The sequence below is a fragment of the Solanum lycopersicum genome, chromosome 3, assembly GCF_036512215.1.
Source record: "Solanum lycopersicum chromosome 3, SLM_r2.1".
Classification (NCBI taxonomy): Eukaryota; Viridiplantae; Streptophyta; class Magnoliopsida; order Solanales; family Solanaceae; genus Solanum; species Solanum lycopersicum.
This window is the reverse complement of record NC_090802.1, coordinates 6,488,066-6,560,154: the sequence shown is the minus strand read 5'-3', so window position 1 is coordinate 6,560,154 and position 72,089 is coordinate 6,488,066. Positions and strand designations below refer to the sequence as shown.

The 72,089-nt window shown below is 31.2% G+C and overlaps 5 protein-coding genes and 2 non-coding genes across 12 annotated transcripts; 1 reads left to right on the top strand and 6 right to left on the bottom strand.

The window, feature by feature from the left end:
• Positions 1-20,098: 20,098 nt before the first annotated feature.
• On the top strand, positions 20,099-21,421 carry LOC101249335 (GATA transcription factor 5-like). Its single transcript, XM_004234498.5, has 3 exons — positions 20,099-20,230; positions 20,326-20,585; positions 20,674-21,421. The coding sequence occupies exons 2-3, from the start codon at positions 20,328-20,330 to the stop codon at positions 21,256-21,258; spliced, it is 843 nt and encodes a 280-aa protein (XP_004234546.2). The 5' UTR covers positions 20,099-20,230; positions 20,326-20,327; the 3' UTR covers positions 21,259-21,421.
• Positions 21,422-24,907: 3,486 nt separating this feature from the next.
• Positions 24,908-24,980, bottom strand: TRNAK-CUU (transfer RNA lysine (anticodon CUU)). Its single transcript has one exon. It is a non-coding gene; the product is annotated as a tRNA-Lys (tRNA).
• A 133-nt stretch (positions 24,981-25,113) lies between these two features.
• On the bottom strand, positions 25,114-33,274 carry LOC101249050 (uncharacterized). Its single transcript, XM_004234497.5, has 6 exons — positions 32,575-33,274; positions 30,395-30,564; positions 29,866-29,929; positions 25,974-26,043; positions 25,746-25,882; positions 25,114-25,477 (listed from the first exon to the last, which is right to left on the bottom strand). The coding sequence occupies exons 1-5, from the start codon at positions 32,825-32,827 to the stop codon at positions 25,771-25,773; spliced, it is 669 nt and encodes a 222-aa protein (XP_004234545.1). The 5' UTR covers positions 32,828-33,274; the 3' UTR covers positions 25,114-25,477; positions 25,746-25,770.
• A 625-nt stretch (positions 33,275-33,899) lies between these two features.
• On the bottom strand, positions 33,900-40,972 carry LOC101248750 (uncharacterized). Of its 5 annotated transcripts, none has more exons than XR_011220354.1 (15): positions 40,502-40,944; positions 39,432-39,513; positions 38,657-39,151; positions 36,958-37,123; positions 36,621-36,773; positions 36,332-36,429; positions 36,039-36,130; positions 35,805-35,875; positions 35,567-35,702; positions 35,115-35,174; positions 34,928-35,010; positions 34,722-34,845; positions 34,488-34,558; positions 34,269-34,326; positions 33,900-34,183 (listed from the first exon to the last, which is right to left on the bottom strand). XR_011220354.1 is itself a non-coding variant. In XM_026029813.2 (15 exons), exons 2-15 carry the CDS (start codon positions 39,440-39,442, stop codon positions 34,061-34,063), a joined length of 1,686 nt encoding a protein of 561 aa, XP_025885598.1. In that variant the 5' UTR covers positions 39,443-39,513; positions 40,502-40,972; the 3' UTR covers positions 33,900-34,060. The 5 variants fall into 5 exon arrangements, 4 of the variants coding, with proteins under 4 accessions (XP_025885598.1, XP_004234544.1, XP_010317702.1 ...); XM_026029813.2 differs by having other exon boundaries at positions 34,722-34,798; positions 38,657-39,143; positions 40,502-40,972; XM_004234496.5 differs by having other exon boundaries at positions 34,722-34,798.
• Positions 40,973-43,612: 2,640 nt separating this feature from the next.
• On the bottom strand, positions 43,613-50,978 carry LOC101245624 (uncharacterized). The gene is made up of 5 exons (XM_010319397.4): positions 50,273-50,978; positions 49,696-49,775; positions 46,852-47,039; positions 46,075-46,249; positions 43,613-45,996 (listed from the first exon to the last, which is right to left on the bottom strand). Exons 1-5 carry the CDS (start codon positions 50,572-50,574, stop codon positions 44,252-44,254), a joined length of 2,490 nt encoding a protein of 829 aa, XP_010317699.1. The 5' UTR covers positions 50,575-50,978; the 3' UTR covers positions 43,613-44,251.
• Positions 50,979-59,492: 8,514 nt separating this feature from the next.
• LOC101248271 (probable serine protease EDA2) lies at positions 59,493-70,724 on the bottom strand. 2 transcript variants are annotated; one of them, XM_004234495.5, is made up of 13 exons: positions 70,460-70,724; positions 69,266-69,391; positions 66,977-67,132; positions 66,324-66,506; positions 64,893-65,009; positions 64,394-64,447; positions 64,245-64,316; positions 63,196-63,401; positions 62,974-63,068; positions 62,020-62,094; positions 61,375-61,458; positions 59,808-59,906; positions 59,493-59,700 (listed from the first exon to the last, which is right to left on the bottom strand). In XM_004234495.5, exons 1-13 carry the CDS (start codon positions 70,616-70,618, stop codon positions 59,693-59,695), a joined length of 1,434 nt encoding a protein of 477 aa, XP_004234543.2. In that variant the 5' UTR covers positions 70,619-70,724; the 3' UTR covers positions 59,493-59,692. The 2 variants fall into 2 exon arrangements, with proteins under 2 accessions (XP_004234543.2, XP_004234542.2); XM_004234494.5 differs by having other exon boundaries at positions 59,600-59,906; positions 70,460-70,682.
• Positions 67,986-68,121, bottom strand: LOC112941239 (small nucleolar RNA snoR83). The gene has a single exon (XR_003246336.1). It is a non-coding gene; the product is annotated as a small nucleolar RNA snoR83 (small nucleolar RNA).
• Positions 70,725-72,089: the final 1,365 nt, after the last annotated feature.

Genomic DNA, 72,089 nt, shown 5'->3' with positions numbered 1-72,089 from the left:
TTCAACATTTTATTTATTTTAGTTAGCAAAAACTCTATTAAAATACTATATTTTTCTAAGGATGGTTTTAAAATATTAGCAAAGTCTTTTCATATTTATTAAATTACATATTCATTAAAATACGTCATATAAATTCAACCAAGTACCTAAAATTTGTAATGTTAGAGTACACTAATAATAAGTGATAACTTAGTTATTTAGCTACATAATTTCTTCCCTATATGAATAATAATTGAATTTTTCACATTATAATCTCCTCCTTTGTTGTCTATTTTGATTATAAAAAATAAATAATTATGGTCATGCCGCCAATGGCTTAAAACGAAACAGCAACAGACTTAATTACTCCTTTTTTTTTGTCCCATTTAATATTCGGAATCGATGTTAGACCTTCGATTAAATTTAAATCACACGTTATAATATTTATTTGAAGATAATTCTTTCAACATGATCTTTTTTGTATCTATAATTCGAATCTAAAAGTTTTGACCAAGCGCTGAATAATTTCACCACCGCACCAATTTCAATTTATGTGACGTTTAATTGATTTCGGCATAATATATAAATAAGTCTTTTAATTTGGATTCAACTGACATCTACATATGCCCTTTAATTTTGAGTGTGCACAAGTAGACATTTAAAGTTGGATAAAATTTAATAAGTACACATACATATTTTACGTGACATAATACAGGTAAAATGTCTCATAGGACATAAAATTCTCATGTAGAACGCTACGCAGAATGAATATATTGTTCGATTTTGTATAAATTTAAGTATCTATTTGTATAAATTTAAAGTTAAAGTACGTAAATATTAACTCAAGTTAAATTAAGAAGTGTATTTATGCATGTATTATATCCTTTATTTGATATGAAATTTGAAAGTAAAAAATGATATTTTTAGAAAAATTTAATGATATAAAATAAATCATAAAATCAGGAGAGGGTATTTATTAGACTTGAATTTTGGGTGAGGTGGTTCTTAAAGTTGTCCTTTATGAAATATACTGCTACAACTGCTCCTTTATTTATTATAATAACATAAAGTTTTGTAATATTACTTGAAAGCTAAATAATTAAAGATGGTAGTGATAATGCAATCATTTAAATAGTGTAATTATTTGCACTTCTTTTTATCCCCCCTATTTTTTTGGCTATAACTTTCAAAATATTCATCATTTGAGGTTTTACAAATGAATTTGAGGGGACCATTTTCTTTTAACTCTTTATTATAATGAGATTTATCACTTTTTATTTTTGTGAAATTAATTTCTAGATTTTTTTTCCTTTTACAATACGATGTGAATATTACCATACAACAAAACAATTCAACAATCTTTATAATTTAAGAGCATCTAGTTATCTGAATCTTCTTCTAGAAAGATTATTTAGCTTCAAACTAAAAAAAAAATAGCAAATAATTATCGTGATTTAAATCCTTCATAAGATAAAAGTAAAATTGCATTAATATTTTTTCCAGATTTTTTAACTTGTAGAATCATATTGACTATATTGTAATATTGCAATATTTTCTAATTTTAGGGAAAGGTCGAGTTCAACATAACTTAGTAGATTTGTGTTCAAAATTTATTTAAAACATATGAATAATTTATCAAAAATCTAAAAGCTATATATTTTTTAGAATTTAAAACTCACAAACTCAAAATTTTAACTTCGTATTTACAACTTATTTGGATGAAAGTTGTACAAATGCATGTATGAAGAAGTAACATCAATTGCATTAATAAAGTGCACCTGCAAAATTGACAGAAAATCTACCTTTTAACTAGTTTTAATTTGTGTGGTAATGAGAGGGGCCAATATCTCTTATAACATCATTCAATTTATTTTCTGAACTAAGATTTGAATGTGACTTCCTACCTTCCAATTTTGTATATATATATATATATATATATATATATATATATATTATATATATATATATATATAGTAAGTATATTGAAAAAAACAGCCCCTACCATTCTTTGATTTAACAATGTATAATACTTAGATTTTGAGACTTGTTTATTGGTTCATAAAAAATATTTTCTTTCGAAATAAAATATCTTTTGATATTTATCAGTAAATAAAAAAATATTATCTATATATATATATATATATATATATATATACACACACACATGCGATGGGGTGATGGGAGCATTGGGGGTGGGAGAGGGAATATGAATTTGATATCATTTATGAAACTTGTTTTTTCCTTTTTCTTTTTCTCAGAAAAAGTTGTTTAAATTATTTTTCATTAAAAATATACTTTCTTTTGAAGATATTTTTAATAATATTTTCTTTCGCGCAGAACACGCTCTTAATTTCTCTAAGAATTTCCTTTGAAACTTATCTCTATCTCTTCTTGAATTTGATTTGACCTATCCTTCTATAAGGCCTTTATTGATGTGCATCGTAATCTAATAGTAATTAAAATGTGGGACTCAATATTTTTTCCAACTAGCCTAACAATGTCAAGCTACCACAACACATCTATTCACTTTGGAATTGTTTTCTTTTAATTTTTGATGCGTAAGTTTGATATATGTATTTGAGATTCAAAATTAAATTTAAATTTGTATAGAAAATTCTTACATTGAAATAAAATATTTCTTAATAAATATGACTTCATATTCAGTATTACATTGTGAACCAATCTTCAGGGGTTGCGTGAAGGGAGTCACCTAGACAGTGCTTTTAACGGCCCGTGGTGACTTGGATGGACCTTCTAGGGGTCCGTAAAGCCAGTCAGAATTTTAGTTTGATGGATTGTAAAGTTAAAAATAACTAATCCAAGTAAACAATTGAGTTTTAAAGTTAGTACTTGTGTATATGCACATATATAAGTATTTATGAGTTTTATATTTAATATTTATATATGCACATATGAAAATGAGAATTTTTAATAAAATGATTTTTAATTATATAAAAATTTATGATTTATTTTAAATTATATTTTTTTTTTTAAAAGAAAATTATACCAGTCAAATATATCACATAAATTAGAAAAAAAATATTTGTTTGATTCTTTGATGTTATGGTGGGTTGATCTACGAGGCCAACTCTCTGCCACAAAAGAAAACGTTAAATGGTTGATTCAAAATTTTCTTCATAAAGATGAACTCTTAATGTCAATAGGTTTAAGATTCAATGATTTTGATTGTTGCTTTTAGCATAAGATAAATTAATCAAAATAATTAATCTAATTACGTAATCATTTATATTTGACTAATAATAGAGTCACAAAAGTACGTCGCAATTTTCGAGTCTAGACATTCAATATGAAATCATAATATAAATTTTGTATTTTTCATTTACATGAAAATTACATATCTCAATTTCCATTAAGTGAAACATTATAAAATGTTACATCAATAGAATAAAATAAAATTGATGACTGTGGTGTCTGGATCAACTGTTACATATCTCGATTAATTAATTCCACGAGATACTTGTCACCTCCTACCAATCAAAATTACCAAGTAGCTCTGTCCACCAAGACTAGGACAGATAGAAACCTTAGGATTCTCAATTACTTTATTGATAAAATTACATATATCCAGTGGCGGAGCCACATTTAGTTGAGAATGTCGATTGACACCCCTTTGAGGAAAATTACACTGTGTAACTAGAGTAAAAATATTTTTTATGTATATATATTACATATTGACACTCCTTGACTTTTACACTTTTTTATATTTTAATATCCCTTAGCCGAAGTTCTGCCTTCGCCACTGCATATACACACGTTTCTTATATAAATAAATATTTGTGATTACAAACTTTCAAAAAAACATAATTTTATAAAATTCCACCGATCTTTATTACTTTTAACTAGTTATTTTTTAATAAAATCTCTTCATAAGTACGAACAATCTATTTACATCAAGCATAACTCTCTTTTTGCAAAATTTTCAATGATAAGATATCTTTTTACAAAATATAAACTTATGATCTGTAATCTCAAATCATGCTTTTGAAGAATTTCACACCAATATATGCTTCAACTATAATCTCTATTCCAACAAAATGAATTTGGACTATACAAAAGCATAAAACACATTAGCTTTCAAAAAACTATTTTTTTTTCTTTGATTTTAAGATTAAATCTTTTGAACCACATATGTCTATACATAAAACAATTTATTTATTTTTTTGAAAAATTGTTAATGAGTTTGAGTTAGTTATAAGTTGTTGCATAGTTTTAATCGGCTCTACTTTTTTCATATGTAGACTCACTAAAGTCAAATAAAGCTTTTGAGGGAATTTAAACAAGGATCACTTCACAGCCCAAAGAATTAATTAGCGATAAAAATTATGATAGAGTGATAAGTATTTTTTTTAAATAGTATTTCATGTTTGAAGTTTAATTTTCTCTGCATGCTTTATTTGTCAAGCTTATCGTACAAAGCTTATGTAATATAATTTATTTCTCAAGTGTAATTTGTACTCTATTACATTATTAGAATAGTTATATTATGTTGAGGCGAATTCAAAATTTTAAATTTATGAGTTATTATAACGATTTTAAATATTTATGATTTAAGTTGATAAATAATAATAATTGATTGGTTATCAATAAAATTTTGTTAATATTTAGTATATATAGTTTGAGAAAAAGCTATTAAATTCGTATAAGTGGTGATTAGACTAATTTTATTGGTTAATTAAGAATTCATATTAACAAAATGTTAAAAGAAGAAAATGTTGATGTTGATTTGCATGTGAAGGATGAAAAGTCAAAAGTTATTTTTGAGTGAAAATGTAAATTAGGTGGTCACAATGCTAGTAAAGAGTAATAAATAAACTATATTTTCACAAATTAAATTCTTAAAACTTATCTAACTGTAAATGTTCAGAAATTCAAATTCTAGCTACTAAATTTATTAGGATCACATCAATCACAAAAACAAAAAAACAAACAAATGAATAAATAACTATTTGCTAAACTGATTATTTAGCTGGTCACAGTGAGTTGTCATTCTCACAATTTATAAGTCTCAATTCAATTATAGTATGTGCTAGTAACACTAGAAATTAAATGATCTTTTTATCTCGAGCGCGATTAAATACTATGAAAATAATGAGAATTATATTAAAATTTTATTGAAAATTTGCTTTTAAAAAAATATTTAAGGAAAAAATGCATAAATATCCCCTCAATCTATCCTCGAAATTTCACAGACACACTTATACTATACTAAGGTCTTATTATCCCCTGAATTTATTTTATAAGTAATTTTCTATACCTTTTCGGTCTACGTGGCACTAGCTTGAAAAAAAATCAATCATCGTTGGGTCCATAAGATAGTGTCTTGTAGGCCGAAAAGGGGTAGAAAATTATTAATAAAATAAGTGTAGGGGGTAATAGGATCTTAGTATAGTATAAGTGTGTTTTTGAGATTTCGGGCATAGATTGAGGAGGTACTTGTGTATTATCCCAATATTTATGACAAATATATATTAAAAATTCCTAACTTTTTTAACGAAAAATCTCATTTTCCAATATCATCAAGTACAGTTAATAAATTTCGATCGATGTATATATATATATATATATAATAAATAAATAGTTCTATATTTGTACGTTATGTTTCAACAAATTGAACAACAGAAGAAATTTTTTAGGGAGCCACTTATTTCTTTTGTGAATTTAAATTAATCGAATTTCTATATGGATTTTGGATCGACAAAAAAATAAATTAGTTATATTTTGAGATTTTTCACATTTTCTACTAATGCTGCATTAACTATCCCTACCTAAATTAAACAGCGGACGATTATTTTGACTACTAAGTAATAAAAAATGAAGAAAATTTCAATAGTAATTAATACTAGCTCCAAGATTCAAATTTTTATATTACCTTACAACTCATTAATTAGATGCAATAAAATTTATTGTGCAAGTGTATTATTTTTTTTTTTACCCCATAAGTGCACGTACACTATATATTATAATAATATAGCTAGGTATATATTTTAGAATAATTAATTGGAACTAGATATTAATCATATGGACACATTAGAATAGGGTAATATTGGGATCATTTCATTATTTTCTTCCTATAGGTTATCTAGTTTTGTACTAGTAATTGTCTAACCAATTGAAATTTTTGAGTTAAAAAAGGACTTTTTTTTAGAAAAATTATTTGGGTTGAGAGGGTGCCAAATTAAAAAAGAAAAAAAAAGGTTGTTGTTGTTGGTGGTGGTTGGGGCGGGGGGGTATGATAAAAAATTTATGTATTTATCAAATTACCTAAAAGAATAATTATAAGTGATCTTTTGTGATAAGTTGAATTGATAATTTAAAAATTAAGCAAATTAGGTAACCTGTTATAATATTATCAAAATGAATTGATATCATAAGAAAATTTGAAATCATTAATTTGTTAAAAGAAGGATTAATGGTATTTCTTTTTTTGGATTGACAATAGAATCTATAGTCTGTTTGAATGTGTATTAAGATAAACCTCAAACCTAATAATTTACAAATTATATAAAAAACCCTTTTTTTTCAAAAAACTTTATCAGGACTCTGTAATGAGTTAGAAAATGATCATATATATGAATATTATTTTTAACGTATATTTTCGCATTTATAGGTCATATCTTAGAAATTATTTAAATTTCTCGATTTTTTGTGTGTATTAGTCTATAGATTCGGCACCCCAAAGCACCCACATTTATTTTTGAAAAAAAATTATGAGGACCTCCGTAATGAGTCAGGGAACCACCATCACATATACTTACACCATTTTAAAACATACTTTTGCATTTATAAACCATATTTTCGAAATAACTCAAATTCTTCAATATATATATATATATATATATATAAGCTGTCACATATCATGATGATTTTACTTATGTAGTATTAATTGACCCCCACACTAAGTTGGACTATGAATTAAAAGCCATAAATGTATTACAGCTTTGTGCCTAAATGAAGTGGTTAAAAGTGGACCAAAACAATTTAGCAAAGGACAAGCAAATAGTAGTATATATCAATCAAAGAGTTATAACCATGCCCAAATCATACTAGAGATAAGATATTAGATTAAAAAAATTATTCGTTTTAATTTTGATGGATATAGTTATATGTTATAAATGAGAGATAGACATATATTCCATGAACTAGAAGTGTGCAAAATCTTACTCTAATTACTTTATTTTATTTTATTTTTGAAAAAAAAAAAGAAGAGAGAGAAGTAGTATTTATCAACTCTTGACCTATTGTATCACATGTATCACACAAGCACATGTAACTTATAATGTATATAGTAGGTAGTTTAGTCTACTTATAATTCATTTGAGAATTGAGTCGATCGATGCATGGAGCTTCTTTGTATCAAATAGCACAATAATCTAGATTTGCTAATTATAACACTATAATCTAAGTCGAGTTTGGTACATGTCATGTCACGATCCAAAATCTTTGATTTACATGTCTAGAACTAATATAAATAAAAAATATTCTGATCAGAACTGAATTTATACAAATCTTAAATTATAATAATACTTCATTTAAACCCGTTAGACGAACTTAATAAATGGATCATTAATACTATCGGAAATAAAGAATGGTAAAGGGACTCCAATATATTATGAACTACTAGTCCAAGTAGCTCCATTAAAAGTTTGGCACACGTCATGTCACGATCCAAAAAAATCTCCGATCTACGTGCCTAGAGGAGCTCAAGTAAAGAAGAGTCTGGTCTGATCTAGATTAAAGCAAATCTTAAGTTGTGATTATACTTAATTTGAATTCGTTTAGATAAATTTAATAACTTAAACCACAGATACCATAAAAAATAAAGAATGATAAAAGGGCTCCAATCCTATCTTAACTTTATTGATATATCAGGATTAGTATCTACATATACAACGTAAAAATATAATGTGATAACATCAAGTATCATCTATCGATTCCAATAAAATTATGGTAAAAATGGTACCGCAAAAATACAAGTGATTTAATTTGCACAATTTTATTTTTTTTAATGTCATCAATTAATTTATAGGCTCTTAACAATTATCAGAAATAATTTTACAGTTATTCATGAGGATATCTAAGTAAAATACTGATCATACGGCAAGGTGTGAAGAAGAAAAAAATACTTGCTATTGCTAAAACAATAATCATACAACTAAATATAAAAAAATTCAAATTAAAGAACTTGGGATATAACTCTTTTAAGAAAGAATTTAATAAAAGTTTCTATTTTTTTTTTTATTAAAAGAAGTGTTATTCTTTAAAAGTTTTTTCTCAATTTGTAGAAACACGTTTCATATTAAACGACAATTTTAGATTTTTGTCTTTTCATATTAATGTCTTCCCATCCACATCAACACAACTTTCAATCAAAATAAGAAACATGAACTAATGTTATGTGTTTGGTAGAGAAGAAAATACTTTAAAAGGTGTGATCGGTATGAAGAAAATATTTTTCGTGAAAAATATTTATAGTATTATTTTAGTTAATGCGCTGATAGAATTTTATATTAATTATTAAAAAGAAATAAAATTCTCTATATAAAAAGTTAGTGAAAATTTTCTAGGTGTGAGGTTTTGTATGAAAAGTCATGTGAATTTGGTCCAAAAAATATATATTTTTGGATTGTTTTAGCTTAGCAAATTGTTTGGTAGGCTCTTAAAAATGAAACATGTAATGCATGATTTCGAATTCAGTCAAATTTTATTGTCGGTATTTTATATCAGTAGGAAATTAATATACATTTTTTAAAATAATTGTCTTTTCTATTTATTGGAATATGAATTTAATGATTATAACTTGGGTGATATAATTATCATACACTTTAACCTATGAAGATACAAATTCACGAGCGATTAAAATCATCTGCGTTGAAATTTAAAAGATTCAAATCTCAAACCTTTAATTAAAAATAAAAATAAATCTCGATTACAATCCTACCTCAACCTATATCGATCACAATAATTTATTTGATTATGCCTTTAAAAGCGTTAAAATCATATTTTACTTCACTTTGGACAATTATTTACTTTTAGATTTTGCCTTTGTCCTGATCGGATTGAGACTCAAATAATTCGGATTAATCATATTCTTTTTTTTTTAAGAAAAAACTATCCATAATTTTTTCATGTTTAGCTAGAATTTGTTATTCTTACAATAACTTGTATTTATGAAGTTAATGAATAGATACAGAAACAAGATGAAGCAGAAAAAATTTAAAATAGAAGAATTAATCCGAGTCCACAGAAACTACTGTGTGTCCTTAAGAAATTTAATCCCCTCACTATACCCAAGGTTATGGATTAATTTCTCCCAAGATAAAACGGATTAAACCTGTTAAAGAAATAGCGGTACCTCAAACTTCTTTAACTTCAACGAACTGAAGAACAGCAACAAGTCACACAGACTCAGTAGATCGACACTTTGATTTTATTTGAGAGAAAAATAAATGCAGAGAAAGAAAAAATTTTCAGTGATTAAAAAATCAAAAATTTGACTTCCTTTTATTGTCATTTTCAGCAAGGAACATGTCTGTTCAGTGAAATCTGTTCAGACCCATTTTATCCAGAAAGTTGTGTCTTTTGGAAAAAATAACAACTTTTCGAAAAATTGTGTCTGTTAGGAAAATAACTACTTTTTGAAAAGTAACGACTTTTCGGAAAGAGTAACAACTTTTCGGAATGTTACCGTTACCTGCAAATTTATAAAAAATGACTTTTCATTTGCACTTTGCAAATGACTTTTCATTTTCTCTCCAAAATAGTTCCCTCACTTTTGATATTTTCTCTTTTCTTTTCTCATTCACACTTGCTAAAACCCAACAGAATTCAAAATGAAAAAAAAAAAAGGTTAAAACTCTATTTCAATTTGTATATATTCTATTTATTTATTTTTTACAAATTATGGATAAAATTTTACAACTTCACAAGGAAAAGGTCCAAAGTGTAAGGCGTTTGGCGTGGAGGTGAGTCATGCATATATACAAAACAATATTATATTTGATAATTAGTTATAAATTATTTATACATAAACTTAACATAAAATATTGCATAGTTTATTTCATAACTAATTCCTACATCACTAATATCTAAAACTAGTTATCGAACGCCCCTGCATCACTAATTTTCATCACCAAAATGCATACCAATGTGTCAAAATTTCAAAAATCATAAAGTCGCACAAAAATTAGGCAACTAAATTGAATGAATATAGATCATCAAATGTGTCACAATTTCAAACAATGGAACCACCATATGATATACGCACATATAGTGAAAAGGACTTGAATTGTTGGCTAGAATTAGTGAACCATCTTTCACTAGAAATGATGGATTGGACATACATGTTAAATATTAGGCCACAACATGTGTTGATTGACTCAGCAAACAACACACTCATAAATTTAATTAAGAAAAAGAAAAATAGCCTTTGACTGCCTAATTGTCATTTGAATATATTCTTCTCAATACTTCCATTGGGTAGAAGATCTTTACCCAATCATGTGTCCCAACCAAATTATGCATGAGTAGTTTCTTATATCCATTTTATAATTGATTTATTTGAAATATTAGATAAAATTTAGATACGTATATTCTAAAATACAGATACAGGGGTAAATAGGTGAGAGAGAGATCGAAGGAATTGGAGACAAGAGGAAAAGTCAGCATATTCAAAATACATGTAAATTTACTTGAATACAATCTATCTTAGATAAACTTTACTTAATTTTGATTCCTTATATACGAGACATGAGGAAAAGTTAGCTCTTGTATTACTAATATTATGATTTGATATATATTAGTTATACACCCTATAATATAGAATAAAACATGTATTATTGAGGGTAAATCACATAAATGTGCAATATTTAAAAAATATTTACCATTTATGTCAATAAAAATTTTCTAACTAAATATAACATTTTTTAAGAATTAAAAAGTTATAAGGTTTATCTTTCTTCGCTTCTTTTTCTGCCATATTTCTCTTCCTCTTCTATTTTTTATTTTTCTTCTTCGTCGTTTCTTATTATGTCATCTTCCTTATTTTTACTTTGTTCTTCTTCTTCTTTTTTAATTTTTGTTTAAATAATTATTTTAAATAAGTTTTTTGCCATATTTCACTAATTTATCAAAAAACATAACAAGAAAAGTAATAAAAAAATCGAAAAATTATATAATATCATGTTCTCAAATCGAAATTTCAAATCTTTAAAATTATAGAAACTAGTGTTCACCATTGATGGTGATTCAAATTTTGAATTCATTATTGGAATTTTATAAATTTGTAATTAGTTTGGATAGGTTGTTTCTACAAATAATTGAAAATGTCATTTGGAGTTTATATCCCAATTTTAAGAGGATTTCATTAAGTTTATAATTGATTTTGGAGAAATATTAGATTGAAACTCGAAAAATGTGAAGTTTATGGAATGGTATCGCGATGTATTAAAGTTGTATTAGATATGTTTTATAATTGTATTAAAATTGTATTAAAATCACGAACAATGCATTTATTATACATATTACAAACTTCACTCATTTTTTTAGTGATATCAACAAAAATAATTTAAATAACACACTCGTAATACATTTATAACATATGTACAATATATTTGTAATCAAATTGCAAGCATCACTCGTGTTCTTAGTTATACAAACTAAAATAATTAATAAGACACATATGATACATGTTTTATTTATGAATAATACAAATTTAATTCAGTCTATTGTCTTGTCTTTTTTTAGTTTACGTTTTTCATTTATTGTTAATTTTCTCTTCTAATTCAACTTTGATATGTGTGTAATAAATTTTTATTCATGTTTAATTCACTATTGACGATTTATTATGTTTTTTCATTTGTTACAATTATATTACTTGTCTAATTAATTATTGATACAAGTTTTATTCAGTTTACGAATCATTGACTGCTTTTTTATTCGCGACTAGTTTAGATAAGTTGTCACAAATAGTTGAAAATATCGTTTCGAATTTATATCTCAATATTAAGAGGATTTGGTTAACTTTAGAATTGATTTTAGGAAAAATATTGGATTGAAGCTCGAAAATAATGAAGTTTACGAAATGATATTGCATTTGTATTAAAGTTGTATTAGATATGTTTCATAATTGTATTAAAATCATGAACAATACATCCTACGTTTAATTTATAATACATATTGCAAACTTCACTCCCTTTTTAATAATATCAACTAAAATAATTTAGGTAACACACTTATAATATATTTATAATACATGTTCAATACAATTTTAATACATATTGCAAACATTACTCACATTCTTAGTGATACAAACCAATAGTAACTTATAAGACACATATAATACATGTCTTATTCATCATGAATAATACATTTATTATACGTACTGCACATTTCCCTTTTTTTATTTACGGCTACCAACAAGAATAATTTAAGTAACACACTAATAATACATTTATGAAATATGCACAATACATTTTTAATAAAAACTGCAACCATCGCTCGTTTTCTTAGAGATAAAAGCAAAGAGGACATTTATAAGATACATATAATATAAGTTTTATTCATGAATAATATGAGTTTAATTCAATTTATAGATTGTTGTCTTGTCTTTGTTAGTTACATTTTTCATTCATTCATAATTCTTTCTTCTAATTTAACTATTATATTGTGTAATACAATTTTAAAGCAATTAAATTTATTTTGCAATTTTTTGATTTATTCGTTATTATTGGATTACTTATTTAATTCATTTTTAATTCAACTTTGATGTGTGTGTAATACATTTTAATTCAACTTTGATATGTGTGTTAGTGTGTAATACATTTTTAATTCAAGTTTAATTCATTTTGTAATTTGTTATGTCTCTTCATTTATTATGATTAAATTATTTATTTAATTAATTAATTATTGATATAAAATATATTTATTATGCGATCATTGACTACTCTATTTAAAAAAGTAGAGAGAAAAACAGAAGGAAAAACAACAGAATGAGAGAGATAGAGCAGTAAAAAGAAAGAAAAAGTTACAGCAGAAGAACAATAAAAAGAAAGGAGCAAGAGAAAGAGAAAAAAATTTAAAAACTAAGAGAAAAAAAAAAGAAAAAGAGGCGAGAGAGAAAATCTAACAAAATTTACAATATAGTTTTATATTGCTATAAATGGTAATAATTAAAGAGTATATCTAAAATAAGTAATTATTTTTTAAAAGGGACCCACTCAAGTAATTAATCCTATTATTGATTATACATAGACTGAAATCTTACCAAAAAAAAGATTAAATATACTATAACTTAATAATATGTGAAATTTTCTAATATATCCAATCAAACAATCTCTAATTTTAAGGGCAACTTTCACATATAGCAAATAAAAATCATCTTTGTATGCTATAGCAAAGTTTGCATAATTGCGCTCCATAGCAAACATAAAAACTGTATAATTCGTTATATATATACAGTTGAAGCAAAAATTGTATAAAATGAATTGTATAAAACAAGAAAAAGAAAGACACTTGGGCAGAGAACTGTATAAAAATGAAGTCTATAAAACGAATTGTATTATTATAAGTGTATATAGCGATTATATACAATTTGAATTTGTATAAAATGAGAGAGAAAGACAAAAGAGACTTGACAAGGAATATACAATTGAATCAAATTGTATAAAACGAGAAAAAGAGAAATTAGATACAATTTGAAAATTATATAAAACGAGAAAGAGAGAAAGACAAAAGAAACTGGGCAGGTGTATTTTTATTGTATAATTATAAGTGTATATAACGAAATAATATGTACTTGCATGTGCATATACAATTTTCTCACGCTTTATACAAACAGAAACACAATTTATACATTTCGCTTCTGTTTGTATAAGCGAGAAAGGCGAGCGAGATTTGTGAGAGTGGCGAGCGAGATCTGGAAGAGGAGAGAGAGGGGAACAAAAATATATGTATTTATACAATTTTCTCTGCTTTATACAATTAGAAACAATTTTTATACACTTGTGTTTGTATAAAAAGTGAGGAAGCGAGCGAGAGATTGGAGGAGAGTAGCGAGCGAGATATTTGAAGAGGCGCCTGACAATTTTTTGCAAACGTTTGCTATGGAGCACAACTAAATCAAACCCTAGCTACTTCATTTATTTTAGGTTATTAGTTTGCTATTATATACAATTTTCCTTAATTTTAAACATAAAAATCAAAGTTAACCCACAAAAGCTTTTTCTAGTTATCTCCTTTTTATTCTCATTATTGGGCCTTTATTGCTAAAGAAGGCTTGGGCTTTTGAGTATTTGTATGGTAAACTTGGGCCCTGATGGTTGCTCCACTTATTCCGAACTTATGTTGTATAAGACAAAAGTTATTGTGCAAATTACAAAAATCACATACTTTTAAGGTAAAATTATAATTTATCCCTTAAAAATTTATAATTACAAAAATCACTCAAAACAGATAAAATAATATAAGCGCTGAGACATTAATCTAATGTGCGAGATACATTAATTTGATGCGCGAGATACACTAATCTGATGTGCAAGGTATATTTTATACACGATACACTAATCTAATGTGCGAGATACACTAATCTAATGTGTGAGGTACATTTTATACATCATACACTAATTTGATGTGCGAGATACATTAATTTGATGCGCGAGATACACTAATCTGATACACGAGGTATATTTTATTCATGATATACTAATCTGATGTGCAAAAATGAGGAATTTTGAGAATTCGTAAAACTTATAGGGGATAATGATAATTAGGAAACTAACAGGTGAAATTTTCGTAATTAATCCAAAATTATATGAAACGTAACTTATTTCTATAGAACTTTTGTCGAACAACGTCAATGTTTTTCAAATTTATTTCAAGCGAATTCGATACTACACAATTTATGCTTATGCCGTAAATAAAGATACTTTAGTCCACAAATTTGTAATAGTTGTCACCTATCTTCAATCAAAATTATTCTGTGAATATATATTATGTATATTTATGTATAATATATATGTACAACTATATATAATTTATGTATATCAACTAAAGAAGTAAAATTTCAATTGACTATTGACATAATGATCCCTTATTTTCTAATTATTTACATAGTTTGGTAGGTTTATATATATATATATATATATATATATATATATATCCGTATTCTATTTTATCATATATAATGCGTGCAAATAACTTTTGACTAGTAAATAAAACTCGAATGATACCAAATTACACATTCAATATACCAAAATATAGTTTAGATTTTTCAATGGAAAGTTAAGTCCATGCTGGGATAGGAAGTGGAAAATATGTTTTTCTAAAATTGAACTCAAATCAAACATTATAGTATAAAATATGAAAAATGAAATAATAAAAATGTTCCAAATATCTATTGTGGAATATGTTCTTTATTCCAATAAAAATATTTACCAATCATACAGGAAGAGTTGTCAAAAAGGGCAACCTAGCCCCCGCGGTTCAAGCGTCGTGTGTTAAGAAATTTGATGGATTAGGAAGAGTCGGTCCTTTATTTGAAAGAGCCTGAAAAAAATTTAGTGCAACCAAATCTAAGAAGGGTCGCGGGCTTCGGTGGGCTAATCCTTCTTTTTTTTTTTTTATCTTTTCAAATTTAGAATTCTACAACGTCAAGAAAATGAGAATATTTTTGAATCAAATATTACAAATAATGATATTGTTTTAATAAAAGTAGCAAAAAATCTAATGTAATTAACATGTATCTAGGATGCTAAATATACGAGATACATGTATCTAGTGTGATGCATCTCAAATACACGAGCTAGATAAGAAAGTGAAGAGCGAGATGAGAGGGCGCGAGGTTTGTCAATATATCTAAGATACATATGTGAATCCACTTGAATGGAGTGTATCATCAACAAATTACAGCTAATTTTGAGTCCATGTATCCCAAGATTACACGTATCTAGACATACCAAAATCTAATAAAATTCATAAAATTATAACTTAACATGCATCTAAGTAATTGGCTAAATACACTACTAGTGAGATTTTTGCATGTTACTGTTAAATAAATAATTTCGACTCATGCATCAACTTTGGCCCAACCCTGGCCAAACCTCAAAAGCCAAGACTTATATCAATCGGACTTATAAATCCTAGCTTTAAATGTGTTTGAAAAATCTGAATATGATAAGTGTCCTGATTCCTTGTTTTTTCGGTTGATATTGTAAAATGAGCGTTAAACATAAATATCAGTTGAAACGAAATTGTAGTATCCCTACAAAATATTGATAGTGTTGTCACATGAAAGCAGTTAAAGTAGGCTACTTTCACATGAAATTAGGCATAATGTCCCAAAAGAGGAACACAAAGAAGCAGTTGGATTTGAGAAGAAAGAATCATTTCAGTAACTAAACAAGGAGACAAAAAAGCTGTTGCCAAGTCATATTAATGTCTAATTCCTATATCTATTTTTAGGGAAAATAATTAGTAAAAAAAATTGTACATTATGTTTAGGGTAGATTTAAATTAATTTATAAAATAAAGTTTTGAATAGTTTTGAATTTCAAATATATTTAGAGCGACTACTTTTTAATTTCGATTGTATATTTAACAAAATCTATTTGTTATATTCGATAAAAATGGTGAAAAGAGTTGGTAGGAACTCAAATTTGGAAATGAGTTTTATAGTATATGCTATATTTGATCTAGTTTTAAAGTCTGATATAGCTTTTTCGAAGTTTAAATATAACTAATAGAGTTTTTTAAAATATCACATAAAAAAAGTTATACAATACCATACTATATAAATAAGTAAAATATAACATAAATTGTAAAAACTAATTTTAAATGTTAGTTTTTAGTAACTTAATAAAATTTCCTTCATTTCACGGTTTCCCTCAAATATAACAAACAAGAATTATATTTTTATATTTTTTTTTCTAAAAAAAATACCCGCAAATCCCCTTGACCTAGTCCCTTAAAACCGACCCACTAGAGATTTCTAGTGGATTAGCGCGGTCCTCCTTATCTTGGTCTCCTGAATCGCCCCACTATGGTGGACCAAAATCGGTTCACAAGCTCGTGACCACTCCAATCTCCTCCACTTGACAATCATGACTTTTGTTTAAACAACGTCAACACTATCCTCTAACCCTAGTTATAGCCCCATAATTTTGAATAAGTGAATTAATACCATGATTAAGACAATTTCAAGTTACTTAGTGTACTAAAAATATCTAATTAATTCTATTAAGAAATGATATATATATTAATAGAAATTATATTAAAAATGAATATGTCTGTAATTTTATTAATGTAGTAATTACTTATGAAGGGAGTTTGTGAAAATTTGGTGGAAAATTAAGTAAAAAAACCAAAAATATATAAATGAAAGGATCATATTTCTCATGACTGCATTTGTTAAATAATTTTGAAGTGTGGTAATACACATATAATTAATGCAAATATATGGATCCAATCTCATTATAAATAGCGATGTATAGTAATAGTTGAGATTCATATGTTTTTAACGAGAAGTCCTGAATTTAACTTTTGTGAATGAAAACAGATTAAACAAAAACAAGACCTACAAAATAATTAGAATTGTAAAGTAAATACTGAATACCAAATAATAATAAGAATTGCACCTTTGTTTCCTTTCCTAATGAATTGAAACAAATATGAATGATATAATTGATTATAATTACTTTGATATTTAGATATTTTATTGTTATTCAAATAAAAAAAAATTCAAAATAATTTTCTTAATCTTGATTTGTCTGACATTAACTTACATTCATTGGTCAAAGGTCAAATCATAACAGCTTAGAGATCAAATTTTAATAATCCATTATTCTATTTAGAATTAAATTCAAATTCTTAAATCAATAATAATATGAGAGTGTGAATTTATTTCTAAACGGGGGTAATGAATCATGGAAATTCGAACTTTGAGATGTGATTTTAAATTTGAAATGTTTCATTTTTTCAATATTTATGAATTCTCAATATTGGGATAACAACAATGAAAATGAGTCATTAATATTTATATCAAGTTAGATTGTTTATGTGCAATTATTTTTTTTTTGGGGAAGGGGGGGGGGGGGGGGTGAGTCTTCTATATGAGTCGTACGTGTAATAATACACATAAAATTTAATCACGTAAGAAACAAATTGTCATATGGGATGTTATACAAGATATATGTGTCTATTTGTTAAATTTTATATAAGTTTAAGTGTCGACTCGTGCACAATAAAATTGAAAATTATAAATATAAATAATTTATTGGAGCATACAAATTAAAAAGACATATTTATACTCTATACTTAAAACGTTCCGTGCACTAATTTTATTTTTTAAAATATGCAAGATATATGGTTCACATCGAGTTATTTGATTGAATTACATCTAATAAAAATTATATCAAGTGTAATGTGTATGTACATCTCCACCTTGTGTAATTAAGAGGATTTTCAAGTAAAAAAAACCAAAACCAAAACCAAAATAAAAAACAAAAACAAAATTACTTCTAGTCAATGAATGAAAAGAACAATATTTCTAAGTCAAATTTAATATGTTGAAGATCTTTTTAACACTTTTCATAAAATTAAATCATCATAATATCAAGAAAGAATTAAATATCGTTTGGTGTAATAGATAAGAAAAATAATTTGAGATAAATTTTTAGTATTTCTCAATTTTTATTTTATTATAAAGTATGAGATAATTTATTGTAGGATTAATAAATATGAAAGAGATAAGTTATTCATATTTATGAAAGGAATATTAATTTTGGAATAACTTATTTTTGGGATAAAAATATAAAATAACAAAAGTATTTCCTTAAACCTTCTTTTATACCTCACTTTTACAATATTCAAATAATTTTTAATATCATTTATAATAACATTCACAATTTTCATTATTTATTATTTTTATGTTTATATAAATTTTAATTACTAGCTACAATATATAAATATAATTTTTACTTATGAATATATTATATGTTAAATTTTACTTGAATAATTTTTATATTTATTTATATTTTAATTTCTCTTAAAACATTCATTTCACCGTATATATATTATTAATTAAAGTCTTTTAATCACTTGAAAATTTGTACTCCTATTTTATATATCAATTAAAATAAGGATTACTTTAATATTTTACGATATATAAGATGATATTTACTTAAATGAAGTAATATGGTAACAAATTTAAAATGAAATGTTTTATTTTTAATCTAAACAAGAGAGATGTTTTATATTTAAAAGAAAGTATAATTACGAGTATGTACCACAAAAATATTAAAAATTAAATTAAAAAAATTATTTTTAAGAATAAATAACTAAAACTAATAAAAAAAATACAAAAAATTTCATAACAAACAACTTATCGTTAAAAACTATGCCACACATATTATTTGAAAATAATCTTGACAACTAATCCGATTATGACTTATAGTATAACTTATTTCGCCTCGACTAATTTCTTAACATAACAAATTCAATTATGAATTTTTTCAGTAGTATATTCATCTCGACTAATTTCTCAACCTAATTTGTAACAAACAACTTATTAATAAAAGTTATGTCACCATTTATTTGAAAATGATCTTTAACACAACTAATTCGATTATTGACTTATTCAGTAGTATAACTTATCTCATCTCGATTAATTTCTTAACATAACTATACCGATTATAACTTATCTTATCTCAACTAATTTTCCAGCGTAACTAATCCGATTACGACTTATTCATTAGTATAACTTATCTCATCTCGACTAATTTCTTAACATAACTAATCCAATTATAACTTATTCAGTAATAAAACTTATCTCATCTCGATTAATTTCTTAACATAACTAATCCGATTATAACTTATTCAGTAGCATAACTTATCTCATTTCGACTAATTTTTCAATGTGACTGATCCCATTACGACTTATTCAGTAGTATAATTTATCTCATCTCGACTAATTTATTAACATAACTAAACCGATTACGATTTATTCGATAGTATAATTTATCTTATCTCGACTAATTTCTTAACATAACTATTCCAAATATGACTAATTCAATAATATAACTTATCTCATGTCGATTAATTTCTCAACATAACTTGTCTTCAAATCAAACGATCCCGATTATTAAATCTCCTTACAAATTTCATCATTCTCTCTCACACTCCCATCTCCTATTCAATGCTTTACCGAACAGCTCCACACTACTCTTCTTCTCCTCTGCAGGTACTTTTTCTTCCCCAATTTCCCCTGTTTTTCATCAATTTTTCAAACCCATTTTACGTAACAAATTTTTTTCTCTGTTTTTGGATGTTCAACAGGGATGAACAGCTTAGAAAAGGCATTGAAAACAAGCTATTTCAGGCCTGAAACCGTAATGAAAATGACCCACAACCAGCCCTCTATCGATGATTTTTTCGTTGATAACCTTCTTGACCTCTCCAATGGCTTTGCTGAAGACGAAATTGAGCAATTAAACGAACACCCAAATGGATTTAACACCCAAAACCTTTGCTCTGTTTCACCGCAGAAGAAAATGGAAGATGAAAATGGAGATTTTGGTTGTGAACTCAGTTATCCGGTAACAAAAAAAATGAATTCCGATTAGCTTTTTCTTTTCTTTTTTTTTTGAATTTTTGAGATATAGTATAAAAGGGTTTTGTTTATAGGAAAATGGGTTGGATAATCTCGAATGGCTATCGCAATTTGTTGAAGAAGATTCACATTCTGGGTATTCGTTGATCGGAAAACTACCGGTGAAGAAGAACAAGTCAGTGACGGAAAACCCGGTTCAGGTGAATTCATGTTTTACAGTTCCGGTTCAAACAAAGCCCAGAACTAAACGTCGGAGAATCGGCGGTCGAGTTTGGTCTTTCACCGGTTCATCTACTTCCTCTGCTTCTTCCTCCACTATAACAACGACAGCTGAGTCAATTGTACGATTTCCGGCGTCGGTGAGTAACCGGAGGAAGATGAAGACGGAGAAACCGGTTCAACCGCGGCGGTGCAGCCACTGTGGTGTTCATAAAACACCTCAGTGGCGGACCGGTCCAATGGGTGCAAAAACGCTTTGTAATGCATGTGGGGTCCGGTTTAAATCCGGTCGGCTGTTACCAGAGTATCGGCCGGCTTGTAGTCCGACGTTTTCGAGTGAACGACATTCGAATAACCACCGGAAAGTTTTGGAAATGCGGCAGAAGAAGGAGGAACGAACCGGCGGTGACCGGTTTGCTCCGCCGGTTCATAGTTTTTGAAGAATTTAGGAGTAGAAATTTTAGAGGAAAAAAACCGAACCGGAGTTGGTCCGGTTTATTTTGTACATTAATTCGTAGAATTTAAGTTTCTAGTGTAACGGATATGTGAGTTTTTAATGTACTTTTCCATTTCCACCTAAATGAAAAGAAAATTAAATTAGTATAGGTAATGTTGAAAATTGTGTTTATCGTTTGGACATACGATATGAAATTATGAGATGACATTAGTGTCTGAACATATGATTTTACGTTGATTTCATATCATGAGATTAAATCTGAACTTTTTTGAGAATCACGATTTGGAATTTCAAATAATTATTTGAGATTTTTTAAATACAAAAATTGATCATAAGTTTATATATAGTATTATTTATTTCATATGTAAATAAACTTTATGATTTAAATCATTATTTTTAAACTGTTTATATCTCATATAATTTTACTAACATAAAATTCATTATTACTTTATATCAATTTCTACTTTACCATTTATATTTACCAAATTTATTATTCTTTATCAAATATATTTACCAACCAAATAAACTGACAAATTTCTCAAACTAACAATGTTGGTTCGTTTTCTCAATTATATAGCAAGAAATGCAAGTTCAACATGAGAAGATTATGTGTACTATGTTGAAGGATTATATTAAAGAGTAATATACCATAACTTATGTTTAATTTTATTTTTTTGTCGAATTAAAATTTGATCAATGCATATTATATTTTTTGAGAATATCTTTGTGATAGCGTATTATCGATTTTATAAATTTGTGCTTATTTTGTAAAATTTATAAAGAAGAGAGACAATTTCAATAGTATTACAACTTATGAGTTTTTATATTTATGAGAAAGCATACAACATAAAAAGTTCAAATGGCATGTCAAACAAAACTCAACTTCATTTCATAGTAATTATTTCAAATTATGATTTTATATCACTTGACCGAACGGACCTTAAATAAATATTCGATTTTCTTTGTGTGGAGATTAGTGATAGAAAATGAAAAACGAGGGTTTATTGATAATAAACGCTTGATGACACTTCAATGAAATCATAATTAACAACGAAATGTCAAAGTTTGATCAGTTTTTAAATCAATTCGAACAAGCTTTTAATTTTATGCAGAAAATCAAACTTTAGTTCAAATTAAACCTATAAAAGAATTTGAACGGTAAATAATATATGCAGTGTAATTTCATAAGTTAATTTTGAAAAGAATAAAGATGAGTGCATTCTACTTTTATTTTTTATTGGGATACATAATCAATCAAAAAAAGATTAACATATCTAATATAATTCTACAAATAATTTTTTTTTAAAAAAAGTAATATATATATATATATATATAGCTATCTCTATTTTATAAAATTTCAAAAATTATTTTCGAAACATCCTAAACAAAGTAGTACTAATTTGCTTGTTAAAACTAATAACACCAAAAAAGGGAAAGTAACTAAATGAGTGACTTGCAATTGCACGCCAAACATTTGGGTGTTTGCCAACCTCCAAAGTAGATTTAAAGTTTATTTGTGCTTTAAAAAGTAGTGTAAATATAATCCTAGCAAAATTATTCTATGGATAATATTAGACTCAGAATTTGATATTTATTTTTATATTATTATAACCTTTATAAATAAAATATTAAATTACTTTGTAATGTTTGCAACACATATACAACTAACAATAATATAATTGTGATCTCATAAGTGTGGATTATTTTTTATCCTTATAGCAATATAACTGTTTCCGATAAATTATTGACTCAAAAGAAAAACTTTTGTAATTGAATTGTAAGAAAAAAATGATAGCAAAAACAATAAGATTACGTAGCAAATGAAGCAATAACTGTGTTCTATCTGTCTCAATTTATATGACATTTTTCATTTTTTCAAAAGTCAATCAGTTTATATAGATAAAAATTTTGCACATGAAATCTTCAATATTTTTGAAATAAAATTTATATATTTGTAAACTATGTAAAAAGTACTATAAGTCATAATAATAGATAATTTAAAATATTTAAAAGATTTATAAAAAACTTACTGTTGAAGATATACTTGTATAAATTTCAAAATTTAAAAAGTGTCACATAAAATAGAAAGGACAAGTAATATTCTCTTTGAAGAAAAAGAAGATACACAACTACTTAATAATATAGTAAAATTGTTTTAGTAAAATTAGAGGGCATATAGTTTAGAATCAATGTATGTATACACCTTAAATATTAAGTCTTGTGAACTTATATAACACTAAACTTACACTATGTTCCTTTTTTAGAAAAATGCCAACAAGTATAAATAGATTGCATACTGGCCATCAAACTTATTTATGAGGAAGATAAAACAATGTCACTTATTGTAGATTACAAATATTTATTATAAACCACTAATATCAAAAGTATTTGAAAATACTTTAAACAATATATGAATTATTGTTTTTACCTTCGAACTATCGATAGTTTTAAAAATACCTTTTACTTGATCAACAGAACTTCAATACACCCTCAATCTTGCAATATGAGTGAAATAAAACCTTAAATTCTCGTCAAGTTTAGGGGTGATTTCAACACTTTTCTCACATTTTTTTTTATTAAGAACCTCGTGTCTTTAGAAGAGTTTGAGACCACTTGTTATACAATGTGACACATTAGAGATATGAACTAAGTCTAGTTAATCAAGTAAAGGAGTGTTTCTAAGAATATTAAAAATTTAAGAACGAACTAATAATTCACACCTAATTTAAAGGTGTTTTCAACACTTCTCTCTTATATTCACTATTAAGTGTGTGTTTGATAGAAAATAATTAATTTTCTCGCGATAAAAAAAATAAATTTACATTTTCTTTGTAAAAATATTTTGCCAAAACTATTTTCTTCACTTAATTTTTTTTATCTGTTAGTTTAATTGAAATACTTTCTAAACAAATTTAATTGTTCGCAAGAATATATGAAATTATGCTCACTTTCAAAATGAACGATCGTTTAACTTCTGATCCCGCTTATTTAGTAAAAATCCAAAATTCAAAATCTCTCTCCTTTAAAATCAATTTTTCATACCCCTCATAGAAATTTGTATAATTTCAAAGAATATTTTATAATGATAACACTCTCATCAAAATGATAATGACATATCAAATTTGAAACTTGTTGACTTGATACTATTGAAATTTGAATTTCAAACTCAACAAGGGGAAACATTATTTCGTAATGTATTTTATCCATTTTGTTTGGATGATTGTTACACATTATGATATATTATTTTGTCAGTTTTAATATCATGTTAGTTTTAATTGTTATTCAAATTTTACTACTCATATCATGTCATTATATTCACTGTTAGGTAAAAATGAAACAATTTTGTATACTACTATTTTGATGTGATTGTATTGTTAAACTCCATTCATAACCATCACCGTTGTCCACCATTATCAATTACCATCGTTTTTATCACCTACTATTATGAACCACAATCATTCACCATTCACAGTTATCACCACCATTACTCGTTAAAATAAAGATTTGTTCCTCATTGAAATTGTTTCGTAATATACCTTGCATAAGGGAAAACTCAAATAAATTAATAATGTAAATCAATCAAACGTTGCTTCAAAATATTATTGGCACAAAATGCAAAAATAAAATAATGTCGCCCACCGTGGGGCTCGAACCCATGACCACAAGGTTAAGAGCCTTGCGCTCTACCAACTGAGCTAGACGGGCTTTTGTTTGAAAATTTCTTATATGATTAAATAACACGTAAAACAAAATCTATGAAAGATAAACTCTATATTTAAACTCGTAATGTGCATTTAATTCACACTTCACTTAATTCACTCTTATAACGACATCAATCTTCTACTCATTCATTGTTTTTACCTTCTATTTATGTTAAAAAATTCACTTCAATTTCGATTATGTATATACATAACGCCATAGCCCAATAAAACAACAAAAATTGTGCAAATACAGATTTATTTTTGTCAGTATTGAACTAGATTGAGATGCTCAAATCGAATTTGGAGCATTCCAAAAACTTGTCAAGTGACTGACTTTTCCTTTCTAGGTTGACCCTTTCCAATATGTGAAATGTGGAAATGAAGCTCCGAAACAGGAACAAGCCTTCAAATGAGGGCGTAGTCCAGATCCTATAAACTTTAAATCCAGAATCCGCACCTTCTCTTCTAATGTCTAGAACACCCACGCGAACAATATCACAGCTGTAAAAAATGGTTCAAGCAAAAAAAAATTATCATTACACAGGATTATGACTGACCTAAATGAATCCCTTGCATTTTTCCTATATGCCTCTGAAGCTATGAATTTTAATTGACAGAACAAATATCAATATGAATTTCATACACACGTTACAGTTTCCCCATTTCCAGCTAAGATCGCGTATTTCAGATATCAAAATAACGAGGGCAACAAAAGAAGCTACACCATAATATTATTTGACGGAGCTACTTTCAGCCATGTGATCTTTACCTGCTTCTAACTCCAAGTCAGAGTTCTATTTTGGTCGTCGATAGAAAATGTCATCAACACCTTCTTTTATTCGGTTTCCCACTTTCTGTAAGTTCTTGGCAACTCCCAACGCAACCAAATTTGCGTTCCTGGTGAACCTGTATTTTCAAGGTATCAAAGTACATGAGTGTTGTTATCAATCACTTCACTTCCAGCAGAGTTCATATCAAGAGTTTTAAGAATGCTTGCCTGGTGAGGAAGTCATTACCAGTTGAATGAGTTGGTTTATGTGATCGAGGCTGCGGTACTCCATTACTATCTAAAAGAACAGAAATCATAAATTAGAAAAAAATGTTTCAGTAAGAGGTCTGAGTTAAATAGCATATTAAATTACGAGCAACTAAAAACGATATTCACCATTTAAACTAACCAAAATCCAATGGTCAGGTTGCTAAATTGATCTTCCAAAATGTATTTAAGAAGAAAAATTATTGTTCGTCTTAAATCTATTTCCCAGCTTTATGCTTGTTGCAGTTGGAGTCACCATTGACGAGGGAGAGAAAGAAAGGAAAAGAGGAGAGCGGAGATCAGGTGTAGATTTTGGGTGAAGACAGTAAATTAAAGTCCCTCTTATTAATACGTTTTTGTTGTGTTGGTAAGGACATTTGACAAAAAGCAAAAATGGATACAAAGCTAAACTGCTAGATAATATATTAGTTTGCTAACACATGTAAGATCTATCTCCAACTGGTAGGTATTATCAGCGATATGAATCATTTTCTGCCATTGTATCCCATCTTTAGTTAAGTCTGCATTGATTCCAAGGATTAGTAGACCTTCCGAAACAACTTCCTTCCAATTATTTTTAGGTCTACCCCCTTAAAACCTTCACTCACCAAAGTCTCACACCTCAAGCCAGCTGCCAGTGCATTTGTAGGTTGACACAGGACATGACCAAACCATCTCAAGTGACCTCTCATTTTATCCTCGAAGTGTGCTACTAGTACCTTCTGACAAAGTGGTCATTTTAAATCTTGTATGACGGCACATTCATCTTAGCAACCACATGTCTGCAACACTCATCTTGAGGATATGCTGGGCTTTAGGGGCTCAACATTCACTACCATATAACATTGTGAATCTCAAAGTTGTTCTATAGACCTTATCTTTCACTTTGGCAGGCATCCTTTTATCACATAACACCCTGATACTACTTCATTTCAACTAACTAATTTTAATCCCGAGTAATATCTTCATCTATCATTCCATTATCTTGAAAACAAGCCTATATATATTAAATATCTGCATTTTGGTACCACAATCCCATCTAATCTCACCTCAACTTCGCTTTTCTCATACTGATTAAACTTGTAGTGCATGTCTTCCGTCTTCTACTTATCCTAAAACCTTTGCTCTGTAAGGTGCTTCCACAGTTTAAGCTTTTGGTTGACATTCTCACTTTTCGTCAACAAATAAATACACCATAGGACCTCATCTTGTTTTGTGTTGGTTAGCTCATTCATAATTAGGCTAAACAAGTAGGGCCTCAATGCTAACCCACTATTATGAGGAACTTCTCATCTCCTACTAATGTTTTTACTTTTGAAGCTACTTATGACTCTTTCACACATGTTCTTAATGAAATTTCTATATTTAATATGAATTCTTTTCTTTTCCGTCACCGGTCACCCACCAAAGGACTTTCATGGTACTCTATCATATATGCTTTCTTTAGGTCAATAAACAACATGTTAGGTCTTTCTTCCTTTAAATTTCCATCAATCTTCTAAGGAAGAATATAGCCTTCAGTTTAGATCTACATGGCATAAATCTGAACAAGTTCTATGCCACTCTTGTCGTGTTTCTAAATTTAGGCTCTATCACTCTTTCTGAAGTTCCATCATATGACTCTGAATTAAGTGGCACAACTTTGCATATCTCATTTGTTCATATAAATTGGAATCGGAGTACAATTCCTGCACTCAAAGGGCATCCTATCACTTGGTATAGCACTGAATATCTTGGTTAGTCATTCTATCCAACCTCTCTAAAGATACTTCTAAACCTTTATCGGTATACTATCTGGATCACAAGTCTTTCCTCATACTTTTCATGTCATTTTTACCTCTTTTGGCCTAATTCTACGAGTGTAGATAAAGTTTCTATCATACACACACACGTGGAGGTGTTAAATGTTATTCACTAGGTTCGAGTTGAACAATTGATCAAAATAGCCTCTCTATCTCCTCTTCTTGATATCGTCATCTCCCGTAAAAACTTGTTGTAAATCATCTTTCATATACAGATTTAAACCCTTAACTTAATTCGTCTTTAATACACTTCACCTGTCTTAAAACCTTACCCTTCTAATCTCTCAATCGTGCTAATTTAAATATTTCTTTCTCTCCTTCTCATGTCCCTAGCTCTTGGTCCAAGTCATCAAGAGCTTCCCATTGAGCTTTTACTAATAGCCTTCTCAGCTTCTCTTTTAGCTCTCTTATATTCTTCAAAGGCTAATTTGTCTTCTGCTTTTGCCAACTTCATGCAACACTATCTTTTGGCTTTAATAACTCTTTGCACCTCCCTATTCCACCGCTAGGAGTCCTGTGATCGAGATCCTAAATCTTTAGACACACCTAACACTTCCCTTCCTACTTTTCTAATCAATCTAACATTTCCTTCCACGGGATGTCTATGTCCCCCTCTAAGTCCCAAGCTCCCTCTAAGTCCCAAGCTCCCTCTTCTCATAGTTTTTCTTGAAAGGCTACCTGACAGCGCCCTTTAATGTCCACCACCAGTTCGCAGTTGCTTACAAATCATCTTTCTTTCTCATTCCACTCTTAAGCTTTACATCTAAGACTATTAACCTATGTTGAGAGATCATTGTTTCTCATGGAATAATCATATAGTAAAATAGTCCTTGAATGTACTTCTATCTCATTTTCTAGTATGGATAAAGACCATTTGACTATGATCACCCCCACTCTTATATGTTACTACATGAGAATTTGTCTCTTTAAAATATGTATTCACGAAACTCATAGTAATATACAGAATGCCTTCAACCACACATAAGTCATGACAATGCTCCAAGCCATTACTTTGATCAGCATTCAGAATGGATCAAGGATTTGAACTTTATGAGTTCTGTAATCTGTATTCTATGACAACGATTTCAAGTGTTAGTAACTGGGTTCTAAATTTATTTTGTACATATTTAGTAGATTTCATAATGCAAATACACACTCTGGGCCTAATCTATTGGATTCTACCAAATCCATATGTTGAAGCCTGCTTCTGCCACTGTCAGCAAAATATGATGGTTTCAAATGTATAAGAAACTTATAACAATACATTAAGCAGATGTATTGTAATTATATCCTGAGATCCACTCATTGCAATTACTGATTCCTACAAAGCATGGAAATATAAGCCAGAGAGATTGTTGATGGTGTTCAAGAAGCTCGAAAAGTATTGGGAAGTTTGAGAAGAACAGTATCGGGACAAACAGTAGCTGGACATCTCTTCACAAAACCAGTAGTTCTGCAAAGGGCATATAATTTTTGCCTCTGTCCTGAATATAAAGGCTATGAGAAAACCTCAAAAGGTGAAACAAGCCACTCAATTCTTGGTATAAAACATTGTAAGTCGAGACCTGCTAGCTGGGTGTAAACTGCTTCAACATGGACTCCTAGCCATAAATAGAGGTACTTGAGAGTAACAAAGCAGAGGAGAAAATATTCTTAGAAATAAATATGGAAGTACAATTCTAATATTGATCAAAGATTTTCTAGTAATGAATTCTTTTTAATTTTAAATTTTCTAATAAAGAATATTTCTCGGGAAGTTACCTACAAAATCATCAAAAGAATTTCCTAATGCATCACTAAAAGCAAAAATTACAGAGGAAATGCAGTAGCTAAACACGGACCAACTTTCACTAAGATACTTGGAAGTTTGTTAAACTTCCCAATCATGAAAAATCTATTACCAGAATTAAGATATTTAGGAAATTTTTAATCAAGCAACACTCTCTAACCGCGAAAAAAAAATCATATGTCCATCTGAACATCAAAGACCTCAAACAATACAGTGAAGACTTCTTTCGGCATTGAATTCTGAAATAACAAAAGGAAGTCACCTTCTCTCTTACGAGCATGGCCAGGAGCTGCCTCAGCTGAACTAACCTTTCTATCCACCAAGACCTGTGCCAGTGCACACATACGTTAGTTGAGCAAGAAAGTTGTGGAATAACAAACAATTAGGATATAAAAACGAGCATTCGATGCATATTATCTTCTGAGATATACTCTCTTTTACAGACATAAATTAATTTCACATTACAAAAAAGTGATCAATAAAGCTGACAGGTCAGTCACATAGTATGTATAACTCATTTTACAAGAGATATCAAAGCATTACACCTCAAATGGGAATAAATTGCTCTGCAGATTAGAAGCCTATGCACGATTTGCTTCTGATCTCAATAAAACCACTCACCATCACTACAAACTATTTATCCTCAAAATATCATATTCATCTTCTCAGAATTAAAAATTTATCCTCGAAGTATCATATTCATCTTCTCAGAATAAAAAATTTATCCTGAAAACATCATAACAAGGAACAAGCAATGAAGGAATAAAAGAGATAAGAAAGCAAATGCAAACCTCAAGGCCAGCACAGAGTGGCAATTCTGTTTGAACCCCTTGCCCATCAGCTGACCGAGCTTTCTGATCAAGGTAAACAGAGTAACCAATACAAGAATATCTAAAATCTGTAAGGTACTTACCCTCCTTAGAAGCTTGCATCTCAGTTTTCTCAACAATATATTGAGGTACTAGTAATCACAACAAAAAAACCAGTCTCAGAAAATAGCTAACTAAGTAGGTAAGTTTTAGAAAGCAACAAAAAGAAAGCATGTGATGCTTGAAGAGATAACATTGAGGGAGATGCTCTCAACTATTAAGTATGTAAAGTCACATGTTCTGATTTCATGCTTTACTACACTATACTTTTTACTGATAAAAGTTGTATCAGGACCAACTAGCACACACCTCAGTTATCCCCCCCCCCCCCCCCCCCCCCCCCCCCGAGTACATGTTACATCCACCACCACAGGTATCGATTAACTCTAGCCACCAAGAATTAGGCAAATAAAAAGAAATCATCTAGTGTGTTTGTCTCTACTAGAATTTAAACACTGGTCTCCAATGTTTTCACTCACTCAGTTGACCGCTATAGGAAATACACTTGGGTGTTGCAATGCATACTTTTGTCAAAGGACTACCCATAAAATAATACATACTTCTCTCAAAGGGTAACCTACAAAAACAAGCAATCAAGACAATGTTAAGAGTTTCTCTTGTCCAAATACAGAAAAAGTAACAAGCATTACAAACAATATAAAGAGAACCTGCAAGATCTAATCGGCAAGTTGAAATTCATACTATAAGGTGTTTGGACAATATTTGGTTGAAGTTTAAAAAGGAGAAGGTTGAAGTTCAAAAGAAAGAGTTGAAGCTGAAAGAGTATATGGAAGTCCCTAATCATAAAAGAAAGTATTTTGGAAGTCAGATATGTTTGGACATGGATTCCACTAGAGTCAAAAATGAACTTCTGTGAGTTAAAACCATCATTTCACTTGAAGTACTCCTCAGACTCATTTTTCAACTACAAGTTGTTTGTTTCAAGTTGGAGCTGAAATAATGGATCAAATTGTGAATCAAACATTGATTTGCAAGTAATATTTCAAATTGGAATTGGAATAACGAAAAATTCCCTCTGTCCTAATTTATGTGATGCACTTACCTTTCAAGTTTCTCCCCAAAAAATGATTACATTTTTATATTTAGAAACATTTTAACTTCAAAGTTCCAATTTTACTTTTAAGAAGATGATTTATAGCCACAAAAACATTTATGGCTTGTTTTAGACCATAAGTTTCAGAAGTCATTATTTGTTTTTTATAACTCTATGCTAGTCAAAGTGCATCACATAAATTGGACGAAAGGAGGAGTAATATGCACCTTTGTCCCAATTTATGTGATGCACTTTGACTGAAACAAATCTTTTACCTTCTCAACAAAAAACATGCATTGCCAAAAGGATATATCAGATATTCTCACCACAAATCTCAAATGTCCATTCATGAATAATTTCAAATGTTTAGAAAGTCCTAACCTTTAATAAAGAAGTAGCCAACTAAATGAAGTTGAACCACAAATAGTTATCAGAAAAAAGCATGATCAAATAACGGAATCTTGTTGTAGCACGCGAATCATTCAATCAACTACCCTCAAGTCCAAAATGGTGGGAATAATCTATGTGAATCCTCCATTTTCTGTTCCTTTCTATTTGAGCTCATTTTACTCCAATACTCAATATTTCATCCTACAAGACAAATAAGAGATTCCCTAAAACTAGATAGACCGTAATACTCGCTCTTACTGCTACACCGACATAGAAATCTGCCAGACTCCTGGCAAATCACTATGCATGTGCGCGTGCAAGCCCACCATAGAGACTATATTGCCACAGTGAGAAAATATAAGGCAAAGAACATTCATATCTAAGCAGCACATTTTCAGAAAATCAGTTCAAGGATCAAAATTTTGAGCAAACTAAGCTCGTGTTTGGCCATAGATTTCAAAGTTGAAACTTGAAAATTTCAGTTTCCGCATGCATTTTACTATTTCACAAATTGAAGTTTTGTGAATGGAAGTCCCAAAAACCCATTAGTTGAAGATCTGATTAAATTTCACGGCCAAACGGATATTTGAAACGCTAGCTAAATCAAACAACTAAATGAAAACCAAAAAATGAAATTATTTTAGAGAGAGCAAGGTACCTTGAGGAATAGAACGGCTAAGTCCGAGGCATAGAGGATTCAGCGAATTGGATTTATAAGTAGACGAGTAATATAGACATCCTTTGCATGATTTTCCTGGATTCTTCAATGATGATGAAGATGATGAACTTCCCTTTTTGCCTTCACTTCCGGCTTCCCCCTGATTATTCACACTTTCACTATTGCTGATACGGCAGTGATCGGCGGTGTTTCTCTCTTTTCCGATGGCAATTTTGTTCTCCGTTTCCGTCATTCCTTTCTACTCCGTCGCCGATTTATCGTCTCTACTTCGCCGGAAAAGCGATTGGAAAATGTATTCTATTGCAATTGAAACATTCCTCGTAATGGGGCGGGGCGGGGCGAATATCGGAGATCATTTCCGGGGCGGGGCGAATATCGGAAAATAAACAGGTATTATATATATTTATTTATTTATTGTTCAAAATAGAGTTAATCCTCAAACCCGAAATTACATCAATGACGAATTTCATATTTTAACTATTTATCACGATAAAAGACTAGAAAAAAAGGAAGATCAATATTAAAAAAAAGTAATAACAAATAAACAAATATATATATAATTTCAAAAAGCCTTCACCCCGTACAAAATGGTGTGAAGATCGAATATTTTTTTATATATTTTCCCCCTTTTTTTTCTTGGTATTACAGTCTACATAACTTTTTTTTTGAACAAATAGACACGTATATGCTTCTTGAACTCTACTTGACAATTTGCTTTTTATATATATTATTCCACATAAAATAAATATATTTTATTTAACTTTATACAAATTTCGGTAATCTAGTTATACACACAGAACTTCGGAAGGGAGGAAGAAACCCATCTTAACAGGAGCTGATCTTTCCCGATAAGCTTACATGCACTTTAACTATTCCTTCCGCCATACCAAATTTTTTGGTGAGTAAGAAGAAATCACCTAATATTTTTTGCTTCCGTCAAAATTTTGAACCTCACATCATACACAACTCCCGAACTTTTTTCTATAACTAAGTGACCACCCTCTGAACCAATCGCGGCCTACTAAACTCGATGTATAATAAATCCGCCCTCTACCCTTCCCCACGGCCTACTAAACTCGATGGATAATGGATCTGCCCCTCTACTCTTCTCCACTTATATAGTGGACTTCTCTTTGCATATTGTGGGGCTTGAACCTGAGACCCAAGCCACGAATTCTCCACCTTTTTTTCACTTTGAGCTAAGCATTGGGGCTTACACAACTCACAAACTTACTCGAACAAAGCAAAGATTATCAATCATCCCCAGATTAATGTGATCATAAATTCCAAATGACTAACATGTCTTTGGAAAGAAAAGGAAACAGAACTTAGCCATTAAAATTTACAAAGTTTGCTTATTGTTGTTTCAGAATCTTACTCACATACTGAAGTTTTACAGTTGGTAAATGTGTGAGGTCACAACTCACAAAAATGAAGTGCCTACAAGAAATAAGAAATGTAAAAATTATGTTTTTACAGTACGATGACCAAAAACAGGATAATAAGTATCCAGCTCAAGTAGTTCTAAAATCTCTTGTGTAGCCCATAGATACGACGAATGGCCCTCGATGAATTCCGTTACATCAACCTGTAAATGGAGTACCAGAGAAATTGAATTTCAACTAAATGCAGACAACTGCAATACACAGAAAAAATGGGAACATCAAACTTACATTCTCAACACCAGGAATCTCAACTGGTTGAATTCCAGCCAGGCCTTGAGTAAGGAGACTGTTGAAAAGAAGTAACAGAAGTCATAAGAAAGAGAAGCAGACATCGGCAAATCAAACGTCAAAGCAGATAGCGAGGAAATCCTTGAAACCATCAAACATATTGCAGCAGCAGCAGTTGATTTTTTCAAAATCAGTACGACACTTGTGAATAACCCATACCTGGCACGAAAGGCAACTCCAAGCATCCAATCATTTGTAGAATAAGCATTCACAAATCTACCAGCTACCACCTGCAAAACAAGAACAGCGAACTTCAGATAGTAATGAGGTTGAACCCTACACTTCTAAATATGAAGAAAAGGGAGGGGATAATAGGAGGGGGGGGGGGGAGAGGACCAAAAGTTTACGAATATAATTAGTAGTTAAAATCAAGAAAAGTATGACAATGAGAACCTTTCTAGCTGCCTCCCAGTCCATATCTTTAATTGCAATAGGTGCCCCAAGAAGTACGACCCTTTCCACTAGTCCAGCTGCCAAAATTCAAGTACTTCAGGATCTCGGGAAGTAAAGCAATCAACTACGCCTCAAAACAAATAATTATGGTCCACATGAAGCAAATGATCAATCTAAAAAGTTAAACAATATATAGAGACACTTACAATTATTTTCACTCTCAGCCAAAACCTGTAGACATTTAAAAATAACTCTTGCCCCTAGTGAAAATCCTACAAGTGTCACAGGCCTGAAACAATCATGGACAATCAATATCGGAATTGGCTAACAAGTAAGCCCACTTTCAGGACAATCAAAATGTAGCTATTCCAAATTACATTTAGGCTTGTATACCTGTGTCCCTGTAATCCTTTCTTCAACACTTCTGCTAGGAGCACTCCTGCTTTATCAGATCTGCAAATTCACATCAGCAACCATCATCAGAGTTTCACAAAGAAGTAAGATGCTCTACTTCGACACAAAATGGTATGACATAACTGCTCAATGATTCAAGCAGTAGGAGGCTGGAGCATAATCAGCACCACTGGAAAAGGAAAGGATGAGATTTCAAAGACCAGAAATGCTAGGGGCACAAAACTTTTACAGTGATACGGGTAAATTATTTGAGTTGTTCCTTTTGATTTTCTCATCCTCATAATTAATAAACCACCTTCTCTTAAAAGAGTTTAACCTTTAGATTGCAGAGGAAGGGCAAGGAAAATATCTCCACAACCTCCTCCTACCGAATCCCCATCCCACACCAGAAAAGAATGTGTAAAAGAAAAGATAAGCAGACAAACAAAAACCTGTCCACAGCAATTGACCAGGTGCTGTCTATGAAATCAGTAATAGTAAGTAAAGCTGCTGGCCAAGCCAAAGCTGTTAAAAGAGTGTGTAGTACAGTCATCATAGCACCTTGCTTCATCAACTCCATTGCAATTCCTGTTATTTAGGAAATCATGCTTGTTAATATTATACACTTGAAATGCAATTGTAGCTGGTCAATGTATTACATCGACTGAAAGCAAAGTACAAAATATTTACGTGAAGTCAGCCAATCCTGAATTGCAGTGCTTACAGCAATAAGATTCTTCGATTCCCACTGCAATATATACCTGAGAAAATTGTGAAATGTCACACTATAATCCTTGTGCTAAAGATATGGGAAAAGGTTGGGTTGTTTAGGTACAAGTAGGAAATTTAAATAAAGCTCATCACTACCTTCGCAGTATCACCAAAATGAAAATAAACTGAGAAGAAAAAAGAACAATGTTTTACCTTTCAGAGTTATCATGTTGTCCTTCCCAAGGTCTTATAAAGTCTTCCTCCTCAAAAACAAGTCCCGAGATCAAGATCTGAACTGCCAGCCGCTGAGAGAATATCCAAAGTGAGAGAACAAATACCAAAGAGAATTAATGGTCCATGAGTAAAACTATAACTCATCGAAACCATGAGAATAAAGAAGAGGGGATAAAAACAAACAAGCAGAGTACCAGACTGCAATCCTGCCCAGTGAAACAATACGTGCTAAGAAGAGATATCAAGTTTCAAAAAGAGAGCTAATGATTTACCCCCTGGTTGTGGTTTTCCCCTATAGCCTTGAACTCAAATTCATCAACATCTCCAGTTCTCCTGGCCATTTTAGTTCCTGTAAGTCCGGCTCCAGCAGCTGGGTAAGGAGAAGTATCAGTAACAACATCAAATAACTGAAGAATTACTTAAAGATGTTCACAATCCAAAACCAATTTTAATTAAATGAGTTGCCTTACATTATCTGTCTCCATAATCATCACATAAAAAAGATTCAACCAAAGAATATTAAAAGATTATACGCACACTGACAATCCTATAAACGTGTACCTCCAAATGATGCTGCGACTGCAACAGATCCTGCAACACTCCCAGCAGCAGTAGCAACAGCAGCAAACCCACTTGCTCCAATCACAGGAATAAGAGTGCCCAAGGTAGGTGCTAAAGCACCAAAGCCTGCAGCTATTGCTGGAGCAGCCAAACCTGATTGACAATAAAACAAAGGTTAGAAAGTCCTACAATTTGTTCTCTAATACGGTTGTTCATTGAGCATAGTAAAAGCTCTTTAAGAATAAATAAAGACAAAGGTCAGAGAAATCTGTTCCCTTGGAGGCTTGTTAAGATTGTATCTGCCTGCTAAAAGTTGAGAAAATTTTAGATGTCGTACCACCAGTAATTGCCATTAAAGTTCCACCAGTCAATGCAGCTGCACCTATAATACCTCCTCGTTTCCACTTAGCCCATGAACCATCAGGAGATTGGCTTTCCTCCTTTGATTCTTCCTCTTTCAGCAAAGCCATTGCTGAACAAGCAACCATGGTCTCAATGGCTTCCTGCAGCACATAAATTCTTTCAAAATGGGAAGTTTATGGAAGTCCATGCCACTTAGGGAAGCTGTAAATGATGTGCAATTTCAACATGTTCTCTTCATATGAAACAGATGTTATCCTAACTTAAATGAAAAGAACTGCTTGTCAAAATCAGAATGAAGTATATTTACACTTATGCATCTATATTCTCTTCACAAGAGTTGTTGACATCAATGTAAAGAACCAAAAGAATATAAAAGATCCAAATTCTCTTCCTAATATAAAAGGAAAGCAAACACACATATGTACATTTTTTGAAACTGGTAATATTAGGAAAGCAAAACATATAAATATTTACTCTATAGAGTTAAAGCAAGGTGAACTTACAAATGTGGGATAAACAAACATTTATTTATATTAACTTGTAATTTAAGATCTTTAAAGATGCACCCTATAAAGAATTCTATGACTGTAGTAGCCTGCTAAAAGCGTGCAGCTCCCTACTATGCAGATTGTTCTTGTACCACGGTAGAGTGGACTCTTATCGCTTCCATAAAAAGGTTGTCTGTAGTAGCCTGCTCAAATGACCCCATCACTATTATGGAAAAAAAATTATAGCCATATCAGGGTATTTAAAGATCTTCAAAATTCCATGGCATAACGAAAAAAGGATGTGCAAATTATCAGTAGTATTATTCCAGACCAAATCAAAAGTATATGTGTCGCTCGATTACCTGCAATATTGGCAATAATTCTGGTAACAAATTCCACATTGAAAGTCAGGTGTCAGTTACCATATCTGGATTAGGTTTTAAAAATATGCACTTTAGGTATGTGGTAATTATTCTATTTACTGACTTGACCGTAATTTCTAATACGTGTATTAGTGCACATAAAGATGCAAAAATATGCCTTTTATCATAATAACTTGATCTGTTATACATCTCTTACTTGTTATATCTAATTTCTTATAATAATGTTTTCAATATTGATTTTTAAATATTAGAAAGTACTTAGCAAAAATTGTTCATAAAAGGACTGCAATATTTCTTCATTCAATTATTTCATAATTTAGCACTAACATATTAACTTTCCTCATAAAATTGTTCTTTATGATATAATCAAAAATAAATAATTAAGATGCATAATTCTATAATTGTTTTTAAAATAAACTTGGCAGAATATCTTGGATTTTATCTTAAAATATCTGTCCTTTCGAGCAGGGAAATGAGTAGGATAAAATCTTATCCATTCACAACGGCAAACAAGCTAAAAGCAGGATAAATTTCTCAAGCTCATATTACTGGTTAGTGTTCTTCACTTTTGGGCAGCTAATTGAATGTTCTACACAGTTTTTCCTCAAGAGAGCAGGCATTCAAATAACTTCATGATTGCAGACTGACATACAAAAGGTCTACAAAGATTCTTCCTACTATAAAATTAGCATGTTCATACATCCTGAAAGGACTAGCAATAAATATATCAGTCACTTTAACAGAGATAGCAGAGAAAGAAACATAGCACATAATGGAAATTTATGCATCATTTAAATTGTACCGCTTTGATCCATCTGACATTAAGCCATGTTGCTAGCAACCGTAAAGCCATACGATGTCGAGCATCATAACCCTTCCTTCTTCGAGTAGTTTTCTTACCGTCTTCAGGTACTTGTGCGAGACAAGCTGAAAGAAGCTCATAGAGAATGGTCACCTTCCTAGTGTACCCAAGCATTGATACCTCTTCCACAGGTTTTTCATCAAATCCACTAACAGACTTCAAATGAGCCCCCACAATGCTAGATGGTTTTTGGCTTTTCTCTGGGTAATTTTCACCCTTCATATTTTCCATATCAGACTTGGACGTCACATCAGCAATTGATAGCTTCTCCTCACATTCATGCTTATATTCACGCCTCTTCTCCTCCTTAGACTCATCATCAGAAGTTTTCTCCATGCTTGATGCCATAGCATCTACGCCATTTGCCAAAGCAAGTTCCATGTCTGCTGCTTCTGAAGAACCATCATCACTTTCTTCAGACAGTAACCTTAGAAACTGATGTAATATCAGTAATCATGCCGTCAGGCAAGTAATGACAAAGATATTTACTTAAGACTGCCTAATCATATCAACTAATGTATTAAAAATCAAAGGAGAAATCTTTCCATTTTAATAAAAGCATTTAGCAGCAGAGGTAACAGATCTCTCCTCCCAAAGTACGGTAGATCTTAATTTAATGCAATTTTCTGATAAACTCAGGAACTAGTCATGGACATAAACTCATGAAGATAACTACCTTACTATTCTACAACTTTAAAGAGACAAGAAAACTAACCGCCCCAACATGATGCTTAGGTGGTGTAGAGGCAGCAGTTTCCTCTAGTCCAGACCATGCCTTGTCATCAATCTCTAAAAATCTACTCACAACAAATCCAAAACGGAACCCAAATTAATAATCTACAAATTGACCATTACGCACTAGCATTAGTTGTTGAATGCTGGTTGAATGGATCAAATGTGTCATGTTCAAAGTATGCCAAGTAATACACCTTTTGCTTTCCCATTAGTTAGTAAGTAGTAAATACTCCTTCAACCCCGATTCATACAATGCTTTTTCCATTTTAAGACTTCCCAAAATTTTGACACCATCAACAAATAAACGTACTTTTGCTATTCAAATTTAGAACTTTAATGTGATATCTTCCAATCAGTGTTTACCATTTCTTCCCCTAGTAACATATACATAAGTCAAACTAACCTCTAAACTAATTCTCCAGTCAAAAAACCGTAATATAATATCCCTAAAACCCTGCAATAACAGCTGAAATAGACAGGAATTTGCACCCAAGGGTGTAGCCTAATGGCCAATGAAGTGGGTTGAGAACCATGAAGCTCACGATCAAATCCCACCAAATTAATAAAACAAAACACTAGGTGATTTCTTTCCATTTGTCGTAGCCTTGGGAGGACAGAGTTACTACCAGTTATTTCTAGTGGAAGTGTAACTAATTGCGTTGCGTGTAAGCCGGCCACACCATACTACCATAGTTATGATAAAGAGTAAGGAGTCAAAAACAATCTCTATTTTTTGAGTTTTCTATCTGAATTATCATGTATTCACTTTTTTTTCTAGCTCACCCATCATCAACTATTAATTTCAGCTTAAAAAGGAAACAACTACTGTATTTCAATAAACATTTGACCATAGTTTTACATAGAAAACTCTCACACTTGATAATTCATTCATGAAACTCAAAAACCGAATACTTTATATGCGTCTTTTACATTCCCTCAACAAAAAATACCAGATAACAAAGAATTAACAAAAGAGAAACTAATACCAAATTTCAACATTTTATAATCCAATAAATCAAATCAAAATTGAGCAAAGTTGAAGGAATTAACTTGAAGATAGGTCTTAGAAGAGCAGATGATTCATGAACCCAAAGTTGAGGATCATCGGAAACGGAATCCGCACTACTGCAACTGCTACTCCGTTCCTCCGGCGGTGTATCCGGAAATCCCAACGGACAAGTTTGATGGATCTGAGCCTGATGAAGAGCAAGTCCAAACAAAGCTCCGGCTGCATACCGGTGCGTCGGCGTCAACATCAAAGACGAAGACATTGATATCACTGAAAATTGATCGGATTTTATCGATTCGATTAATTGTTCATTTTTATTTTTTCTTCAATATTTTATGAATTTGTTGATTTCGCCATTTTTATTTTCAAGTTTTATGAAGTTATGATTTCGCCAAAAAAAAATAAAAAAATCTTAAGCGGTCGAACTGTATATTGGTTGAATATTTCGATGAACCGACGAAGTCTTTTAACGTAAACGATGTATGTTAATGACTATATATTTGGCCTATTATAATATTCAAAGAGAAAATGAAAAAAAATTTATATAATTTCTTCAAAGTATTAGTCGAGTAATTTTGATAATTTAAATTTATTAAAGTATAATAAAATAATAATATAATTAATCTAATTTTAATAGAAAAATATAAAAAATATTTTAAATAAATTTGATTCGATTTAAAAAACAATTCAAAATAGATAAAAAAAAAAAGGGTAAATCACATAAATATGTTATATTTAAAAAATATTTACTATTTATGTCAATATAATATTTATAACTAAATATAACAATTTTTTTGAAATAAAAAAAATATATTGTCGTTTCCTTTCTCGGTCCTTTTGCCTTTTAATCTTTTTCTTTTCTTTTTAAAGATCTTCTTCTTATCTTTCTTTCTATATCATTATTATTTCCGTATTTTTATTTTATTTTATTTTTAAAAATAATTATTCTTCTTCTTTTAATTTTTATTTAATTAACAAATCAATTTTTCATATTTCATTATATGCATGTCACTATTTTTGTACCAAAAAAAAAAGATGAAACGAGGAACAAAAAAAATCGTAAAATTGTATAAAATCACTATACAGATCATTGTCTTGTCAGTCATTAGCTACGTTTTTCATTCATTTTTTATTCTCTCTTCTTATTCAAATTCAACACAGTGTAACACAATTTTAATACAAATTTAATTTATTTTGCACTTTTATTTATTTGTTCCTATTGGATACTTGCTTAATTCATTATTGGTACATGTTTAATTCACTCTATAAATCATTGTCTAATATTTCATTTGTTGCATTTTTTTATTCATGCTTAATTTTCTCTTCTACCTCGACTTTAATATTTGTGTAATACATTTTTAAAATACAAGTTTAATGCATTTTGCAGTTAATTGATTGATTTGTTACAGTTGGTTACTTGTTTAATTTATTATTGATACAAGTTTTATTCAGGTTACGTGCGGATCAAAGAATGTTCTTTTGTTTTCTATATTCTACATTCATATTTAATTCTCTTCTAATAATTCAGCTTTAATATATTTGTAATACATTTTTAATTCAAATTTATTTCATTTTGCAGTTTCTTATGTCTCTTCATTTGTTACGATTATACTAGTTCTCTTCTAATAATTCAACTTTAATATGTTTGTAATACATTTTAAATTTAAATTTAATTCATTTTGTAGTTTCTTATGTCTCTTCATTTGTTATGATTATACTAGTTATCTTCTAATAATTCAACTTTAATATGTTTGTAATATATTTTTAATTTAATTTTAATTAAGATTTTTATGCCTCTTCATTTGTTACAATTATATTACTTCTCTAATTAATTATTGATATAAGTTTTATAGAGTCTAGAATAATTAATTATTCTACGAAAAAAGAAAAAAAGATAAATAGTAAGAGGAGACAGAGCAACAATAAAAAAGCAAGAAAGAAAGGATAATAGAAAGAAAGTAGGAAGAATGGAAGAAAGGGTGGAAAAAAACAGGGGGAGTGAAACAGAGAAAAGAGAACGAAAGAAAAAAAGGGAGCGAAACATAGAAAAGAAGAAAGAAAGAGTGAGACAGAAAAAAGGAAAAAAATAAAAAAATAGCTATAAACGGTAATAAATGAAAAGTATCGCTAAAATCAGTAATTATTTATTAAAATGAATCAATTTATGTAATTTTTATATTTAAAAAATGATCAATCGGTGGCAAAATATGATAGGAAGTATGATAAAACATTATGAAAAAATAAGTAGTAACCATAATAAAATATTATAGTAATTGAAAAAGAAATAACAAAAATCAAAGGATAAGAAAATGCGTATTGCAGTGATAAATATGTTGAATAAATGCAAAAACATATTAGAAATAAGGTAATTCGGGAGAATATGAGAAGACCTAAATGGCGGATAAAATAAGGAAAGTAATATTAGAAATTTAGAATGGTTAGGAAATGTGAAGAGAAAATGCGTTGAATGTTGACAGTCCAATAAAAGGTGTAAGAGGCGGAATGTTGAATATACGCGAAAAGGTAGAGATAGATCAAAACTATATTTAAAATGTAATTAAACAGAATATGACATAACTTCATATAACCAAAGAAGAGATAAGGAATGGAAGTCGCATATTCGACTAGAAGGTTAATAGAGGTTGAAAGTTATTTTACCTTGTGAGAGTTTAAGCTTGTTTGTGCATGTCGCACTATTAACCATACCCTTATAGTTTTGACTTTCAATTATTATACTTCCGTTTTTTGTTATTTTCTTTCTTGTAGACTTTATACTGCTTTTCTAATTGTTATGCTTTCTATATTGTTTTCTCATTCTTTTACTTTGATGCATTTGAATTGAGAATCTTTCGGACCAAAATTGCTTTAAAATGATTTCAGGAACTATTTAGAGCCTGTGATATAATATCTTGTAAAGGTGTGAATACAATAGCATTTATGTGACCTATTTTTTTAACAAAATATTGTTGCATAGTCCTACATGATGACTTATTTTGTTTTCAATTGTATTTCTTCTCCCAGAGATTGTCTTCTGGGTCAGAATTAACCTGCAAGTTACCAACTCTTCTGCACTTAATTTCTACAGAAGTTCACACAACACTTTTAAAATGCATGAGAACAAATTCCCAACTCTAATTTGGAATATGTAGAGATTTTGCTGGATCAGAGTTACCTTGTGGCAATGTATTACTATTTTTTCTGCACCTCATTTCTACAAAGTTCACATAATGATTCTGGGGGAGGAGACGGGACGGGGGATCTCAGTCATATGTGGAAAAGAGAAGGATTAAAATCAAATCTTACGTAATTGACACCTTAACGTGGTATAGATAGAGTCAAACAACACCCTGTTCTTGCAAACTGTCCTCGGAGAGGAAGCTGAGTATGACCTACCAAACAAAATCCCAGTCCCTCGAAGAGCCCAGTCGCGTTGAAACTTCTCCACACTATCCCATACTTGATTCCCAGCAAACGGAAACAATTCAAGTTTGGATTTGCCCACGCAGTATCCCAACAAACATTTGCAAATCCCTGAACGGAAACAGCCCCAAAACATGTTTCCCTGAGCTGTTGTCCCACAGCAAGTGCTCATAACTTCCTATTCAGTAGGTTTGACTCATACAAGGTGCAGCAATATTGAAAAAAGCTTCCCTTTGAGTAAAGGAAACATCAGCGGACTTGGTTTCTCCCTCTGTACGTGTTGGGTGAATTTCGAATCAGACCCTTTTAAAGGGTCAAAGAGATGTCCCAACTAGCTTGTTTGTCACAGGTGATTTGACAGATTAGCCTACTTAGTTTCTCCCTCGCTGCTCATTGGATGAATTCCCATCAGATCTCTTCAAAGGGTCAAATACATCAGCTTGAGATGGCCCAACTAGCTCATCTGTCACAGGTGATTGACAAGGCAACTTTATATCTCCATTTGAGCTCAAGCCATCACTTTTTGCAGGATCATGCGTAGGACTCAGGTCCTCAAACAAAGCTAAAATAAAGTTTTTGTAACCTGGTATCATCTGCTCACTAAACCTCATTGCTGAAGTAGGTGAACCCATACCACTTTGAGTTTGAGATTCCATTGCATCAACTTCAGCTAATAGATCTGACACCGACTCTTCAGCCAAGGTACTGAACTCAATAGGCTCATTAACAGTTGCCTGCCAACTGGATAAGTTTGACATCTGGAGCGATGTGGAAGTAAGATTTAGATTAAGTTGATCAGCTATAGGAATGGGTGTGGCAACATGATCATTCACTGCTTCAGCTGGCTTCAGAGAAGAAATGGAGACAAGGCCAGCATCCCGTTCTTCAGCGGATGGTTCTGCAGTTGGTGAGTTACCGTCCTGTTCATCAGCTAGACTAGAACCACTGCTCCAGCTAGGGCCTGAATCCTGCACAGAAAGCTTAGAAGGAGCAGATTCTTTGTTTCCAGCTGCCTGTCCAGCTTTAGCTTCACCATAGGACTTCGGAGTAGAACTAGACCAATCTTGGATATCTGAAGCACGAAGAGGAACACCTGAACTCAAAAAAAGCAGCTTTTCAGCAGCCTGAGCTTCAATATCATCATAGGTTGTTTTTGCGGCAGGACTTGGCCGATCTGGAAGATTCACGTTACCTTTCTGCTCAAATGAATCTTTTGAATTGGTACCTGAAGCAAAACCACTGTCCAAGTTAAATGAAAGTCTGCTACTGGTTGCGGATCCCCAATTCTGTCCAGAAGACTGCCCTACATTACTCTGGCTGTTAGATTGGGTATTACGACTGTAAGTATCAGTATTCTGGCACATTGTGCTTCCACAGGGATCCTTAATTACTTGACCTGTGGCAATGCAAAGCTCAACATTTTCATGAACTCTTTCCTTACTTGGAAGAGCTACATGCACCTCGCCATGATGAGATGAAGGGACTGGGCTACACAGTTGCAGTTTGTCTGAATAAGAATTATTTCCATTCATCAAGTCCAAAAATTTTGGAAAAGGAGCTGACATCCCATCCATCCTCACATTCTCAGCATTTCCATTCGAATCTTTACTTGCACGATGGCAAGGCACCTCCATTTCTCTGCATTCTCTCCCTGTTCCAGCAGAATTTCCACACCCGGTGCCATTTCTGTCATCAGAGGCAGGTCCAAGCCCAATAGACTGGCTTGAGGTCTTCCCATGAACTGCAGGGGCTTTACGGAACAGCCCATTTAGTGCATCGCTTAGAAGTACTGCATCATCATACTCATCATTTGTCCATATCCTCATATCAAGTGGGAAAATCCCCAATGTACTCCATTTCCTCAATTGTGTCATTGAAAATGATCCTTGCACCTTACCATTAGGGTCACGGTAATGCCACACTTCATCTGTTTCACTGATGTTGGTGGATGCTGAGTTCGTTGTTGAGAGACTTGCAATTAAAGTCTCAGATCCAGACCCATCCAGAGCCTGATCAATGATGGCTCGATATCCTAGCTTCTCCGAGATATTAGTTGCATGAGCCTCTGTTTTCTCATTCATTTTGCGCTGAGCCATGATAGATCCTTCTCCTTTAACTGGATAAGTACAACAAAGTTTTAATTAGAAATAACGAGTTGAACTTCTAAAAGGTACTAGTAATATTAACATCTTACCATTTGCAACATGATGACCATATTTCAGTTCCCCTTGTATCCTACCTGCTTGTCTCTCGGGATTTTTAGCTTGAATAAGTTCACTAAGTGTTAGCGATAACTTTTCTTTCAAGTATACCCAATATAACTTGAAGAGATACTCCCAGCTGCCTTTGTCATCAAAATCTACTTGAACCTGAACAGGTCATTGGTAGATATAGGCATTTAAATCACAGTAAACTGTCAAAATAAAGCCCAACATTTTTCTAATTTGCAGAAATTAAATAATTGAAACGAGATAGTTAAAATATTTTGCAAAAAGAATCAAATTAAATAATTATTTCTTTATGGTAGACTTATTACTCCCTCCGTCTCAATTTATGTGGAGGTGTTTGACTAGGCACAGAGTTAAAAAAATACAGAAGACTTTTAGAACTTGTGGTCTATTTTTGGAACAGACTAAAAAGTAAAAGGTGTCTCATCAATTGGGATGTAGGGAGTAGAAAATATTGCAAGACATGACAAAAAACACACTGAAGAGAGCAAAAAATTAGCAATTTTAAACTGATAACCAGATCCGGTTCCTGAAGAATAGAACTGTTCATTTTCATGAGGACACACTAATCGGACTTTGGAAGCTCAAAATATATGGAGTCAAAATGAGATTATTGACTCTAGAGACATAGTAATATGGAGAAGACAAATTGTTCCAAGCAACGACAGAACCAGAAGCGCCCCTTCTTTAAGGCTAGCATGTAAGATTAAAAATCTGTCATCACCATGGCGCATGTGATATACCTTTTCATTGTTCCCTTGGTCTTTATTCTCAATCAGCATGATAGTTCTCATGCACATCGAGCAAAAGCCTTTTTTCCCTCGAACATGGAAGTAATCCGCATTTTTAGTACATCCCTTGCACAATGAATATGTACAAGTATAGCACATATAGTGAGAAGCCTTTTGACACACACTACAAATATGCCAACCTGACAACAAAAATAATTTTGCTATGTTACAACAAGAATAGAAAAAACGACATAGGTGACTTAAAGCAACTATAAAAATCTTCGAGACATATAGCTCATGATCCTTTTTTAACAAAAAAAATTAAGAACTTACAGTCCATGATTCTTGTTAGACAATGTTGGAAAGGAACAAAGAATTGATCTCATACATATCAACAAAACGAACGAGTCTTTTGAAGTTTAATAAACTTATGCACAACCTAGCAGTTTAGACTGGCTGCTGCATTTATACAAGGCCTAACAATGTCATTGTCATGCCAGATCACAAATCTTGATGCAATCATGCAATGCAGTCTACTATTTACTGTTCCAATATTTTTTTTGACAAAGGTAACTTTTTTTGTTCCTATATTTATTAGTTCAATATCCATCAATTATATGCCACGCCAAATTAGTGCACTACAACCCTTGACCACTAATTGTTTTTCATGTTGTATCTGCAGAGTGGTGATTAGACTGGCTATGCTTTATTGGACAGAGTGTTAGCTAGTCAAGAATTCACAAATTCAAAAGATGGAAGTTGCAAAGCTAAGGATGTTGAGAGATGAGATTAGGAATGAAGAAATCTGGGACAAGGTGGGAGACTAAAAGTGGCCTCCAGAGTGGAAAAAATGAGGAAATTGAGGCTGAAATGGTTTAGGCACGTGAAGAGAAGTGTAGATGCCCTAATGAGGAGGCGCGAGAGATTGGCAATGGTGGGCATCAGGAGAGGTAGAGACAAACTGAAGAAGTACTGGTGGGAGGTGATTAGAAAGGACAACGTGCATCTTGGATTACTAAGAACATGACCTCAAACAGAAGGGTTTAAAAGTCACAAAATTAGAATAGAAGGTTAGTTGGTAGTCAACCATTTTCTGACATTCCCACGAGATAGGCTTAGTGGTCTGTGGTCATTCTTAGACCTTCTGTTTTACTTGTGGTATGAGTGCTATTCTTGTAGTTTCTTGTTCTTCGATTTCCGTTATCACTTGTGTTTTCGAGTTTCAATTATAATTCATTTTCATTGTTGTTCTTTCCACTATATGTAGTGTACTACTCTTCATTTCACATTATTTCATTGTTGTTACTGCTCTCATTTATATATTCGCTTTTTCAAACTGTTTGAAAATGCTTTATTTCAAGTCAAGGGACTATCGAATACAAGCTCTCCATCTTTACGATGTAGGGCTAAGGTCTACGTACACTCTACCCTCTCCAAACCCCACTTGCGCAATTACATTAGGTATGTTGTCGTTGTTGTATCTTGAGTTCAATAAATTCCTACCCTTGAATGAGAAGGCAGATTAGAATGCAATAGCCTAATAAATGCCAAACTAATGAACAATTCAAAAATGTGGTTGTTGAAAAAGTCAAGAGAAAATTCTATTAACAACAATAGATGCATCTTAATACTAAACAAGTTGGAGTCCATAGTATGAAGACTCCCAAGTCTATTTTGCTCTATTGTTGGTGAAAATCCCGCAATAAGAACTATAATTCAATCCCAAACTAGTCGGAACTATTAGAATTATTTTCTAAACGTGAACTTACCATTAACTTATTATTTCGTATACCAAATGGGCCAACTGTTAATGGTGGGTTGACAAAACACGGGTCATATATTTATGTGGATTTTACGATGGGCTTGTATCATTTCATGTACTAGGCGTGGGCCGAAGATACTGTAGGCATGTTAGAGACCAGTGAGCCTGTATTTGGGAGGCCAACTAGGTTAAGCTTCTAAGCCTATATATATGGCGCTAGGTCCTCTCTCCTTGCTTAACCTAAAACATTTCCCCATAGTTGTTCGCCGTCATAAACTAAAGGCAAAGAAGACTCGGCCTAGTTTATCTCCAGTTGTGCGCTGCGAAGGCATACAGAGGTAAACACTCCCTGTTTGTGAATTTCATAGGTGTTCTTCATATATGTGATTGTTATCGTAGCATTTCTCAATTAAATCAGCTGTGTGTTGCTATGGCGACAAAGGTACTTACTCTTTTTGCAATTTTACTATTTTTGTAGGTGTTCTTCATATATGTGATCGTTATTGTTGTGTTTCTCGATTAAATCAGTTGTGTGTCTATATGGCATACACAGGTACACACTCTTTTTGCAAATTTCAATATTTTATAGGTGTTCTTTATATATGTCATTGTTGTTGTTGTTGTGTTTCTCAATTAATTTAATAATTGATATTCGCACAAATTACATAGGTGTAGAACCCTATTAGCTGTTCATGAGCCAAATAGGTTAAAATATTACTATTACCATAAACTCGATTCCCCTTGAGATTGTCTCCTAAACCCTAAAACAGAGATAGGGTTGCAGCGGGCGGTTCTGTCTTACTTGCACTGTGTATGCAGATGTTACTTTATTAAAATGACATTCAATGAATCAAGAAAGTTTATTTCGGTTTTGAAACTCTTAAGTTCTTGGCTGTAATGGTATGCTACAAGGTTTCTGTGAAATCTGTGCTTTGGTAGATCCTTAATTGCTTTAGTGGATTCTTCAGTTTATTCCACTCTAATGACAAAAACTCCCGTCAATAAACTAAAACTACAAGAACAGAAAAAAATCTAGCAACCAACAATAGAAAGTGAATAGACTCTTTTGAGTTCCTGAAGAAGGGGAAACATACCACAGAACCATTTAGCATTTGAGCTGAAAAATTCCTCGTCCCGCTTAATACAAGCTGGATGGTATGCCTTCGGACAACCCCTAACCATTCAGAACACAATTTACAACAAATTAGGAAATCTGTGTCACTTATCAACATTTAGAAGAAGGTGCAGTAAACTAGCATCCAGAAACTGGAAAATCAATCAACTGTGCCTCAACCCAACCTATTCCCAAATCCTCTACACACCAATTTAGCTCAACTTAGTACTTCCCTTCAAATACAAAAACTTTCACAATGGAGCCAAAAGTGCAGTAAACTAGCATCCAGAAACTGAAAAATCAATCAACTGTCCCTCAACCTAACCTATTCGCAAATCCTCTACACCAATTTCGCTCAACTTAGTACTTCTCTTCCTACACAAAAGCTTTCACAATGGAAATGAAGGCAAAATAGTTACTGAGATAGGTAAAAAGTACAATAAACTCGCATCCAGAAACCTAAATCCAAACAAATTACGAATCCTCTACACCATTACTATCCTTCAAACATAAAACCTTTCACAATGTAAAACACACAATTATTAACTCAAACTTACTTGCGATCGCATAGTACAAGAGAACCACCATCAAAACATATAAAACAAACATCTTCTTCCTCATCTTCCTCCACCACCACTCTCTGTATCTTCGGCGGCGGTGGTGGCTTCCCCGCTTGTCCACGTGGCGGCCTACCTCTCTTCCTCTTCTCTCCTCCTCCGACGCCGACGCCGACGCCGCCGATCATGCTTCCAACCGAACTCACAGCACTTCCTCCAGCAGGAACAACAACAGCAACATCTCCGGTGACTCCTAGTCCAACTCCGGCTACCGGAGCTACGATCGGATGAGATTCGTCCATATCGTAGAAACTAATTTTTTCTCTTTTGGAGTTATCAAACCCTACACGGAACGTGAAGTGTCAGATTATAGGAACAAATATCAATCAACTTTCGTCATTATTGACTCTTTAAAATCTTCAAAATCTGTACCCACAAAAAGGGTGACTTTACTCTCTTTTTAGTGTTCAACACTTGGTAAATTTTATTTTTTTTTGTCTACCAAAACACATGTGATTAGTTTACCACTTCTCGTCTTGAAAATTTGAGTTTTTGAAGTTATCGTATGTATACGTATATTTTCTTTGTGAATTTATATTTAGTTTATCACTCTCGTTTTGAAATGAAAATTTGAATTTCTCAAGTTACGTGTATGTATATATATTTTTTCTTTGTGAATTTGTATTTAGTTTACTACTTTCTTCTCAAAATATACGTATATTTCCTTAGTGAATTTGTATTTAGTCTAGTAAGATATTTTTGGGAATTTCAATACACCAAACAAAGTTAAAGTTTGATCATATATTTTGAATTATATTTTAAAGGTATTTTAAAATATAAAATTCAAAATCTGGTCAGTCATTAGCTTAATTTGGTGCTAATTTTATTTCAAAATTATAGTCATTCGATAAATTCATTTCAAATAGGATGTGGGATAAAATAATCACAAGTTATGTGTACATATGTAGTTTATTTGTGAAAAATTGATTAGGGAAATTGAATTTTTTAAAAAAGAATACACCAGAAAAGTTAAAGTTTGATCATATATTTAGAACTAGATTTTAAAAGTATTTTAAGATTTAATTCAAAAATTTAGTCAAACAATAGCTTACTCTGGTGCTAAATTATTTTGAAATTATAGTCACTCAACGAATTCATTTCAAATAGAGTGACATGAATAATCACAAGTTATATGTACACATATATTTTATTTGTTGAAAGTAAATCTTTTGAGTGAAAGTCTTCAGAAACTAGTCAAGATTCTTTTTTGAAATTTGATTTTTTTTAAAGAATGCACGAAATTGAGTTAGTATTTTACCATACATTTTGAATTACATTTTAAACTTTTTATCATAAATTTTTAAAATCCAACTCAAAACAAATGATCAAATGCTAGCTTTTGGTGCTAAATTATTCCAAAGTTATAGTCACTTCACGAATTCATTTCTTATGGGAAGAGAGATAAATTAATATCTACTTGTGTGCACACATATTTTATTTGAGGAAAACTTATAATTTTGTGAGTGAAAGTCCTCAAAAACTAGCCTCATAAGTCATTTTTGGGAAATTTGAAAATTTAAAGAATGCATCAAACTAAGCTAGTGGTTGACCATATATTTTGAATCAAAATTTGAAGAAACATTTTCAAAATCAAACACTAGCTTAATTTTGTGCCAAATTATCTCAAAAATATGGTCACTAGACTATTTTATCCGTCTCGAAAATTAAAGTTTCTGAAGTTACGTGTACGTATTAAAAAATTTAAAAAGTTTATAAGTGAAAGCTAGTGGTTTATCATATATTTTGGATCAAATAATTTGGAAATGTATCTTCAAATTTGAAGACACATTTTCAAATTTTTTGATTCAAAATGTATAATCGAACACTAACTTAATTTTTGTGTCAAATTATCTCAAAATTATGGTCACTAGACTAATTTGGGGACTTAAATACACCAAACTTAAGTACTTTTGGGAATTTGAATATACTGAACTAAGTTAAAGTTTGATCATAAATTTTGAATTAGATTCTAAAAGTCTTTTATAATCTAATTCGGAAATTTGATCAAACATTAGCTAAATTTGGTGTTAAGTTATTCTGAAATTATAGTCACTCGACGAATTCATTTCAAACAATAGGTATGATAAAATAAGGGCAAATGACATAAATAACATAGTTTTAGGGTTAAATGATCATTTGTCCCTTATAAGTTTCTAATGACCAAAATCCCTCAAAAATATATACAAAAACACAGATATATAATAGGGCTAATACAATAAAAAGATGTCGGATACATTATATATTTTTTGTCACATTTTTGTATCCGCCACATTTTTTTGTCACATTTTTGTATCCGCCTCATTTTTACATTTTTGTATCCGCCTAATTTTTATCACATTTTTATTTGCGCCTCATTTTTTAATCACATTTTTGTATCCGACTCATTTTTACATTTTTGTATCCGTCTAATTTTTTTATCACTTTTTGTTTCACTTTTTGTATCCGCCTCATTTGACTTAAAAATGAGAGATTTTAGGTATTTTTAAAACTAATAAGGGATAAGGGTAATAAGTGAACTTATGGAAGGGATTTTTGTCATTTTTCTATAAAATAATCACAAGATACGTGTATACGTGTGAAAAAGTTAAAATTTTGTGAGTGAAAGTTATCAAAAACTAATCTAATAAGTTGTTTTTGGGAATCTGAATATACCAAACTAAGTTAAAGTTTGATCTTATATTTTAAATTAGATTTTAAAATTCTTCTAAAATTTAATTTAGAAATTTGGTCAAACATTAACTTAATTTTGGTGCTAATCTATTCCGAAATTCGACCAATTCATTTCAAACACAAGGTGAGATAAAATAATCACAAGTTATATGTACACACAGATTCTATTTGAGAAAAAATTAAAATTTTGTGAGTGAAAGTTCTCTAGAAAGACAAAAACTAATCTCATAAGTTATTTTAGGGAATTTACTTTTTTTAAAGAATGCATCAAACAATATATATATATATATGTATATGTATATTTATACATACATACATACATATATATATATATATATATATATATATTGTTTGATGCATTCTTTAAAATTTAATTAAAATGTTTAATCAAGAGTAGCTTTTGGTGCTAAAATATTTCAGAATTATAGTCACTTGACGAATTTGTTCCATTTGAGAAGTAAGATAAAATAATCTCAAGTTGTGTGTACATATATATTTCAATCTCGCATAACTTCTAACTTTTTGAGGAAAAGTCCTCAAAAACTAGTCTAATAAGCAAGACTTGCAAATTTGAAAATTTCAAAGAATGCATCAAACTAAGTTAGCATTTGATCATATATTTTGAATTAGATTTTGAGAATTTATCATCAAATTTGAAGATAAATTTTTGAACTCAAATTCGAAATGTATGATGAAATACTAACCTAATTTGGTGCCAAATTATCTCAAAATTATGGTCACTAGACTAATTTATCGTATATGGGAGATGAGATAAAACCAAGTTGTATGTATGTATATATTTTATTCGCGAAAAAATTAAAATATTGTGAGTGAAAGACCTCAAAAACTAGTTGGAATCATTTTGAAAATTTAAATTTTTTTAAAGAATGCACCAATACTAACCTAGCGTTTGACCATATATTTTGGATAAGATTTTGAAAATTTGTTCAGATTTTCAAAATTTGATCAAATTCTCAAAATTTGATTCAATATATATAGTCAAACTCTAGGTTAGTTTGGTGCTAAACAATTATGAAATTTTGATCATTAGACTAATTTTATCTCATATGAGAGTTGGGATAAAACAATCCCCAATTGAATAGGATAAGATGAAATATTTATTAGTCAAACAAGTACCAAATTAAATAATAAAATGTCTTATTATATCTCGCGTATCTAACGACCCTTAAGGATACACTTTTTAAAAGATTTGCTCGAAACTAATTGATTGCCTTCCATCTTGAAATCTCTTTGCTAATTATTTGTTGAACAAATAATTTGTTGACGAAATTGGGAATTTTTAAAGAATGCACCAAACTAAGATAGGTTTGATCATATATTTTGGATTAGATTTTAAATTTTTGATCAAATTTCATGATCGAATATATCCAAAATTAATCACTCGGTGAATTTATTCCATATGGGTATGGGATAGAATAAGAATAAACTACCTTATTAGACATACATCACTACCATATATACTAACCTAATATATATATATATATATATATATATATATACATGCACAATTAAACCATCCACAATTCAAGATTTTATGTAATGGATTCTCTCTCTCATCAACCTCCATCTCTGTCACCGTTCTCTCTTCTTCCTTTTCCTCACCACGAATTTCATCATTCAACATTTTGAGTTGAAATCTGAAAAACAACACAAGAAGTTGAGGTTTGTGTCGATTTAATCATTTTCAAAGTCATGTAGATTTCAATTTGTTTTGTCTTCTAGTTTTTAAAAGTTAAAGGTAAAACTTCATTGATTTAGAGTCTCTTAGTTTTCTTTCATAGCTAGTGATTCTCCTAATGAGAAGAATGTTTATTTACTGTTGCTCAAAAAATGACATGAAGTTTACCATTGCATTTTTCAATATTTTTAGCCACTTAAATTTTGGAAATCCAAAAACACAATAACTTTGACGAATAAAAGAAAAATATATTTATAATTTATTGCAAATGGAAAGAGGTTTTATGCATTAATTATGATAAACCGTAACGAGGAAGAAGATGAAAAAGAGATTGTTTTGGATCATATATTGTTTTTTTAAAAAAAGAGTCATGATTGTATAACCACGATCAAAGAGGATACAGAGGTAGAATGAGGAATAGGCCTGACCTTCCTCCATACATATTATATTTTTTAGCCTTTTAGGCTAATAAGCAAAATATTGAGTTGACGCAAGTGGCAATAAAATTATTTCTTCATGGCAGATCAAAGATAATAGCACCACGATTTCTCCTCCTGACTTGTCATATGTCGATATTAACTAGGCCTATGATTTGTTTAGGTAAGGACCTATAGTTCGTGTAGATACAATAGTTTTCACTCTTGACTTAGGGACGCTAGCTTGTCAGTAATTTTGTTAGCTTCCCTCATGCAGTGAGTAGTATAAATATGGTGAGTGTCCAACAAAAACTTGATCTTATTGATTGTCTTTAATTTTTTCAAGGATTTTATCAGTTGCTCTGAATACAGTTCTAAAGTAAGAGGAATCAGTTTCCCTCATGATCACCAGTTAAGAATTAACAAGAATGCGTCGACTCCCACTAGACATCTTTACATAGAAGCTCCAAATTTAGTAGAATTCTTCTCTTTGATAAGTTCTCAGGTGTTTGAAATGGTGAATTTTTCATTATCATTAATATTGCAAGTCCAGAAAGGTTTATCATTTATATTCGAGACAATACGTCTTGGTTGATAATAGCTTCCTTAAGATTGTTAGGAAATTGATGTTCAAGGCTATTCCAGACATATTGAAATTGATAATAGCTTCCTTAAGATTTTCTTGAACCATATTGAAATTATTGATGTATCCGACACGTTATTGAGTTAAGATTATTATATCTATCTTTTATGAGTATACCTAATTAAGTGTATATGTATCTCAATAAATATATGCATGTTTTGGAAATTTGTATTTGATACATTAATGATGTATCTGATACATATCTGACAAATTATTGAGTTAAATTTATATGCATCTTATTTTTATCAGTGTATTTGATTAAGTGTATATGAATATGAAAAATATACGTATGTGTAATAATAATATTTCGTGAATCCGAGTTAAAAAATTTAAACTTTGTTGAATCACCAAAAAAAAAAAGTAAAAGAAGGAATGGTATATTTTGGAGGACGTTATTATTTATTTTTTACTTTTGTGGTAGAATCAGTCGAGAGACCTAAAAGGCGATAGTTTACCATATGACTAATGTCAATATGAATTTATCGCTCCTCAATTTGTTCATATGACATGCAATACTAAGCAATTTATAACATTATCGTCACTAAGTCAGTTATCTCTTTTATCCAGTGATTTAATGTTCGACGCACAATTTGAAATCCAATGCATAATGGACATGTCTTATTTATTAAAATACCACAATTTTATAACTGAGGACACTCAATTCCGTAACGAGCACCTAACCTATATATCATACCTTGCATTGTTACAATTTACATAGATGTTAAAACTCATAACGAGCATCTAAGTTTTTCTTTCCTTTTCTATTTCCCAGCCAATACTTGATTTTCATCTTCAGGATTAAGATTATGCATGTCATAAAACTCCTCGACTTAGAAACACCAGTATAATATTCAAATAGACAAGGCCGAAATGCATATATACCTGATTTTAAAATCACCATTTAAGCCATCGCAATAGAAATAATAATATATTCAGTGTGATCCCACAAATAGAGCCTAGAGAGGATAGAATATGCATCGACTTTATCCTAATCTTATGAGATAGAGAAGTTTCCGATAGCCTATCTTATAAACCATCGATAATGCATAAAAAATTGTAAATCTATTTATTTTAGGATATTTTAAATTCCATATGATTGAAGTTCACTTATTACAAAGTAGGAAAATGTGCAAAAATGTAAAAATTGTATACATATTTAATAGTGATTTTTAAATAGGGTACCTCTTGAAATTATTACAATACATACATACATACATACATATATATATATATGTATATATGTATGTATGTATGTATTTTTAACTTACTTCAACTGACATTATGTCTTCTAACTTTGGGTGTGCATAAGTAGACACTTAAAGTTGTATAAAACTGAACAAGACACACGTGTCCTACTTGACATAATACATATAGGTAGGGGTGTACAAAATCGAATCGAAAATCGAACAAAACCGCAAATCGAGTCAAAATGAAAAAAAAAACTGACTAGTAATTTGGTTTGACTTGGTTTGGTGTCAGAAAAAAAAACCCCGTACTATGTTTGGGTTGGTTTGGTTTCAACTAAAAAAATCAACCCGACATTATATATATAATTTTAAAATTTTATTTTATACGTAAAAATACTTACTTTGATATAATTTTTAAATATTCTTATACTTTTTCATAGTTTTTATCTTTTAATTTATTTATTTCATGTTTAGAAGTTAGAATTCTTAATGATCTAATAAAGATTACAGTCCATACATATTGGTAATTATAATAAAGTTTAAATAAAAATCAAATTAATAGTAATGCAAAAAGAAAATCAATTCAACACTAAGAATGACAATAATATTGAACATTTGTTTTTAATTTTTACATGGATTTAGACAATTAAAATACATGCTAAGCATAATTTAGTACTTTAAATTATGATCAATTTCATTATGACTTATTAATTTGTAATCTTTGTTTTACGGGATTTTTTTTGTTGGATATTTTAGTGTCATTAATCATATCATATTTTATGTTATTTTCTTGAGAATAACTTAGATAGTTGCATTTTGGTAGGATTAAAAAAAAAATTGAAGTACAAGTAAATTTTATGTTTATATGAATACTTTATCGAAAAAAATCCGAAAATCAAAAAAATTCAAAGAAATCTGGAAAAAAAAACCCGATTTTTATTGGTTTGATTTGGTTTGTAAATTCAAAAATTTGACACAAATGATTTGGTTTGATATTTGAAAAATATGAATCAATCCTGTCATGTACACCCCTACATGTAGGACACAAAATTGTCACATAGGATGAATGTATCTATTTGTTCAATTTTACATAAGTGTCTACTTGCGCACACTCAAACCTAAAGATAATAGTTACGGAGTGAAGCTAAAATTAAAGTCATATTTATATATTATGCCTAATAAAAAACATATACTTTGCCATGCGGATTGTGTAAAAACCAAGCCTATACAAAAATATATGTTATTTATGTATTGATTTGACGTAAATATCGAATAAGATAAAAAAAAAATCCCCTTGTAAATTCTAAATCTTAGTTAATTTTGCCCCTGCAGCGATTTCCTTATTTTTTTCTATAAATCGTTGCTCAAGCAGCGATTTCATTTTTTTATAAAAAAAATCACATTTGCAAAATCGCTGCAGAGGCAGCCATTTTGCTTTTTACGGTGGGGTAAGTCGCTGTTGGTGCAGCGATTTTACCGTTTTAGTTAAAATAAAATTTTATATATCGTTTTAAAATTTTGATTAATATTTTGTACCCTCTAGGCTCCGAACTCATAATCAATTTTAGCCACACGAGAAATTGTGGCTTACACCAACCATGTGGCTAACACTACTTTGCCATTGTCCATAAAGGGAAGAAAAAGGATGAGACAAATAAAGGGAAACTTGCGTAAATTCACTAGTTCGATAATAATTACTTAGATACATTATATTTTATAGTATTATGTATTTAACTAAATTTTGATGCATCCAAATATGTTCAGGTATATATATCTCAGAGATATATGAGGTCAAAATTAAGTGAACTTTAATTCTAAATACATTGTATCCAAATAAATTTACATGTATTAGGGATATATAACAAAGCTCGTTCGTCTGTCTCTCTCCATCTCACTTGCCACTCTCCTATTATCTGGTATCCTTGATACACGCGAATCACACCAAATACATAGACAAAACTCGCTTGCCTCTCTCCCTAATTTAGCGTATCTTATAGTAAAAATACATGAATCTAAATATATCTTCCTCAATACTTAATAGGTAATTCTTAATCAATGGTAGGATACAAAATATTTGAAACTCGATGGATAATAATCACGCCCTTTTTCGCTTTCTTCATTTAAATAACATACTTGGAATCATGTGTTGCATTCTTACCACATATGTTCAAACTCGTGACGAGCACCTACTGTACAAATCATTCATCCCAATGACCAAAATTTGGACTAAGAACTTAACTGAGTACTGCTATTGCAAAGATACAAAGATGTCAATCAATTGAAGAAAAAAAATAAAATACATACAATAAAAGCTCATATGGCTATTAACCATTTTCGCCTGAACTTCATCTATATATAACTTCAAACACCGCATGTCTGCAGTTGATCCAAAGCAGGCAGATGTGCCCAAAGACATTAAAAGTCGATACATGTTAAATAGCGATGTCCAAATAGGTTACCCCGAGACATTTTTACAATAACCAATATTCTAAAATCACAGTCCTTTCAAAGAACAAGATGCAAAAACAGAAGAATACTGGGGTCATTTCACAGAAATTGTCTCGTAAACTTGTATACATGCCATTTAACACACAAATCGTGAGCATTAGCTCAGCTAACATAACATTACATAATGACAGAGCTTCAAGAAAGTAAGCTCAAGAAGAAGAAATATTTTCATATTATTAGCAAGTCATAGTAACACGAGATCAACTCATACAGATGACATGGTTCATGGATGAGCAACTATACATCTGTCCACGACGAGGTACATTATTTAGTGGTTAGCTAGTGGACATAAAGTATACGTCAATTTGTATATCTCAGAGTCTGAGATGGTGTTTTCATATTGAACTCCTACCTGAAACCTGGCACTGAGACAGCCACAAATCTATATGTTCAACAATCTTTTCCCTTACTTTACGAACTGCATCAGGGGAACTGCAGTTTTTAGCATCACCTGTGATAGGAAAGAATTGTCATGAAATGCATCATGGTTCATTGATTTGAAGGAAGGAACTTCACGAAGCATCATTTCTAAGACTAGTTGACGATCGATGCACACAACCATGCTGGTAAAATTTGTGACATGATGTGCAAATAAGCTTCTAGAATTGGAATGCACTACAGTTAATCAGGTTGTTGTTTTTAACATGTGTGGAGATTGGAAGCTATATTCGGACAATTGTCCAATTTGATGCTACCTTTGACTAATTTTTTATTTTGTGAGCGAACTTACGGTATCCAACTATTGTTGTGACTTGTGAGATTGTTCATGTACAATTGTAAGAACAAAAGTGTGGTTGCTCTGCCATCACTACGTATGAAAAAGTTGGAGAAGTGTACCTTCCCGATCAGTAAAAACTCCACTTGTGAAGTACTGATAGGATTAAACAAATTACAAACTAAAGAAAGAAAAGCGTATAAACTGGAACTTTGGTCATTGAGTTTTTTTAACAAGTCAAAATGCTTTACTAATCAACAGATACAGGTCAAGGTTTACAATTAGTGTATCTGGACCCCAATCACATTCTACTAGCGAACCTCTACAAATTATTTATACCGAAGGATACCTTTTAACTCTTTTAAGTATGGTAGAATGAAACAGAAGCAAGCTTTTTATGCCTCAATGCCTTAAACATTCGAATTCCAATTCCTCTTTCCCAAAATTGCCCAAAAAGACAAGACAACAAAATTAATTTAGACTCTGTTTTTGCTTCACCTTTACAAATATCTTTAACCTCAAAGTCGCGATTGCACTTAAACACGGCTTGCATCTTCTTCACACTCAATATATAAAGAGCCTGTTTGGATGGGCCCATAAGTTAGGAATGGCTTATACTCGTTATTTTGGCTTAAAAACACTTTTTTTTCTTACCCAAACACTATTAAAGTGCTTAAACACTGTTTTGGTTAAAAGGCACCTAAAATAAGCCAATCCAAATAGGTTCAGAATATTTTTGCTCCTTCTAAGGTTGCATCTCACATTGCAAACCAGTGACAACTTTCTTTGACACCTTGGTTATCCTTATTGACTTCCATGAGCCATCTTGTTCACCCCCTTTGGATAATCCTAGGTGATAGGATCTTACAGTTTCTACCATTGACATTCACAATTAATTTCACACTGTATTACAAGTGCTATCAACGTATGCAGCAATTCAGAGTCATAGTTGAGAACAACATAATTAGAGAGGTAAAAGAAAATAAGAATAATAATTGTAGCAGTGACCAAAGAGACCAGATTAACAGCAAAACAAAAGAACTGCAAACAAAGAAAAGGAATAAAAGAACTGCTAATAAAGAAGAGGAATAAAAGAACTGCAAACAAAGAAAAGGAACGATGGGGGTTGAAGTAAAGAATATATATCTCCAGCATACTAGTGGATATACCAACACATTAACATTTAGATATGATATATACATACCTTCAGGTACTAAAGGAGACTGAGGGCAGCCCCGCATGTCGGTTCCATGGCCACAGTTATGGCAAGAGATTATGTAAGAAGGCACTGAAAGTCGAAAAGATATCTCAGAAACAAAAAAAAAAAATACGTGAAGTACAACAATTTAAAGTGAGTTCTCTAGCTTCAATGAAATGGTCACTTTCAGAAGTACTTTTAGCAGAGGTCATTCTGTTTGTGATCCGGCCTTGTGAATTCAAGTACACCCTTCTCCCAGGGAATCAAATGATAGAAAGTCATTGTACATAACCCAACCATGTTCATACTAAGATCAAGAAGCAGATAAATCAACTATCAATTGTTGCAGACAAGTTTATAGGAAAATATACGAAGTTACGATGGCAGATGAATGTTCAATAAAGATCACACCTTCCAGCCTGAATTTATAAAAGAATTGCTTTATGATAAAAAGATTTCTTGTGGATGAAGAACGGTCCATTTTAGTCTTTGCATGTTTATTGGAAGGTAGCATGGTCCATTTTACTTCAACGGATCTAAAATGATGCATTAACAAAGACCATGCATCTGTCTTGGAGTACAACACTCGCCCAGTCTAATTTCACAATGGATAGGCATGAAATTTCACTATTTGAGCAGCCTAACACTTACACTCTGGGGAAGAAGTCTGTTTGGAAGCATGTCGCCAGGGGTCCTGTGATCCATTGGTGAAGACAATCTTTGACCCTGGCAAAACAAAATTTTAACATAATGAAATTTGTTATTCCATAATTGTTCTGCATTTGAAACAGGATGAAAAAACAGATGTACTATTCATCCAATCAAAAATGTAAGCCAAAGGAAAATTGTGTGACAGAATATCCATATTTGAACTAAGCTAAGTCAAAGAAATGTTCTATTCTTTGATTGAAACAGGAACGAAACCCCATCATCACATGCAAATCAAGGTTAGAGCCTAGAGGACATACACAACATATGATAGAATGAAAGGTTAAAGCAGTGAGTAAGGATCCCAAGAACTAGGTGAAAAATATCATCAAGGTCAAATTCCACCTGCGAGACATTGCATTTAATCAGATATTAAGTCCAATTTGAGAGTCATCAACCCCCAAAAGACTAGGTTTTAAAAATTTCAAAGATAAAACATACACCTTCCATTAAAGAGACTGACCATATTCTACAACAGCCACTATATCAAGTATTTATCCCCCCTTCTTTTCAGTTGGTTGAGGTTATTATTGTCTTAACTTTAACCATTAAGACAAGTAATAAACTTAAGCCAACAGTGATGCCATCACTTTGTAAAATGATCAGGAAGTTCCATGAATGTTGGGACTATAAAAGTAATCCCAGACAACTCGATTTAGCTAATACAATGTTTATAGCAAAGCAAAACTGGAAAAGGTCACCCAACTGAATCAAATAAAACAGCACGGGTAATGAATATTCTCTTATTAAGACTTGAGTGCAAATGAGTGGACAGCAAATCTATCCTTCTTCTTTTTTCCCCTTTTAATAACTCAAGCGTATCCTATTGACAAATATACCAGTTTGGGGGAGGGGGGAGGGTAGTGAGACTGTTAGAAATAACTATCAAATGATTACCAGCAATTTTGGTGCCCCCATAGTACAAGTTAGTCGCATCGACATCAGGATAGATACTGGCTCCAAAGACATTCCTGCACAGGTCCAAATGGTATCTGCACGATGAATTTATCGAAATATGAAGTCAGTCACCAGAGTCGCACCGACTAAACAAGTGGAAATAGAGCAGTTAAACAAAACAAAGAAATATTTCTTAAATACTTCCAAGAGTAAGACACGTGCCTGGTATCAACTTTAGAAGAGCGAATACTATCATTCAAGGGTGCAACCTGAAAATATGCAACTTCTGTGCAAACCTGGAACCACCACAAGCGGTCAGAAGTATCGCCATTTACAGCAGTATTCTTCAGATTTTCCTGATCGTAGGTTTTGACGCTGACCCCAAATGTCTTAACATAATAATCCTTTACATAGGTGGCATATGCATTCTGCAGATAAGAAATAGAATGAAGTGATATACAACAAAAGAAACAGAGAACTGGCGACGTCTTTCACAAAATGTATTAATTTCTAATTTTTAACATGATACAGACGGAGTTCTAAATAAATTGAAGTCCTTTTTTTTAACTGCAGAAAACAAACAAACCCAAAAAGAGAATTTCCGGGAAAGCTAGCATATAACAGGATATCAACAAGTTGACAGAGATAACTTGAGAATTTTTGGAACTCCATCTGAATATCTACTTGTGTTATTTCCCAATACAGAAATATACACTGTTAAGAACCTAATCCAAGTGCGGGCGGAAGATTGTTTTTCAATTACTTGTGTTAATCTTTTGTTTAACCACTTACAGGTTCTACAAAAACACAAAGGCATAACTGTATAAATATGGGTATCCATTCTAACAAAACTTCTTTTCCTTGTACAGAAGAATTCTCTTCATGAATATTTTGACAGGTTTCCGAAAGTGTAAAGATAGCGCCTAGTGCAAGTACTACTTTTGTCTTTGCATTGTATACAAGATCATGCTTGTGTAAACTATGAACAAGTTCTCCTTTCTACCAAAGTGAATGCCTTTTTTCACTTTAGACAAGTCAAATTTAACAATTTTTACCATTAACTAACAATTTGTATGCTCAACCTTGTAATGCTTTCACTATTTTGTAAACATCTAGGTTTCATCTTCGAAAAATGGATAAATCAGTCCTGTCCTCACTTCAAATAATGATCAAGTTGGCTATTGGTAAACAAGACAAATAATTGTGTGTGTGGGTGGGTGGGGGGGGGGGGGGGGGGCGAGGGGGAGGTAATGCAACAAACAAAACCATACCACTAAATCTTCCCCGGATTTCTTTGCTTCAAGTAGTGGGATGCATAGTCTGTCTGGACTTCCATATTGAAACTAAAACATCAAAAACTTTCAATTAGGAAAATTCCAAACATCCAATAGAGGATATCATATGAGTGTCTCATACATACAGCTGTAACTGCAGCATCTGCCACAAAGTACAGGAAGTCACTATCATTTCTTAGCTGCAAGAAAACAAAAGTTTTCTGTTAGACTAATAAAAGAGAGCAAAAATAATTATGTATCCTTTCCTTAGTTGAGAACATGATGTAAAACCCTAGAAATAAGTGATAAGCTCCATGTCAACAATATGGTGTAGTTTTTTTGCAGGTTATTGACAATAATCTGCTAATGCATTATTCTGACAGTCTTCAGCAGCCCAAATAACTGCATATATCATCACTGATATGTCGCCACTGGTGTAAGGGTTTCACAGAACTCTTCTAGGGAAAAAATGAAAAGAGCAATGCAGTGTGATAATTAGCTATTAGCGTCAACAAGTATATCTTCACCTATGCTGCTTTAGGTGATTGAGAGGACAATATCAGAGAACTCTCAAGAAGAAAAAAAAGAAATCACAGAAACAGCCACAATTGACATAAAAAATAAAAGAAGTTACAAATTTCAAACCTCATCAGCCCCAAACAATGCTTTAACGTCCTTGGGATTTGATGTAAGTTTTGCTTCTACTAGTTTGGTAATTTCTTGCAATGTTGCTTTACATTCTGGACCAGCAGATTCACCAACCTGTAGAAGGACAATCAAGAGTCGAATTCACTAATCCTAAAGAAATTGTCTGGAAAAAAAAAACAAAGCCACAAACATTCTCATCAATGTCTTAATTTCAGGGTGTTTAGGTCTATTTCTGGTAAGCTTCCTTTTGGAATTTACTCTCTTGAAAGTCTTTCCTCTTATAGCTTACCCAACCTAATGTTTAGGCATTTTTCATTTGGCTACTCCCATTTGGAGCATTAAACTTCTGCTGAAACTTAAATTTTGAATGATTGAGGTAATTTTCAGACCGACAATAGCTAAAGTGCTCTTAGGAATAAGAGATTACTGAAAATATTTTGGTATTGTAGAGGAATATAGAGTTTCAGTGTATACATTTTATAAGTTACTCTTTATTAGACATTGTGGTTATAATGGAAGCAGAGGCAGGACATTTTTTGTGTGGGTTTTGATAAGAGAAGCAGCAAAGCTCTTTTAGGTCACCTAAGTCACATTGTTCAGTGTGTGTGGCTTGACTGAAACATAAGCATTTTCCAATGCAGAATATCTTCTAATTATGTACGGGAAGAGTGGTCGAGATTTACGTGTTATAAAGTACATAAGCTTATGATATAGCTTCACTTTTAGACTTGTATAGAGAGTTAGAGGGCTTTATTCTCAAATCTTCTTCCTCGTTTAGTGATTGAGGACCAGTTGTGTATTTTTATTTTCCCCCATTTTATTCTCTTCCTTTTATTAGTACCATTAATTTTTGAAAGAATATTCTAGTAGGCTTGTTTGTTCTGAAAAAAAGAAAACAACTGTGACAAACGAAAGTATTGTTTTCAGGAAAACAATACTGTAATGGGTATGTTGTTGTTTACAAAATGGACCTTTGGCCTAACTCAACCCCAAAAGCAAGCTCATGAGATGAGGATTCTCCAATATCATACAAAGCGACCAAATCACCATCCAGAACCAATGTGGGAATTTACACACACCCTTGAACACCCAAACCTGCCAACAGGAGCGTAGATAGCATAATATGGGCTTGGGTAACCAAGAAATGGGATGGGTATGGTCTAATACCATGTAAAAAAATGGACCTTGAACCTAACTCAACCCTAAAAGCTAGCTCATGATGTGAGTATTGCCCAACACCATACAAGGAGACCACATCCACCTTCCAAAACAAAAGAAACCAGAACAACTGTTTTACAATCCAAAAAAAACACCTAAGAAAGATAAATACAATGAAGAACATCCAAAAGAGCTTCCTCTGTATAAGCATCTATTTCTGATAAGACGAAAACTGCATAAATATTAACAATCAAAGTAGCACAATTTTACCTGCTTGTCAAACTCTGAGAAGCTGTAAACTGCTTGAACTACAGCAGAGCTTGCAAGGCTTCCACAAGTTAAGTGAGGAAACTTCAGGCGGAACCATGCACTAAGGGCTCCGGAGTAAGAAACACCGAAGACGAACCATGGGTTTCCAATATTGGATCTGTTGAGCTTCACATTCAAGGACTCCTGCAACATATCAGAAATATTATCCACTGAAAACACACATACAAAGGGGTAAGAAGCAGAGTTGAGAAGTGGAAAACCAAATCAGTGATGTAACATCATACGGCTTATATATACAAACCTGAATACGATGTGGTTAGCTTCAAGGTGCCAACAAAAAAAGGCTCATCAATTCATGTTTGCCTTAAGTTAATTATTTCATTGTCAATTTGAACTTACATAACATGCATTTCATTAACAAGATGCTCTTCAGGTTTTAAGTTAGTTTTAGGCCAAGTGCTATGATACCAAGGCATGTTTACCTATAGTGTTACAAATTTGGAGGTTGGCTAATCCCACTATTGTCATGCTATCAGATTAGAGATAGCAGTTATGTAACCCACAAACTATCGAGCTTGATTGTAAAAGAAGTGGCATGCTTCGAATTGATATGAGATTACCATAGATAAAGGAAATAGGCTTAAGATGCCAACCTGATAGAAATTCCTGAAAGCTGCTAAGTCAAAAAGTGCCTGTTTTGATGACAAATATTTCAGATTCCCAGTTGTTAAGGACTTGAAGGGTGAACTCTTCCCATAATACCGATGCTCAAGAGTAACGATAGCAGCTCCAAACTTCTTTGCTAAAACCTGTTAGACATTCAAGGTTTAGAAGTATTCTTCAGGCTCAGTGCATATTCCCAACCAGTCCTCAAACCAAACAAAGTAAAAGTAAGTTAGCTTATGGTTTTAGACTTCCATGACTCTAGATGACAAGTCATTATCACAGCCAGAACATGTTGCCATGTGCTTGTTTTGAGTTAGCTAATAAGAATACTACAAGCTGGAACTCAGTGCCTAGGTTGTTTGGATCAAAATATCGGTGTGAAATCTGCATTATTATGTGGAGCGATTACCACTTCTGTTCCTCGTATAAATAAAATCACGTTCTACATAACTTATGAGGGAATTCCTCTATTATAGTACACCAAATATGAAATGGAATACGAGTACTTCGTATAAGTAATAAAGATACTAGCATCTGAAATAACAAACATATCCTTACACCTTGATTTTAAAATTGAAAACATGACTGTAATAGATAGTAAAAATTCTTAACAATTTTGAATTTAAACAGTAAGTTAGACATGCACAATTCCACTTAGTGACATTGGTGTCACAGATTTTATTTTGGTAGTATTTTAAAAACTGGACCATATTCAATAAAAGTTTGATCACCAAACAACGCCTTGCAAGCTTGTTTTGTGGTGATTTCACGAAGGGTCAATCTTTAAAACCTTATTAAAAGCTTCATTTGACAAAAAGAAAAAAGTGTGAATAAGGTTACTGTTACATCCATCATCAAGTAAGATTTTTATCTGAGCATAGTACTTCAAAATGACAAAGAAGTGATATATAGGCTAAATGGTATTACTGGAGACTAATCTTTCTTTTTTTCTTTTTCTTTTTACGGAAGTAAGACAAAAACTGCAAAATGCACAAAAGATGTATGGGAATAGTTATTAGTAAACGCCTCCTGGAAAAAGAGAAAGACGTTCTCAGCGAATGTCCATTTGTAATTTTGATTTAGGTCTCCTATGAATCAAATAAGCACTTGTTTATATCAGCTTATTTAGGATTATGAAGGCCATACTGGAAACTAATTTTCTCCCCTAGAGACTTACAGAAACAGAACCTTTGGTTTGATAGTTTAAAAGATGGAACAAGTAAAATTCAAAATTTTCAGTAATGATGTACATATGTCAGGGCCTTCTCTTTTTCTGCTAGCAGCCGTCAAAAATTCTAGTTCTCCAGCTATAACATATAAAAAAGTATATCCAGAGTATTAGGGTGTGTTTGGTATGGAGGAAAATCTTTTCTGTTTTCCGATTTTCCATGTTTGGTTGATCAAAATTTTTGGAAAACATTTTCTCTACGAAAATAAGTTCCTAAAAAGAAAAGACTTTCCTAGCAGAAGTAGGAAACACAAGTTCCATAAATGGCATTCCACATTGATTTTCTCCTCCATATCCTCCAACACAACCCACCCCTGTCCCATTCCCGATCTCCATATTGTTTGCCTAGATTATACACAAATGCTTTAAGGACAATATTGTTTACTTACTTACCACAATAAAATACAAAAGAAAGTCTCTGTATCTCCATAAGGTAAAGTAAGGTTTGTGTACACTCTACCGGGTATATTGAAGTTCCAATGCTTCTTCAGCATCAAAGACATTGACAAAGGAATTTTCATGGCACACTGCCATGTCAGACATATAAGTCTCCATAAAGAGAACATAATATGAAAATGTTGAGGCGAGAGGCACTTGTTTCCTTCAACTCAAAAAAGCATTAAAACAGATTCAAATAGATATCGTCTGAGATAGTTGAGTTAACACCCACGAGAACATTTCGACCAACTTTAGTAGTGCTAAAGTGTCCTTGAGTATATAACCAATATTGCAGTAAATGTGGAACTAGATATAAAATAAATACAGATCAACCATTTCTTTCAAATTTCCTAAAGACCTTAGGTGACATGAAATGGAAGAACACTTTATTTACCAGTTCCTTTTCCAACCCATACCACCATGTAACCCTGCCCATGGCAGAAAGGGGAGATAGAAAGTGAGTTGGGTAGTGGAGAAAAAAAAAAAGGGGAAGCTGGAAGGGACAATGACAAAGACCAACTGTCCTGATAAACACAATCAAAGGATGAAACAAGAATTTTATGAATGCATTCACTAGGAATAGTATCAGAAGTAAAGACTATCAACTTACACTGAGGTAATCGTTCGGTATCCCACTGCATGCAGATTCTCCACAAATTTTCAAAAATATCGGTCCATCAGGAATTCGGAAATGGTCAAAAAACTCATAGTACCTCTGTCCAAATGTACGATGATCCTACAAATTGCAGCACCGAGTTAAAGCTATACAATGGGTCAATCTACTGTAGCAAATTCCCTCCCTTTCTCCCTTATTTACCACTTTGTTTCTCCCTCATCAGTACAAAAATCACAACAACTTGTTGCAGCAAAAACAAATATTCATCTCACGAAAAAACATTTTATCTCTAAAAACTACAATTTCAAGGGTATATTATGACTTTCTCCAAGAAAAAATAGCAAACCCAAAACAATTCTTCCCAGAAAATGCATCACACAAAATTCAAAATAACACAAGAAAATTTCCATAAATCAAACTAAACACTGTATATAAGTGAAAATCATACTACTGAAACAAACTCTCTTTCCTAAAAATACAAACAAATTTCACAAAAAAAGGTTTCCCCTTTGCAAAAGCCATACACAAAAAATGTAAGTACATCAAAAACAAGAATCCATCTAAAGGATTCATCTTTATTACTAAAAACTCTAATTTCAAAGGTAGATCATGAGTTTTTCTAAGAAAAACAGTGAACCCAAGTTTGCATGCACTTCGACTAATTCTAAAGGATACTTGTCACCTCCCACCTAAAACTTGTATCAGGTCCACTAATTTACTGTAGGGAGCAGGTTAACTAACTTTTTGAGATACCTACCACCTACCACCACCAACAGATACCTCATTAACTGATTCTATGGCATATACGCCACCTCTCACCAACAATAGGTATCAGCTAACAACTAATTCTACGGAATACGTTCCACCTCCCACTAACAACATTTGCAATGTAAAAAACAGCAACCCCCCAAAAAAAATCCAAAAATGCCTTACACAAAATTCAATATAACATAAGAAAATTTCCATAAGTCAAATTTAAACATTGCTTATAAACTAAAACCATACAGTACTTAACAAACTCTGTTTCCCTAAAATTACCAACAGATTTCACAAAAAAAAAAAAAAAACAGAACAGGATTGGAGAATCCAATAGCTCAATTGATTAACTAGTAAAGCTTCACCCCAAGAGTTCGATTCCTCAACTTATAATTCCCTTCCCATACTTCAAAAAGAGGATAATTTACTTACATAGGGAGAAAAGTGATCAAGAGTCTGATTGAACCAGTGTTCTTCCTTGGTCAAATACTTGTTTTCCGAATTGATTTGCTGAAGAAAATAGTGAGAATTTGAGATTCCATTTGAGATTATTAGCAATTGTGAGAAGAAAGCAATGAGTAGAGCTAACATTGTTTGCTTCTGCTACAAAAGTCGCTTTGGGTGTCGATAAAAGAAAAGGTTCTACTCTCGGAGTTTGAGTTTTCTAAATATATAAAGAAAAAAACTTAAAAAAAGAATTTTAATATAAATATCGAATAAACAAAATTCAAATAAGACACATTACAATAAGAAATTATGATTGCAAATGAGGCTTGGACATGAATAATATAATTTAACATTCTTAATTATAGTTTTAATATTTTCTAAATGTAAAACTTACTTATAAATTTAACAATTTAGAAATTTATTTTAAATTTTATTTAACAAGATTCATGTTCAGTGAGAAAATTAATTGTTTTTATTTTACGTGAAAAATTACTGTTTATTTTTTTATAATTGTAATTTTGATAAAATTTATGTGTATTTATATGTTTGTAATCACAAATATTTATTTATAGGAACAAAAAAATATACGATTTATCAATATGACTACTCAGTATCTAATATTTTTAGTCATCGGATAAGATTGTATAAAAATTAAGATTTTTTTTTTAAAATCACATTATTATATATGCATCCAAATATAATTTCTATTTTATATCATAATTTTATATCACAATTCATAATTTGATGATCCTTATTGTCATTTGTTGAAAAATCACAAATTGTATCATTTGTAATAACTTACACATCATATCTTCTACGGCATTAGCAACAAAATAAAAATTATGGCAAGTTATATATTTAGACGATCAATCAAAATAATTATATTCCTTAGTTAAATATATATAATATAATAAAAAATATGTCACACCTCTAGGATCACAAGTGATCTCAAAATAACTCTGCTGACATGATCATGAGCATACTAAAAAATGTAAACTGTTATGGAAGCTAAATCATAAATTTAAACTGAAAAGATGGGGAAATACCCATATTGTATAACTGAGATATTTGAAAACAATGATTTTAATACAAAAAAAATATTAACTCAATACTAAGTTGAAACTAATTATATCTGAAAATAGCCTCTAATGTGGACTAGAAATATTGGGACAAGCTTCAGCTAAATCTAGCAAAAACTGAAACTTAAAGACTAAAGACTGAAATGAAACTCATGATTGTTGTCCTCGGAGAATGAGGACTCACCACTGAATCTGCTGAACTGGAGATCGAAAATTGATCTATGCGTGATCTAGATGCTGAGAAGTTGAACCTACATCATGAGAAGTTGTAGCGCACGTATGCATTAGTACTTGAAAGGTACTGAGCATGTAGGATAGAATAAAGCTGAAATAATGCATAAATGAACAAGCACAAAGCAGGTATAATAATCTGAACATGACATAAATTATGAATACTGAGATATAATTGAATGCATTGACCAATTTATAACATGCTGAAATAGAATATTGAGTATACTGATAAATGGTCAATGCAAAAGAATTTGACTGAACTGTGGGAGCTACTAATAACCGATAATAAAACCACATGAGCTAAG

Bases quoted from the DNA above. Each gene is read 5' to 3' on its own strand.
- LOC101249335 (XM_004234498.5), top strand. From the start codon at position 20,328: ATGAACAGCTTAGAAAAGGCATTGAAAACAAGCTATTTCAGGCCTGAA. The intron at 20,586-20,673 runs GTAACAAAAAAA...TTTTGTTTATAG, and splicing joins GTTGTGAACTCAGTTATCCG to GAAAATGGGTTGGATAATCT.
- LOC101249050 (XM_004234497.5), bottom strand. From the start codon at position 32,827: ATGACGGAAACGGAGAACAAAATTGCCATCGGAAAAGAGAGAAACACC. The intron at 30,565-32,574 runs GTACCTTGCTCT...TGTGATTACTAG, and splicing joins TAGCCGTTCTATTCCTCAAG to TACCTCAATATATTGTTGAG. The intron at 26,044-29,865 runs GTGACTTCCTTT...CTGTTCTTTTAG, and splicing joins CCATGCTCGTAAGAGAGAAG to ATAGTAATGGAGTACCGCAG.
- LOC101248750 (XM_004234496.5), bottom strand. From the start codon at position 40,722: ATGTCTTCGTCTTTGATGTTGACGCCGACGCACCGGTATGCAGCCGGA. The intron at 35,703-35,804 runs GTAAATATTTTG...CCTAAATAACAG, and splicing joins TCAGGATTGGCTGACTTCAC to GAATTGCAATGGAGTTGATG. The intron at 34,184-34,268 runs GTAAGTTTGATG...CTCCATTTACAG, and splicing joins AGATTCCTGGTGTTGAGAAT to GTTGATGTAACGGAATTCAT.
- LOC101245624 (XM_010319397.4), bottom strand. From the start codon at position 50,574: ATGGACGAATCTCATCCGATCGTAGCTCCGGTAGCCGGAGTTGGACTA. The intron at 47,040-49,695 runs GTATGTTTCCCC...TTTTGTTGTCAG, and splicing joins AAATGCTAAATGGTTCTGTG to GTTGGCATATTTGTAGTGTG. The intron at 46,250-46,851 runs GTATATCACATG...TGACCTGTTCAG, and splicing joins ACCAAGGGAACAATGAAAAG to GTTCAAGTAGATTTTGATGA.
- LOC101248271 (XM_004234494.5), bottom strand. From the start codon at position 70,618: ATGTTAGCTCTACTCATTGCTTTCTTCTCACAATTGCTAATAATCTCA. The intron at 69,392-70,459 runs GTAAGTAAATTA...TGCAATTTGTAG, and splicing joins TTGATCACTTTTCTCCCTAT to GATCATCGTACATTTGGACA. The intron at 65,010-66,323 runs GTAAAATTGTGC...GTCCTTCTACAG, and splicing joins TCTCAGAGTTTGACAAGCAG to GTTGGTGAATCTGCTGGTCC.